A 72089-nucleotide genomic window follows, 5' to 3' on the forward strand; every position below is an offset into this window, starting at 1 on the left:
TGGTCCCGTCATTTCCAGAAAGAGCAATGACTCAGCCTTGACATCGCGCACCCTTCGATAGCTCAGCTGGTAGAGCGGAGGACTGTAGACGAGACACGTGTGTGGACATCCTTAGGTCGCTGGTTCGACTCCGGCTCGAAGGAGGTGCCTGATGCTTTTGCCGGTCCTCATGAAGGTCTCCACCCCCTAGTGCCAAAGGCCGACCAACACAGGCTGAAGCCAGGAAAACACTTTCTGGGAGGAACTCCTACAGCTGTGTGTGTGCAGCCCCCAGGGGAACACACCTGCACCATCTCTCCGCAGTCACCAGACCCATACCCTGCAGCTCAAAAACAGCCTGCTTGTTACTCATGCTTTATCAAGCAGTCCTAACCAGCCAGCGCCGTCCTCCCATGCCCTTTCCCCTTTTATGCGCCCAGTGCTCCAGCTCCATGATCCACCACCACTGGTTTGCTAAACAGACCACCAAAGAGGTGGGCAAACGGCGCTGCCCAGAGCAAGTCACTGGATACTGATTTTAAGCACACAGGCCATCACAGGAGTCCTGGACAACCAGGGCATCTTTCTTGAAAACCCACCCCTCAATCTCTGTCTCAGTCCCCTTCTCAGCTTCCTCCTAGGATGCTTACTGTCTCACTTCTGTCTAGCCCAACCTCGGACTCTGTCTCTATCTCTCTGCCTGTCTGTGTGCGGGTACTTCAGGGTCTCTCTTTCCCACTGTGGGTCTCCTTCCTCGTCACTCAAACGTCTTATAAATACAGAGGCCTACAGAGACAGGAAACTGTCTTTCCACTGTGCTTTATCCAGCTGTGGAAGAGAACTCTACCCTGAGCTTTTCCAAGCCCATGCCAACTGTCCTCCTGTACAGAGGGAGGCTCACACTGGCAGGAGCAAAAGACAGCAGGGCTCTCAGTGGGCCTTGATGGTCACCACGAGAACTTCAGGGGCCCGTTCAGGTTGGCTGTCAGTATGCAGACAGGGCGGTGGCCGCTGGTGAACTTCATTTCACATGCCTTCACACCAGTTCTTCTGGCTACAGGTGGGTTTTTATTCCTTTGAAAGAGCAATGACTGCTCACCCTCTCTACCATGGTGGTAAACACACCTTGCACAGATTCCCCTGCAACTTCTGATGGAGAGAGTGAGAAATAGAGATAAAGAGAGAGACAGAGAAACAGGGTGAGAGAAAGGGAGTTTGAAAGCAAAAGGGCAGATACAGATGAAACTCAGAGCCCTGAGAATGAAAGCCATAGGCGGCGAAGGCAGGGAACAGAAGTGTAGTGGGAGTGGGGGTTGGGACTGGTAATGTAGGTAGCAGCTGTCATCCACTTACCTCCTCACACAGGCCATTGGTCTGTGGATTCCGACCAGTTTGCTAAATTGGGTGCTGACCACTTAAGGCTAAATGGGCAGCATTTTCCCCTGCCTTATCCACCCCCAAGAAGCAGATAGGGTGGCGCAGTCAGAAAGCACCCAGGAGGAAATGGGTTAAGCTTCCACAAAATAGAAAAGATCAGGGCTTTACCAAGGGGCAGAGCCAGGTTACAGGGGTGTGAGGCTAGTGATGGTGGGATGGGGAGTTTGGGTGCAGGGAAGAGTACAAGGCAGTGGCCCTTGCACTCTTCTCTCATGTGGAAGGACAGTCTAGAGACTTGATGGACAGCTGGGGTGCATCACAGAGAGGACTTGCAGCAGAACCCTGATTGGAGTGTGGCTCTCCGAAGCCCTGCCCTCCCCAGACACCTGAGCCCACAAGTACCTTTTCCCGTTCTGGCTCTGACTCATAAACTGTGGACTGTGTATCCCACATATCTTCCTTTATTGGCAAGCTGCTCCCCGTCTCTCTGCCCCTCTGCAATCTCAACTGTCGAACTGCTAACTCCAGTTGAGCCTGGGTTGGTAGAGTCTGTACTGGTCCAGGAGGCGGTGTCATCGTGACCCCACGGGTGACTTCAGGAGGAGCCTATAGTTCTGCAGCCACGGAGAACCACCAGCAGTGAATGTCACCATCTGCAGAGATGAGTGGAGGGGGAACAAAGATAGAAATGTAGGCCTTCTTGGTTATGCACCTTGAATGCCATGTGGAGGCGCTGAATCTTTGGGAACCTAGCTTTGGGGAAATATCTAGTTGGAGGGTGTGGTGGGGGGGGGCGGGCAGTGGCCTCTGGTGAGCAGCACACTGGAGGGTGAGCCCCTGTCTTCCAGGCTGACCCTTCCTGCATGGTACCTCACAAAAATTGCTGCCCCTCTCCCTGTCCTCACAGGCGCAGGTACACACTGAGGAGCTGATCACACACTCGCTCCAAGCAAAGGCACTGGGGATGGCTTGCCGCGCCTCTGGGGGACCTTCGCTGGGTGGGTGAGGTGTTCTGGGGAAGGCGAGCTCACACCAGGTGGGATCTGAAATGTCTGTGAAAGACGTGGAACCAGAGCAAACGAGTCCACCCGGGATCACACCGAGCATCTCTGCTCCTCTTGTCTTCCGTGCGTCTCCGGGAAGCCCACGGAACCCTGAGCTACTTCAGCGAGCAGCCGCCCCTCCCAGAGGAATCCGGGTCGGTGCGCAGAGGAGGGGCGCCAAGGAGGGGAGCTGCAGGAGGAGGGGAGCAACACTGGCCGCGACGCCCCGGCCCCGTGGGCGTGGTCTCCCCGCCTAGCCCCAGAGCCTTTCCCAACACTTCCCGGTGGGTGTCCCCGGGCCGAAAGTGAGCCGACGTCCTGGGGGGCTGCCGGGCCTGGTGCGTGGTGGGTGGGTGCGTGGGTGGGTGCGGGGGTGGGGATGGAGCGGGCAAGTCAGAACCCTGGGTTGGAGGAGGGGGCCGAGGGCCCTGAGAGGGGGCGTTCCTCCACCTGAGCCTGAGGTCCTACAGTTCGCGGCCGCCTACCCGGGCCCACTGGGGTGGGTTCCCCTTTCCTTTCCTCCGCAAACCCTGCCCCACCGGAACTCACGCAACCCTTTCGCCAACGCCCCCTTCCTCTCCCCCTCTAATCGGTTTCTGGCCCCCGGCCGACTCTCCCCCCCGACCCTTCCCACTGAGGAAAGGAACTCGGAGAGGAGAAAGGAGGCAACAGGTGAGAGCCCGGGCCCAGGTGTCTTGAAAATCGCCGCCGCGGGGTGGCTGGCTACGGTCACTTCGCAGCGTGTGTTTGGCTCGCTTCAAAGGGAACTTCCGACCAATCCGAGGCAAAGTGCACCTGGGAGCGGGCGGGTGTCTTGGTCCCGTCATTTCCAGAAAGAGCAATGACTCAGCCTTGACATCGCGCACCCTTCGATAGCTCAGCTGGTAGAGCGGAGGACTGTAGACGAGACACGTGTGTGGACATCCTTAGGTCGCTGGTTCGACTCCGGCTCGAAGGAGGTGCCTGATGCTTTTGCCGGTCCTCATGAAGGTCTCCACCCCCTAGTGCCAAAGGCCGACCAACACAGGCTGAAGCCAGGAAAACACTTTCTGGGAGGAACTCCTGCAGTTGTGTGTGTGCAGCCCCCAGGGAACACACCTGCACCATCTCTCCGCAGTCACCAGACCCATGCCCTGCAGCTCAAAAGAGTCCACCTTGCTCCTGCTTTATGAAGCAGCCCTGACCAGCCACTTCCCTCACCATCCTCTGCACTTTACAGTTTTATGCCCTCACCACTTGTGCCCTGTGTTCTGCCATCAGCCCCAATTTGCCCAAATGGACAGATCCCTACCAAAGAGGTGGCCAAACAGGTGCTGCCCAGGGCAAGCCCTGGAGGAACACAAACATATAGGCCACCGTAGGGGTCACTGTCCACTATGGCATCCTTCTTGAAGACTTTACTCTTTCACTCTGTATCTGTCCTCCACTGATACTCTGTTCTCTTCTTTCGGTCTCTGTGTGTTTTTGTTTCCTGACTCTGATGCTGTGTACATACTTTGACCTAGAGAGACAGAAACTGCTCATTTTCCTGCTTAGTGTAGCATTTGTACAGAATTGCTGTTGGAGAACTTTCAAGTAATTGCCAATTCTCTACTTCACTTTAGCTGACGTTTGTAGGATGCAAATGCAGTTTTGTCAATGCGGGTTTCAGAGGGCTGATTATAACTGTCCATGGCCTATTTAGGTGGCTGGTCTCATGTCTCAACTCATGCTTCTGGGAGACACAGGTTTTATTTGTACTGCATTTTTTGCCTCTTGGAGGTTTGTGGCTCTTGTTGTAAGAGCAATGGTCCTCCTCTGTTCACACCATTTGGCACACACAGATGATCTACATGAGGATTTTATAGCTCTTTCTCCACAAAGAGATCTGAGGTTTGAATATCACCAGATGCAAAAATTAGAGTCATGCAATCAAGGATGGAATCTTTGGCCTCTCTTTGACATTCTAGAATTCTACCTCTTCATAAACTGAGCTAATGCTTCCACCATTACATTTAGAATTTTTTTTCTTGTCTGGTAAGAAATGTACTCTGAGAATTACGAACTGAGACAGGTATTCATCAATAAGGGAATAGTAAGTCCTGCATCCTCTTAGCTCAAGAATCCATGTCATTTGATTCAAAAGAGTTGTCACTCCTTAGGACTGGTGTTCAGGTATGTTTTATTCACAGGTTTTTTTATAACCTCCTAATCTGCCTCAGGTACTGCAACTGTGCCAGGGAAATAGAGATTAAAATAAAGGTATTGCTCTAAAACAGTTTAGTGTCTGTAGGGATCAGATAGATGGAGCAGATAATTACAATATAATATCTTGAAAACTGCAATAAAGGTAGATAGAACTTTCCATGCAATCTTTCAGGCTGAGGTAGAGGTCAGGGTAGAAAATATGGGAGGTCTCTTGGTAGCGCCAGTGCACTGGACTCGGTTGAGTTTTAGAAAAGGAGAGTAGATCTGTGATCAAGTGAGTTCAGTGGATGCAGAACAGTTTTAGGAAAAATAAACAGAAACTTGAAGGGTGTTGATTTTGTGTGTTACCATGTATGATATCACTAGAGCATACGTATAACCCCAGGACTAGCAAGAAATGAAGATATCAATAATTATGCCTGAAATTTTATCCAGTCTCATCATATCCCTAGGGTTCTAATTGCTGCTCACCTCAGAAGCAAGGGGGAAGATTTCTTAACATCTCTTTTGAATCTTCATAAAGAAGGTACCATGGCTTTATCACTTGATCTGTATATTATTCTACCAGAATAGCCAGCAGAAAAATGGATAATGTCCATGCACTTCAGTATTCACCTCCACTCATTATCATTTTCTCTGCACATGCTTTTTTTGTCGCTGCCTGGCTTGAGTCAGCTGACGGATAAAGGCAGAAATATTGCAGATGCCAAGAGAGAAAAATCTTATGTCAAATGAAGGCTTTGCTTCTCTTTAGATTTGACAAGAGTAGGGAACAGGGAAATTTCCACTCAAGATCCCTAGAGGGGCTCCTAGCTCTTGATCTCTGAGTTGTGAATTCAAGCCTCCGTTGGTTTAGGTGTAGACATTGCTTAAAAATAGTATCTTTTGGCAAGTAGGACACAGAGCTTGAACTTAGGACCCAAAGACCAAGAGTTGGATGCTTAACTGACTGAGCCACACAGATCTCTTGAAACTGTTTCTCTGCTCAGACTTCACCATCTCTTTACCCCCTGGGGAGCCTTTCTCAGCAAGTACTGTCTCTAACTGGGTTCCCGATGCCTGGATCAATATAATCCTCTAATGCAGACACTCCCAGGTGGCAACTAAATGGCTCTAAACAGGTTATAAATAAAACTGTTTACCTTTCAATAATGGAATTAATTAGAAACCAAAGCTTTTGTTACTCTGCTTCATCTCTGCAGTTATGCTAATACCAGCAATCAAGAACTACATAGCCTAGGGTGCCTGGCTGGCTCAGCTAATAGAGGGGGTGACCGTTGAGCTTGGGGTCATGAGTTCGAAGCCCACATTAAAATAAATTCTGGGGGGGCCCCAGTGGGTTAAAGCCTCTGCCTTCAGCTCAGGTCGTGATCTCAGGGTCCTGGAATGGAGCCTGGCATCGGGCTCTCTGCTCAGTGGGGAGCCTGCTTCCCTCTCTCTCTCTGCCTGCCTCTCTGCCTACTTGTGATCTCTCTGTCAAATATATATATATATATATATATTTTTTTAAAAGGCTGTAGTCTAAGACTGGTAAGAGTGGCTATTGGCATGTAAAATCCATAAATAAGAAGACAAAAGACCCAGCCTTGAGTGGGATATATTTTCAATTAGTAATGGTTAAAGGGAGAGTGGAAAAATGTCAGCATCTGTTCATGATGGAGGATGAGGGATATCTTCCTCTCAGGTGCACTTTTGCCTGCTAAGTTCCATATTGTACACAGACTGAAATATCTTGGGGGCACTTAGTGGCACAGTTCTCTTATTTAAGTATCAGATATCAGATGGGTGCCTGAGTGGCTCAGTTGGTAGAATGTCCTAGAGTGTCAGACTTGATCTCATGGTTGTGAGTTCAGGCCCCAGCTTTGGCGAGGAGACTACTTAAAAAAAAAGTTAGATATCAGATAAAATCAGAGCCTACTCCACCTAAAAACACTGAGCACTTTCCAATAAACAAAACTTTCTGAAATAGGGAGCAGTGAGGTCCTGGAGGGTGGTGGCCATGAAAGATATTATGGTGACTCGGGATCAGAAGGTACCTTCCCATCTCTTTTTTGACCAGGCAGAAGAACAGTGTCTGAGAAGTCACACCTGAGATGAAAGCCTGAAAAACAAGCAGTTTCTTCCTAAGCAGGGCTTGGTTTCCCAGTGCTTTTCCCATCCCTGCAGCCTCATGGTTTCCCTCAGTATGTCAGATAATAGGGCAAGAATCTGAGTGAGGGGGACCGAGTTCCTGCCCCTCTGTCCTGCAGCATGAGGGGCAGGCCGACACTGCCTCAGAAGATGGGCTGACACCTTACAGGTGGGTGTTTCTTCCCCTCATCTTAATATTTTACTGAAAATATTGGAGGCCCCCAAAGGGCCACATCTGAAGTAACTAACTTTATTTTTAAAGATTTTATTTACTTGAGAGAGAGAGAAATAGAGTGAGGAAGCTGAGGAGAGGAGCAGAGGGAGAGGGAGAAGCAGGCATTCCCCTGAGCAAGGGGCCTAATTCAGGGCTCCATTCCAGGACCCTGGGATCATGACCTGAGCCGAGGGCAGACGCTTAACCGCTTGAGCCACCCAGGTGCCCCTGAAGTAACTAACTTGGTCAATTCAATTCTCCCCACTCCCACCTGCACCCAAACTCTGTGACTCAGTCAAAATAGGCCATGTTTCCTGGCTTATAAACATGAGGTAGGGACGCCTGGGTGGCTCAGTTAGTTAAGCATCTGCTTTCAGCTCTGATCATGATCTGAGGGTCCTGGGGTCAAGCCCTGAGTTGGGCTCCTTGCTCAGTGGGGTGTCTGCTTCTCCTTCTTCCTGTCTCCCCACTCGTGCTCTCTCTCTCTCAAATAAATAAATAAAATCTTAAAAAAAAAATAAATACCAGGTGATGATAAGGTTCTCACTCTGATTTCATCCTTCTGTCTGTCTCTTATCAAATTCCTTCCTATTCTCTTACTCAGTTCAGGATCATCTTTTACCAGAACCTTTTCTTAGCTCCCCAAGTGTCAGTTTGGTTCTCCTCCTCTTCACCTCTTTGGTACTCCTAGATTACTTTTGTATTTCCACTTATCACACTACACTGATAGTATACTTTCACGTCCTCTTTAGGAGCAAGCTCCTTGAAATCTGGGGCAATGCTATATTCTTTCTAGTATCATCAGCACCTTGCACAGTGCCTTGCACAGGACAGACACCAGTGAATGTGAAATTATTAACTGGCCTAAGGCATTTTAACATCAGCTCAAGAAAGACTAGGGTTCTGAGTGAATTATTACATCTTGGAGTAATAACTAGAGATCTGCTTTCTTGGAAAACAAAAAAAAGCTCACAGTTTCTTCTAAGGTAACAACCAGAGATGACACATATCCTACGTAAAGAGCCCAGGGTTTTCTGTGATGAAAACCATGTGAGGAAATGTCTGAGAATTACACAGTAAGATATTCAAATTAACCCTACTGCTGAGGAAATCTGAAAGTTGAAAAAGTAAATGAAAATATCTGCTTGATGGCTCTGGAGAAATAACAAAGATGAGAAGCATTACTCAGCCAAAATATGAGAGAGGTAAAAATCCAGAGTGAAAATAACTAGAAAATCCCCACATTTAAGGAAATAGCTCATATTATGAAGCCAGTGTGAATTATATATCCAAAGCAGACAAGGACATAAGAGCCAATTTCATTCATAAACATGGATATAAAATTCTAAACAAAAAATTAGCAAACTAAACAGAGCTATATACAAAAATTGTATCTGACAGAATTGGAGCTACTAGATAAAAGTAAGACTGATTTAACAGCAGAAAAATCAATGTACTTCACTACACTAAAAGACCAAAGGAGAAAAATAATGACTATTTTAATAGATGCAGAAAATTCATTTAATAAAAGTCAATATGTGTCATGATAAAAATGATAAGTAAACTAGGAATAGAACACACACTTACTTAGTTTAATGAAGTGTACCTACAAAAAAAAAGTCTCATTGTATCTTGTATCTAACAACATATTTAATGGTGAAATTGCGTTAAATTTCTGAGACTGAAACAAGATTAGTATGTTCACTAATCTATTCAACATTATACTGAAAGTTTTCATTAGAAGAAATGAAAATGAAGAAATGATTGTGTAAAAAGAGAATTTAAAGAAATCTACAAAGTAACGACACTGTTGACACCAGTTGTGGGATTTAAGATGCATGGACTGATGAATGAACTCCCTCCTAGGTGTTTCTCCCTCTCATGAGTGGGATGGCTTTTAATGACAATAATTAGTCTCAAGCACCTTCTCTTCTCCCCTCTCTTCCCACTAGTCTCTCTGGTGAGGTTGTGAGGTGTGAGGGCTCACATACATCTTCCTCCCACTCCCACCTTGCAGTTAAGCTCATCAGGTGAGCAGTCCTGGCCACAGATGTGTGAGCACAAGTGATGTAAGTGTCCACTGTGCCAATCCTGTGCTCTTCTTTCATCCTTGGTGACTGTGCAGACTTGACATTGAGGAGCCTGGATCTCTAAGCTTCTGCTGCAGCCCACAAGACTGTGATATGAGTGAAAAATAAATCTTCATTGCATAAAGGCAAAAAAGAAAAAAAGAAACCTATAGGTTTATTACTAGAAATAATAAGCAATTTTAATAAACGTAGCAATATTAAAAGTCGATATTCAAAGATTACTTACATTCTTCTATACCATCATCAACTGGTTAGAATGTTACAATTTAAAAAGAGTACCTTTATAATAGCATCGAACAGGGCCGAGCTAGCAGAGGGCCAACGGTGCAATGGATATAATAGCATCAAACAATGAAATACCTAGAAACACATCTTTTTAAATGTGCAAAAAATCTCCAGGCACGAAATGCAAAATATTACTGGAGAATGAAAGAAAAGCTACATAAATGGAAAACTCAATATTATAAAAATGCCAAATTTCTCAAAGTAATCTATGATCTTAAAATCCAATAAAAATCCACAACTGGGCAGTGCAACTTGACAATTCTAAAGTATATATGGGCATGCTCAGGTCAAAACTAGTTAATAGATTCTTGGAGAAGAACAGAAAAGACTTGCTGTATCAGGTAATGATCAGTATTACTTTGAAGACACAATTTAGTCAGAGTGGTAGTGATAAAGGATAGGCAAATATACCAATGGAACAGTACAGTTTAGAAATAGTTGAATAGGGGCACCTGAGTGGCTCAGTGGGTTAAGTCTCTGCCTTCGGCTCAGGTCATGATCCCAGAGTTGGGGGATCAAGCCCCACGTCGGGCTCTCTGCTCAGCGGGGAGACTGCTTCCTCCCGTCTATCTCTGCCTGCTTGTGATCTCTCTCTGTGTGTGTCAAATAAATAAAAATAAATAAATAAATAAATAAAAAGAAAAAAAAAAGATGAATAGTTGGGGCACCTGCATGGCTCAGTCAGTTAAGTGTCCAACTCTTGATTTCCACTCAGGTCACGCAAGCCCCATGTCGGGCTCTGTACTGAGCATGGAGCCTGCTTGAGATTCTCTTTCTCCCTCTCCCCCTGCTGCTCCCCCACTTGCCTCATTCTCTCTAAAAATTTTTAAAAAATAGATGAATGGTTGGCTACTGATTTATGACAAACCTTACACTGTAGTGTGGTAAGGGAGAAAACTGTCTTTAATAAATGGTGATGGATCATTCACCTAACACAATGGGGGAAATAAGTCTTGATTCAAGGCACATATCACATGTAAAATGATCAATGATAAACCTAACTGTGAAATGTAAGACAGTAAAGGTATTTTTATTTTTTTATTTTATTTTTTTAGTAAAGGTTCTTTTTTTTTTAAGATTTTATTTATTTATTTGACAGACAGAGATCACAAGTAGGCAGAGAGGCAGCCAGAGACAGAGAGAGGGGGAAGCAGGCTCCCTGCTGAGCAGAGAGCCCAATGTGGGGCTTGATCCCAGGACCCTGGGATCATGACCTGAGCTGAAGGCAGAGGCTTTAACCCACTGAGCCACCCAGGTGCCCCTAGTAAAGGTATTTTTAAAAATGTAAGAGAATTTCTTGATGACAATGAGAGAGACAAATATTTCTTAAACGAGTTATATGAAAACAAATATAAAGAGATTAAACTGATAAATTGTACTACATTAAAAGTTAAGATCTTCTCTTTTAAAAAATTTCATTGAAAAAAATTAAATAAAAATTTCCATTGAGTGAAAGTCCTGCCACGGAGAATGTATTTGCATATCCAACAAAGGATTTACATCCCAAATATATGAAGAATGCATAAAAATTTACAAGAAAAATAAATGATAACTATCTTAAGTGCTTCTTCTTTCATCAATTTTTAAAGCATTGTCATTTCTGAAATGATTTTTTATGAGCTTTTATTTCATCTAGAAAAAAATAGGTTCTCCTAAAACTTAGCAAATAATGTTTATATGTACCAAAGGTTTAAATAAAACATTTTTAAAGCCTTACAATTTTTCTTTGAGTTTTTATGTGAAATATTTAGCTTCTTCAGGAAAATAACTTTTAATATCTAAAGCAAAGGATATTAAAATTAATCACTTTTAAAGATAGGTAAATATTCATACAAAAAGGCTTTTCTTTATCATCTTCAACCTAAGAGAAACACAAACTATTTCACTATCTTTAATAAACTCTCAAACTACTTCTGTTTAAAAACTTGAAATCAGATGAATCACATTTTTCAACACTCATGGGGCCAAAGGTGTTCTGATTTCACATGTTAAAGAACAACTTTATAACTTTTGATAGCTCAAACAGCCCACATCACATATCTGCTACTGTTTCTAGATAGTCAGAAGTCAGAAAGAATTGCATGGTTGCAGAGTATTTTAAGTTATGTGAAGTCATTGATCTCTCATATGTAATTCAAGTATGATATTGTAAAGATAGGCAATTAAAAAGTATCACTTTTAAAATCTAACCATAATAATAAAGTCTGGAAACTTAGTTTTTTCTCCACCTTTAATTTACATTGTTAGATATTGGAGCTTTAAGAACCTCTTAAAAATTCAATAGACTTTACTTTTTTAAAGTGAAGTTTCAGGTTTACAAAAAAATTACATAGAAATTACAAGGAGTCACCTACTCCCGAGTTTCCCTTATTATTGAAATGTTGCATTCATGTAATACATTTGTTATAATTAATGAACCAATGTTGCTTCATTAATACATAAAGTCTATGGTTTAGAGTTTACTCACCATGTGGTATAGTTTTATAGATTTGAGAAATGCATTATCTCATGTATCTTTTGCTATAGTAACATACAGAATGGTTTTACTGCCCCCAAATGCCCTGTGCTCCACTATTCATTCTTCCCTCCCAAACCTCCGATCTTTTTGCTTTTGAAGATTTTATTTTTAAGTCATCTCTACACACACCATGGGGCTCAAACTCACAACCCTGAGATCAAGAGTTGCATGTTCCACTGACTGAACCAGCCAGGCCCCCAGCCAGTGATCTTTTTATTTTCCCAATAGTTTTGCCTTTTCTCATATAGTGGAATCACAACAATGTCCTTTTCAAGCTAGTTGGAATCACACAGTATCCTTTTCAGGCTAGCTTCCTTTACTTAGCAATAGACATTTAACTTTCCCTCCATGTCTTTTCATGGCTTGATAGTTCATTTCCTTTTATTTTTTTTCAAGATTTTATTTTTAATCTCTACACCCAAGGTGGAGCTTGAACTCACAATTCCAAGATCAAGAGTTGCACAGTCTACCAACTGAGCCAGTCAGGCACTCTAGCTCATTTCTTTTTAGCTCTGAATAGTAGTATTTCATTATCTGGAAGTGCCAGTTTATTTATCCCTTCACCTACTGAAAGATGTCTTGGTTGATTCTAAGTTTTGGCAGTTATAAATAAAGCTTTTATAAATATTCATTTGCAGATTTTTGTGTAGTCATGGTTTTCAACTCATTTGGGTAAATACATAGTAGCCTGATTGCTGGATCCTATGGTAAGTCTTATGTTGGGCTTTGTAAGAAACTGACAAGCTGAATTCCAAAGTGGCTGTACCTTTTTTCATTCCTACCAGCAGTGAATGAGAGTTCCTGTTACTGTACATTATGGTCAACATTTGGTGTTGTCAGTGTTTTGGATTTTAGCCATTCTAAGAAGTATGTAGTGGTATCTCATTGTTTTGATTTGCAATTCCTAATGATATACGATGCTTTTTCATATGCTTATGTGCCATCTGTGCGTCTTCTTTGGTGAGATGTTTCTTCAGATCTTTTACCCATTTTTAAAACTAGGCTGCTTGTTATTTTATTGTTGAATTTTAAGAGTTCATTTTATATTTTGGATACAAGTTCTTTACTTTGAATACAAGTTATTTACCACATACATGTTTTGCAAATATTTTCTCCCAGTCTGTGTCTTGTGTATTCATCCTTTTAACAGTGTATTTCACAGAGGTGAAACTTGCAATTTTAATGAAGTCCAATGTGGCAATATTTTTTTCATGGATTTTGCTTTCAGTGTTCTATCAAGAGTCAGTGCCAAATACAAGGTAATTTAGATTTTCTTCTATGTTATCGTCTAGAAATTTTATTTGTGTTTTATATTTAGATTTATGATATATTTTTAGTTAATTTTTGTGAAAGTGTGAGGTCTGTGTCTAGATTCTTTCTTTCCCCCCTTTAGCATGTGGATGTCTACTTACTTCAGCACCATTTGTTGAAAAGACTATCCTGTTTTTCCATTGAATTGTCCTTGCCACTTTTTCAAAGTCCACTATATTTATGTAGGTATATTTCTGAGTTTTCTAGTCTATTGCATTGATCTGGTTTTTCTTCCACTGATCTGTTTGTCTATTCTTTTGTCAATACCATTAGTGTGTTGGTCACTGTAGCTGTATAGTAAGTCTTGGAATTGGATAGTGTCGGTCTTCCAACTTGTGGGTCTGCCACCTTTCCATATAAACATTTCAGTTTGTTGATATCTCAAAATTTGCTAGGATTTTTATTGGGATTGTGTTGAATCTATAGATCAAGTTAGGAAGAACTGACATCTTAACAATATTGAGTCTTCCTACCCATGTACATAGAATATCTCTCAATGTATTTGGTTCTTCTTTGATTTCTTCCATCAGCATTTTGTAGTTTTCCTCATATAGATCTAATATATACTTTGTTAGAATTGTACCTAAAGATTTCTCTTTTTTGTTGTGCTAGTATAAATGATACTGTATTGTAAATTTCAAATTCCACCTGTTCCTGTATACAAATTGGCATATAGGAAAGCAATTGACTTTTTAGATATTAAATCTTGTCCTGTAACCTTGCTATAATTGCTGATTAGTTATAGGAAAAAATTTATTTATTTATTTATTTATTTGTCCATTTGGGAATTTCTATATAAACAATCATATCATCTGTGAACATATTCCTCCTCTATCTGTATACCTTTATTTTCTTGTCTGATTGCATTAGTTAGGACTTCCAGTATGATGTTGAAGAGGAGTGATGAAAAGAGGTTATCACTGGTCTTTGCTCCTAATGTTAAGGAAAAAAACGTTTAGTTCCTCACAATTAAGTATGATGCTAGCTGTAGGTTTTGTAGATATTCCTTATCAAGTTAGGAATGTTCTCCTCAGAGCACCTGGGTTGCTCTGTTGGTTAAGCCTCTGCCTTCAGGTCAGATCATGATCCTGGAGTCCTGGGATGGAGTCCTGCATTAGGTTCCCAACTCCATGGGGAGTCTGCTTCTCCCTCTGATCTTCTCCTCTATCATGCTCTCTCTCACTGTCTCTCTCTCAAATAAATAAATAAAATATTTTTAAAAAAAGAATGTTCCCCTCTATTCATAGTTTACTGAGAGTTTTTATTGTGAATGAATATTGGATATGTCAGATGCTTTTTCTGTATCAGTTGATATGATTATATGACTTTTCCTCTTCAGCCTGCTGATACAATGGATTACATTAATTAGTTTTTGAATGCTGAGACTTCATATTCACAATGGATCCTACTTGGTCATGATGTATATAATACATTGTTGGATTTGATTTGCTAATATGTATTAAAGATTTTTGTATCTGTGCTCATGAAATATATTAGTCTGTAATTTTCCTTTCTTGTAATGTTTTTGTCTGGTTTTCATATGAGAGTAATTTTGGCCTCCTGGAATGAGATAGGAAGTATTCCTTCTGCTTCTATTTTTGGTAGAGAACTGATATTTCTTTTTTTTTTTTAAGATTTTATTTACTTATTTGACAGACAGAGATCACAAGTAGGCAGAGAGGCAGGCAGAGAGATAGGAAGAAGCAGGCTTCCTGCTGAGCAGAGAGCCAGATGCTGGACTGGCTCAATCCCAGGACCCTGAGATCATGACCTGATCCAAAGGCAGAAGCTTTAACCCACTGAGCCACCCAGGCGTCCCTGATATTTCTTTCTTAAAAGTCTGGTAGAGGGGCACCTGGGTGGCTCACTGGGTTAAAGCCTCTGCCTTCTGCTCAGGTCATAATCCCAGGGTCCTGGGAGCAAGCCCTGCATCGGGTCCTCTGCTCGGTAGAAGCCACAGTGATGTTTTTTGGAAGTTTATTAATTCATGATTCAATTTTTTTAATATATAAAGGCATATTTACATGACCTACTTTTCCTTGTATGAGTTTTGGTAAAACGTGTCTTTCAAGAATTTGTCCCATTTCACCTAAGTTATCAAACTTATAGGCATAAAGTTGTTTATATTATCCTTTTAATGCCCATGAAAACAGTAATGATACCTCTATTTCATTTTTGGTATTAGTAATTTGTGTCTTTTCTATTTTTTCTTGGTTAGTCTATTTAAAGATTTATAAATGTTACTAATCTTTTCAAAGAACCATCCTTTGTTTTCACTGATTTTCTCTATTAATTTCCTGTTTCCAGTTTCACTGATATTTGCTCTATTATTATTTCTTTTCTTTTGCCTATTTGGACCTAATTGTCTCTTATTTTTCTAGCTTCCTAAGGTAAAAGTCTAGATTATTGATTTTAGATCTTTCTTCTATCCTAACATATGTATTCAATGTAATAAATTTTCCCCTAGTGCCTGCTTTTGTTGCATCCAACACATTTTGATAAGCTGTGTTTTCATTTTTAGTTCAAAATATTTAAAAATAGCATTTTATGTTTCTTTCTTGACCCATGAGTTACTTAGTAGTGTATTGTTTAACTTCCAAATATTTTGGTATTTTCCAACTTTCTTTTTGTTACTGATTTCTGGTTTAATTCCATTGTGACCTGAAAGAATTATATAGTTTCTATTCTCTTAAAATTGCTAACATGTGTTCTGTGGCCCAGAATGTGGTCCACCCAAATCAACTTACACCAGTACAGCAAGGAGAGAGCACCAAAATGATTTTTTTCTAGCCAAAATCCTGAAGTGCAAAATCTTTTTCAGTAAGGAAGGAGCTTACTCCTTTCTGTCAAATACAGCAGGAGAGAGTTAAGAAGCTGAAACTATCTGGCAGTTAATGCACAATTCAGCCCCCAAAGCCCCTTTGAGATTTGAACTTGTGAGCCCTGATTTACAGTGCCATCACTAACTTCTGAGCATACAGCCTTTTACAAGCACCATTTGGGAGAGATTCTAAATTGAGCTTCAGAACAAATTAGGATAGAGTAAGCCCAACTTGAATACTTGCCCAACATGTACAAGCACTTGCAACTCCAGATTTAGAGCACAGAGAGACTGATAGGTCTGAAAGAAACCCTGACCTGCCAGGCAAGACTCCCCACATGACACTGGGAATCAGCAGGCCACAGAGATTACTCTTTCCCCGGTAATGCAAGACCTATAAGGTGGCAGCCTTGTAGGCCTTGTTGAGGTAGACTGCCTTGAGCCAACCAAACCTTCCCCTAGAATCCCTGCTGGGTACACGCACCTGGATTCCTGTGTACTGGCTTGAGGAATATACAGAAGAGTCTTCACTTTTCTATTGAAGTTCCTATGAGGGAAACCAGGGAGGCTGAACCTTAACTACAGAGACCATGTCCGACTCTGGGGATCAAAGAAAGAGTCCACACATTCATGAAAAAGATGACTCTCTCTCAATGGAATATTCACAAACATCATTGCTTCTAGATGTGAAGGCTTTGGTAAGAGATGGGGGACTCTTGCTCCTGTCAGGTGTGATTGGTGGAGAACACGGGTCAGATACGGTCTTCAGAAGGAGCTGAGGCCTCAATGACCAGCAAAGTGGATTCAAGTATAAATAATAGTGAAAGTGAGAGCAATACCAAAAAGTGGAAGAAAAGGTGGGTGAGGTACAGAGCCCATGGGCAGATGATCTGATGCCCAGGAGGAGCTGGCCTATTTCTGTTCTTGTGGGTTTATGTATGGTTAGTAATTCTGACATTGGATATGAAAGGACGCAAATCAAATCCTGGGTCAGCATAGTTTTAAGACTGAAAGAAAACAGAAAGAGAAGGCAACACTGGAGAAACACCCTTATAGGGAACTTCAGAGCTAGGAGGACTTTGACTTGTAGGTTTGGAGGGACTTAGAGAACCCACCATTGTCCTCCAGGAGAAGACAGTCCTGGAGGTCCTAGGGAAACTTCTGTTGGTCCATGGGTTCCTGACATGACTGGCAGGGTCAGTAGAAGCTCTTAAAAATAATTAACACAGCAGTTCTGTCAGGTTGTCACTGATCTGTGTATGTTTCTTGCTTGGAATGTTTTAAGATTCAGGGTTAAACCGCAGGACATTTTGCAAAAAGTCTTCTGGACCAAATAAAAAATCCTGCCACCATTACCTTCTCCCTTTAGAGGTCCAAATTGCTGTCTCAATCATGCTATTAAACCTTGACCTGTTGCAAGAAGCAGACACCTCCAGGAGGAAACTGAGTGACTGAGGAGCCTGCAGGGGAGGGGCAGGACTGCAGTGGGGCTCTGACAAGGGCCTGGCCTTGGCTAACAGCTCCTCTTCTCTTTCAGAGCAGAGACTTCTTTTCTTGGTCATTTCCACCAAGTCGGAGCAATTAGCTGGAAAGAAAGGAAGCAGCACTTGGTGGGGACTATTGAGAAGGGATGACTGCAATTAAACACTCTTCCAGGGGCCACTATCTTAGGCTAAGGTGACTTTAGCTTTGCGCTTACAGACTTTGGCCTCCCTAAACCTTTTCACCACTTTCACTCTTCAAATCCAGAGTTGTTCTAAGAGTCATTGCTCACCTCTCTGGGTGCCTGATGGTCATAACATTAAGGCAGGGACAGAGAGAGGGGGCCTGGTGGGACCAGAAGGGCACAGATGACTGTGTCATAGAGTCTAGAAGGTGTGTGTCGATCTTTCCAGGCAACTTTTCCAAACAAGGTTCTTGCCTGTGGTGAACAAAGAATTTTCCAAACACTCTCAGCATGTGCTTTTGCTTGTAGAGTGGAGGACTATAGTTTGATCTATGTAGGAATCCTTAGGTAATTGGTTTGATTCTCACTGGAAGGCCAAATTTGCCAATCAGCCTATTGGAAAATTTTTGCTAGTTCTCAGCAGCATGAAAGAGTGGTTTTGGGGGTCTGGCTGGAAGCACAGACAACTATAAGCCAGGTGAGGACTGATGAGGGAGATGGAAAGGAAGGACTAGATCAGTATAGCAAAATTAATAGGCATGCCACTACCTGGGAACTGGGAGGAGGAGGAGAGAATCTGGGAAGAGGACCTGGTACAGCCACATAAAATCACACATGCAGAAAAACTATCAAGAACAAGGATAAGATAGACATTTTCTGATAAATAAAAACTAAAAACGTTAGTGATCAACAGAACTTTATTAAAGGAACAGCCAAAAAATTTACCTTAAAAATGAAAATAAGCCTGGAAAGTGAGACTGAGATACAAAAAGGAAAGGTCAACAAAGAAATTGGTAAAAAAAAGAAAATTTAATGGACATAAATCTGATACATTGAATACATACATGTATATTCACTTCCTCCTGAAGCCCCACTAAAACTATAGCATGAAAAGGAAACAATAGCAACCAAATTTCAGAAGATGAAAAGCAGATAATTTAGCAGTAAATGACATGGAAAAATTGGCTGAGGAAGATGAATTCTAGTCAAGCAGTGAGAAAAAACAAAAATCAGTTCAGTTTATTCCAGAGTCCCTCTACATTTTTGGAAGTAGAGAGAATGGAAGGCTAAATTAAGCATTGGCTGAAAGATGTTTAAGAAGCAGTTTGATTCTCCATACCTTCTTTATTACCCAGGATGATTGTTGTCCCTCTCCCACTCTCAGCAAGAGTCTGGATGATTTGTCTCCGAACAGGTAAAGCATAGGGTCTTTTACCTTTGAAACTAGGGGATTAAATAAACTATGCATACTAGTTACTGTGATGTCTACTTTGATGCCACATATTTGGCAGCTAGACAGGAAACTGAAAATTTTTCTTTGAATTATCTGACAAGTCCAAAGGAAAGATATGAAGATACCAGCATTGGTGCTTCTTAAAATACAAGCCAGCCATATCACTGTAGAGTGAGGCCCAGAATCATCAAGTACGATCAATATGATGCTTGAAGGTTGCAGTTCAGAGCTGATCGCCAAGAAAGAATTTTCTTGTCTTCAGCACAAAAAGGTACGTGTTTTTTTTTTAATATTTTTATTTTATTTATTTGACAGAGAGAGACACAGCAAGAGAGGAACACAAGCAGGGGGAGTGGGAGAGGGAGAAACAGGCTTCCTGTGGAGCAGGGAGCCCAATGTGGGGCTCAATGTGGGGCTGGATCCCAGGACCCTGAGATCATGACCTGAGCCGAAAAGAGATGCTTAGCAACTGAGCCACCCAGGCATCCCCAAAGGTGGTTTTAGTAAAGCATGGGGACAGGACCTGTAGGCAGCAAGAGCTGCCCTGGGGTTGTGAGAGGTGACTGATTACATACTTTCAAATTGGGAGGGGGTTACATACAGCATAAGCCTCCCAGGTATTTTGGAAACAAGTTTCCAGTACCTTGAGACTACTATTGTTAGGAAATGTCATTTATTACTGTCTAGTTATCCCTCAGTCACAAGACCCTTCAGATGTCTATTAGCAGGCCATACACCAGGAGGATGATTGCCAACATGTATCTTGGGGGGTAGAAATAAAAGTTTCCAAAGGAATTTTTATAACTTAAAAAAGACGTGCAAGATCCTGGAGGTCAGGCTAGGATTGCCTTTTGCCTTAGCAAAGTGTCAACATTAAGGCAGCTGAGGTCCCAGAAGAAGGTCACTCTACCTGTTTTAAGGACTTGTCAATGGGCTGTAGGCAGTAAGGAAATTTAATTTTTTTTTTTTTTGCCTTTGTTCCCCACATCACATGCACTCAGAGTTTCCAAGAGGCTACTTAGTTTCCCTTTCTTAAATATAAGCATTTAACTAATTAAACATTCAGCTAATTACTGGAAAAAAATAATCTAATATGATTTTATTTGTCTGAAACAAGTAAGCAGGAGGAAGTAACTTGGAGGAAACAGTGACCATTATCGGGAGAAGATAATTTTACTTAAAAATTTTTTTAAAGTTTTTAATTTTTTAAAGATTTTATCTATTTGACAGAGAGAGACACAGCAAGAGAGAGAACACAAGCAGGGGGTGTGGGAGAGGGAGAAGCAGGCTTCCTGCTGAGCTGGTAGATGAATGCGGAGCTAGGATCCCAGGATCATGACCTGAGCTGAAGGCAAATGCCCAATGACTGAGCCACCCAGGTGCCCCTAAAGTTTTTATTTTTAAGTAATCTCTACACCCAACATGGGGCTCAAACTTACAACCCCAAGACCAAAAGTCACATATTCTACCAATTAAGCCAGCCAGGCACCCTGATAATTTCATTTTTTAAAAAATGTCATTAATGTTCTCAATATTATATTGCAATCATAAGACAAAAAGGGGTATTGCAAAACCAAACAAACAAATCCACTCAGAACAAAAAAGAGCTCTTATGAATTAAAAAATATGATTGATTTTTAATATGTACCATAATGTAAGGGTAAGTAAAGCAAATGATTACTAATAGAAAATAGGATAGAAAAGATAAGAACATTTGAGGATCAATAAAGGAAGATGTATTTCCAGTCAACAAAAGGGAGAGAGAAAAAGTGGAGGCATAGAAATTATCAAAATAACCCATGAAAATTTACCATATTTTAAGGGCATTCGTTTCTTGATGGTGTTGTTTGATACTCAAAACTCTTTATTTTAGGGGAATCTGGCTGGATCAGTTGGTAGAGTGTGTGACTCTTGGTCTCATGATCTCAGTGTTGCGAATTCAAGCCCCATTTGTGTACAGATTAGTTAAAAATAAAATCTTTTTAAAAAAGTCCTTATATTTGATGAAGTACAATAGATCTATTTTTTAAAATTTTTGATACTGGTCCTTTTTGTTTGTCTAAGGATCTATTTTCAAATCAAGGTCATGAAAATTTACCCTTATGGATTCTTTTAACAGTTTTATAGTTTAGTTCTAACATTTGCGTCTTTGATCCATTTCAAGTTCATTTTTGTATATGGTGTGAGCTAAAGGTCCAACTTCATTCTGCATCCTTTTTAAAAAAACGATTTTATTCATTTATTTGGGGAGCAAAAGAGAGCACAAGAGAGAGAGCACAAGTAGAGGAGAGGCAGAGGCAAAGGGAGAACAGACTCCCTGCTGAGCAGAGGGCCTGATGCAGGGCTCCATCCCAGGACCCTGAGATCATGACTGAAGCTGAAGGCAGACACTTAACTGACTGAGCCACCCAGGCACCCCTCATTCTTCATTCTTTTGCAACAATTGGGCATCTGTTCCTGCACCGTTCGTTGGATTTTTCTTTCCTCATTAAGTGATCTTGGCACTCTTGACTATAGATGTATGGATTCGTTTTGAAACTCTTAATTCTATTTCATTGACCTATGTATCTATGCTTATGCCAATATCACACTGTTTTGCGTACTGTAGTTTGTAGACAATTTTAAAATCAGGAAGTGTGAATCCTCCAACTTTATTTTTATTTTTCAATACTAGTTTGGATTATTAAGGTCTTTGGCAACCTCATAAGTATTTTAAAATCAACTTGTCCATTTCTGAAAAAAAAATGCGGCTGAGATTTGATAAGGATTGCATTGAATCTGTAGATTATTTTGAGATTTTTTTTTTTTTTTTGACAGATCGAGAGAGAGGGAGAGCAAGAGAGCACAAGCAGGGGGAATGGCAGTTTTCTAATTACCCTTGTGGTAGCTAATTTCCCAAGTGGTGCTTAAGAGTGTGTTGTTTAATTTCCACACACTTGTGAATTTCTCGTATTTCCTTCTTTTTTTTTAAATTTTGTTTATTTATTTGACAGAGAGAGAGATCACAAGTAGGCAGACAGGCAGGCAGAGAGGGGGAAGCAGGCTCCCTGCTGAGCAGAGAGCCCCTTGATGCTGGGATCATGACCTGAGCAGAAGGCAGAGGCTTTAACCCACTGAGCCACCCAGGCACCCCTGTATTTCCTTCTGCTATTGATTTGTAGTTTCATTCCTTTGTGATCAACAAAAGATACTTTATATGATTTCAAGATTTTAATTTATGGTGACTAGTTCTGCAGACTAACATATGGTCTATTCCGGGGATGTTCCATGTGAACTTGTTGTTGTTTGGAGTGTTCTATACGTCTGTTAAGCCCAGTTGGTTTACAGTGCTGACATCTATTTCCTTGTTTATCTTTTGACTGGTTGTTCTACCCATTTTGAGAGTGGGGTGTTGAAGTCTCCCCAACTATTATTGTACAATGGCTCAAATATTTTTTCCATTTAAAAAATTCATTGTTGGTTATATTAGTGAGTTTTAAGAGCTCTTAAATATAGTCTAAATACAAGACCTTTATTAAATATATGATTTCAATGTATTTTCCTCAGCCTGTGGCTTGTTTAGTCATTGTCTTAGCAGCTTTTTTTGAGAAAGAAAACTTCTAATTTTGAGGAAGTTCAGTTTATCATTTTTTTTCTTTTATGGGCTGAGCATTGATTTAGTTTCTAAGAAATCTGACTAAATCAAAGTCACAGAGATTCTGTTCTACTCTGTATTTTTAGAAGTTTAAAATTTTTCAGTTTTACTTTTAAGTCTATGATCCATTTTGGCTTAACTTTTGTATATGGTCTAAGGTGTAGGCCAAAGTCCATTTTATGTATATGGATATCCAAATATTTCTGCCACAATTGTTGAGAAGACTATACTTTTTGCACTGAACCTTTTTTTCTTATTGAAAATCAAGTGGCTATGTATATGTGGGTCTACTTCTGCATCCCCCTATTCTTTTTTAAGATTTATTTACTTTAGAGAGAGAGAATGCACAAGAGTGAGGACACACAAGTGTGGGGAGAGACAGAGGGAGAGGGAGAGGGAGAGAATCTCAAGCAGACTCCCCTCTGAGCACTGACCACGGAGCCAGACACCTGGGGTGGATCTCGAAACCCAGAGATCATGACCTGAGCCAAGATCAAGAGTCAGATCCTTAACTGACTGAACCAAACAGGTGCCCCTGCACCTTCTACTCTGTTTCATAGATATTTGTCTACCTTTATGTCACTTAACATTTCCCTCATCTTAGTTCTATGTTCTGGAAAACTGTCTTCAGCCAAATCCCTTTTATTTGTTTATTTATTTATTTAAAGATTTTATTTATTCATTTGTCAGAGTGAGCGAGCACAGGCAGACAGAGAGGCAGGCAGAGGCAGAGGGAGAAGCAGGCTCCCCGCTGAGCAAGGAGCCTGATGTGGGACTCGATCCCAAGACCCTGGGATCATGACCTGAGCCGAAGGCAGCCGCCCAACCAACTGAGCCACCCAGGCGTCCCAGCCAAATCCCTTTTATAATTGATATATGTTTATATTATGTGAATTTTGATAATTTCATTATTAATTAAAGAACTCTTTGCTTCTTAGAATTTATTTTCTATAACAACTTGTTCTTGATTTATGAAAATTTAAATTGTATTATTAATTCAAATTTGAAAAATTAAAGATTGTTTTCTTTTCTACTTTAAGTACCTGTTTCCTCTGAGTTCACTTGTCCAATGCTTTATCCTTCTTTTTTCCACTGTGGCTATTATTCAAAGCCAGGTGATATTTGTGTTTCAGTTAAAATGTATCAGTTAAGAATTATGGGATGGATATCTCCTGTTTGTAGTTTAAATTTCCGTTGTATTTCTCTGTTCTTCTAAATTCAATTATCCAACTTTTTTTTTTCCCCTCCTGGAAGTTCTTTTTATATAAAGATTTGGTGTTGGCACTCTGCCTTGTTTTTCTGTGTTGTCATGCAGCTACTCTTTTAAAAAATGAAAAAGCAATAAAAGTAGGAAGAGAAAATATAATATTTATTTCCTTTTAAGAAATTTGTCATAGCAAAAAAGATGGATTCCTGTGCTCTGTGTATTATTTTAATCCAATGTTCCCATTCTGAACTATGATTCTGTGTGTATGTGTGGGTTTCTATATTGCCTCCTTTACTTTTGGATCAGAAAACAGGGTGTTGCTAAGAGAGGAGAGAGTTGAACTCCTCTTGGAGTTGGTAGTTTATTATAGTTTTACATTTTCTGCTCAGAGTAACCCACATGATATTTGACATTCCCCAGTGGTTAGTTGGCTAATTCTGTGGAATTAGAGTTGCTATGTTTAGGGAAGTATTTCTGACATTCATTAGTACTTACCTAATTTCTAAAAACTTAGAATTTTCTTGAAATAGAGAATTGATTGTCATATTTCTGAGGCTTTTTTATTATAAAATATTTCAAACATACTAAAAATAGAATAATACAATGAGTCACAGTGTAACCAGTGCACAATTCCATGAATTACTAATTCATGGCCAAGTTAATTTTACCTATACCCCCAATCACTTTATTTTGAAGAAAATCCCACATATATTATTTTGCTATAACATTATTTTTGACATATAACATTATATTAGCTCGGGTGTACAACATAATGATTTGGTATCTGTATATATTGCTAAAAGGTCACTACAATAAACCTAGTTAACATCTTTCACCACACAGTCACAAAGTTTTTTTCTTGTGATGCACTTTCAAGATCTATTCTACTTGTTTAAAAGATTATATTTATTTGAAAGAGAGCACAAGTAGGGGGAGGGGCAGAGGAAGAGGGACAAGCAGACTCCATGCTGAGTAGGGAGCCCTATGTGGGACTTTATCCCAGGACACTGGGATTATGACTTGAGCCAAAAGCAGATGCTTAACTGACTGAGCTACCCAGATGCCCTCACGATCTATTCTTTTAGCAACTTTCAAATATGCAATACAGTATTATTAATTATAGTTGCCTTACTGACATCACATCCCCCATGTCCTAATTATTTTATAACTGGAAGTTTGCTATAACTTATTTTTTCTTACAAAATGATAATTAAATTTTTTGATACAATTTCTACCACAGTAGGACTTCTACTGATGAGGAAAATTGGTCAAGAGATATCAAACAATGATTAACGCAGAATTGTAATTCAGAAATGTTGCAATCCATTCATTGAACACATTTGTCAATCTAGTAGTCTCCTTAGTTTAAGTATCTTCTTTCTGCTCTCTATGTACAGACAGGAAAAGTTCTCCAGGGTATCTTAGAACAAGAAACAAGGTACAGAACAACATAAGAAAAGTCACGGGTAAATAAGCATTCTGATATTCACTTATATACACAAAAACACATATATAAAGGATGCACAATAAAATAATGAAAATAATTAATAAGGCAATGTATATGAGGTGGATGGGGAGGCAGATGACCACAATTTTTTAATCCATATATTTTTATATTTTTATTTTGAGTCATACAAGCATGTTTTATGTCTTAAAAATAAATAAATAATAAATAAATAAATGTTTTCTTCTCGAATGTTCTATCTCATGCAAAAACTAGGCTATTCCTATGATCAAGTCAATTTGAAAGTACCATTTTATGAATATCAAAACTGTTGTCAGTTGGACCAATAGCTATGTAATGTTTAAAAATGACCTGACTTTGATCTCATCTCTTTCTGCTGTACTTTTAAGTGTTACAGTTCAATCAGAATTTATTTATTTATTTGAGAGAGAGAAAGATGTGGGGGACGGGCAGAAAGAGGGAGAGAATCCTAAGCAAGCTCCATGCCCATTGAGGAGCCCTACACAGGGTTTGATCTCAAGGCCCCGCGCTCATGACCTGAGCTGAAATCAAGAGTCAGGCGCTTAAGTGACTGAGCGACCCAGGCACTCCCCATCAGAATTTAAAATGTATGAAGTTTAAGTGTGGTTAACTAGTTTTCAGACTTCATGAGTCTCTCTTTTTGCTGAGACCTCTCCCTCCTACAGCTCAATGAATAAAAGCTTCAGTTTCTAGTTTAGTTTTGTTTGGTTTAGTTCAGCCAATTCTACTAGTCCCTACTCCTATTACTCTTTCCTCCACATATGAAGTGATGACACTTTTTACGCCTCATCCATGCCTCCATTTAGGTATTTTGTTTTCTTTAAAAAGGAGTACGTCCAGAAGGATGGAATCCAGCCATACTTAGTCCCAGGGGGATCTGTGTACTCCTCCTCCCATTATTTAACTGGTATTCACCTCACAAAAGCAGCTGTTCCTCAAGTCTGAGGTTCAGAGCAGTTTAGTTCACATACCATTTATTAAGCACCTAATGTGTGCCAGGCACTGTGCTTGGTGCCAGAAATACAAAGATCAAAACATAATTCTCACCCTAGGAGTTCAGGACCTGGAGGGGACACAGATGAGAAAGCAGAGTTACAATAAAATGGGTTAGGTATTGAGATTGAGATGAACAGAACGGGCCCCAGTTCAAGTTGGAGAGTGGTGGGATTGAGGTGGGTAGGTAGGAGAAGATTCTCAGAAGAACTGATATGCACCAGAGTACATTGAGTATGAATACGAATTAGTCCAGTCTTCAGTCAGGGGCGTAGAGCAGACACTAATGGAAAAATGTGAAAAACAGTCCAGAATTCTAAACACTAGTTGGGCTTATGGTACAGTATATGCTACTACTATAGGATAAAGTTTAAGGCTGGAAGAACCAGGAAAAGCTAGAGATGGCTCAGGGAATCTTTCCCTATTTTATCATACCCCGGGGGGCTCCTATTGCTTGCCGGAAGCTAGGATAGGGATTTCCAATATCATTTTAAGTCCTCAGGGAGAAGACACAATGTCTGTGTTACTTGGGAAATAAACATTTCCCCTGAGTGCCCTGCAGAAGAAAGTTGGATGATGCCTATGGCCTTCCGAAGTTGGTCAAATTCCATCTTTTATCTTATTCCCACTGTATTGTCCCTGGACTTTGGGGGCTGCTGGGCTTGGGGTTGTTGGCAGATGGAGGCAGAAACATTCCCAGTTACCCTTGTTGAATGAAAGGTCATCCTTTTATCACGGATGGAGATTTATCACGGGTAGAGTCCGGGAAATTTCCATTGAATTGCGAATCTCCCTTGGGTCTTTGAGGAATTGTTTTCTCCTCTCTCGTGGTTTTACCTCAATACTTGGGTCTCTCTTCTGTAGCAGACACTGTGGCTAGCCAGGCTCCCGATGTCTAGATTAATCAATCCTCATTTGGGGAAATTTCCATTGGAAACTCAAGTCATATACAAAAGATCCTATCCTACAATGGAGGGATTGATTAGAAACCAATGATTTCTTCAGCCTTTTCCTTCTGTGCCCTTAGGCTAATGCCAGGATTCAGGGAGGAAAACCAACAGTTTGACTTAAACTCATCAGCAAAAAAGTGAAGACCTGGCTTTGTAAATGGAACATTTTTCAACTGTCAAAGATGAACGGAACTGTAGGTAAGTGCAATAAGTCTTTTCATGGATGAATGGTTTAACTTTTCCCTATCCACCATTTGCATTCCACCCCCATGTTATTCTTAGAGTTCCATCCCTTGGAGCATGGTGAGATCATTGTCCTTCACTTGAAGTGTGCCTCTTCAAGGCTACAGCAGTGATCACATTGCAGAAGACACTGTTTCTACAGGGAGGGAGAGGTAGGTCTGATGGCTGACCTGCACATGGCCATAAGAAGGAGCCATGTGGATGTAGTTGCTTCAGGGTTAGAAAGCCCCTTTATTTACAAGGCAGAAGAACAGCATCTAAAGAATTATACCTGAGAGAAAAGCTCAAGAGAAGAAGCAGATTATCCAATTGCTGCCTGTTTTCCCAAGTGCTTTGCCCTTCCTTAGGAACCCCAACCTATTATTATTAGCCTCACACTACAAGGCACGAAAAGGACCGGGGTGGAGCAGACCACTGAGTCATCAAAAAGGAAAGAGAGGGGCGCCTGGGTGGCTCAGTTGGTTAAGCGACTGCCTTCAGCTCAGGTCATGATCCTGGAGTCCCAGAATCGAGTCCCACATCGGGCTCCCAGCTCCATGGGGAGTCTGCTTCTCCCTCTGACCCTCTCCCTTCTCATGTTCTCTCTCACTCTCTAAAAAAAAAAAAAAAAGAAAAGAAAAGAAAAAGGAAAGAGAATTCTTACAGGGTGATCCTCACCCTCATGGAGGAGACATCAAAGAGCTTCAGGGGTAGGTAGGACAGATTCCTTCCATATTAAGGTTGGAATGTATCTTCCTCTCACTTAAGATATAGTTAGGTTCAATTCGGTGGAAATATTTTCACAGAGAGCCAGAAAGAGTCCCGTTTGAGGTGACTAGTTCTATCTTACTCCACTCCACACCTTATGTTCTGTGTTTCAGCCCAAATGTACTATGTGCACACGATACTCTTTTCCATTACAAAACATCTTTTCTCTCCTATCAAATCCATACCCATTTTTAGCACTTATTTTAGGCATCACCTTTCTCCGGAACACTTCCTGTCTCTCTCAGTCTCAGTTTGGTTCTTTTCCCACATGCCCCCTTAGGGCCTATTCTTATTGTGACATTCCATCTGTGACATATATTACCTTCTCTGTTATTCTCATTAGGCAGTGAGCTACATGAGGTAGTGACAATGTCTCCTTTATTTCTGAATCATCAAGTATAGCTAGCACTCAATATATAATCAATAGAGAAGAAGACTTGAATAATTTTATTGACAGTGAAGCACTTTCTGTAGGAGCTGGAGGAAGATGAGGCTCTGAATGGAATCCCTAGGGAGAAAGATGACAGAATTTCTTTATCCTAGACAAAGGTACCAAAATGTTTCTACTTATGTGGGACCCACAGCTGAGACACTAAGTAAAGAGGTTACTGTTTGCTGGAGTGCTCCAAAGAACAGGGTTGAGAACCAAGGCCTTAAGGTAATTCTCATGTTTTGCATGGCTAAAGATGATCAGTATTCTAATAACTGAAGCATTTTTTAAAGCCAAGTTTCAGAATATCATTGATTTGATTCTTATAACTGGTAGTGGTCATCTTCAAAACTGGAAGGATTTGAATCAAATATTATGGACTTCATTTCTGATTTCATGAGTAATTACTAGGAATTCCTGATTCTGTCTCTGGCAAGTCATCTAATAGAGCCCAGTTTTGTGAAACGGCATTGGATTGGTACCATGGACTGAAAGAGCATAAGAAACTCATTTTAGGGGCGTCTGGATGATTCAGTCAGTTAAGTGCCTGACTCCTGTCTTCTGCTCAGATCATAATCTCAGGGTCATGATCTGCGGGTCTTGAGATCAAGCCCCAATTCTGGCTCTGTGCTCAGCAGGGAGTCTGCTTCTTTCCCTCTCCCTCTTCCCTTCCTCCTGTCCAGGCATGCACTCTTTCTCTCTCTAAATAAATAAATAAATCTTAAACAAACAAACAAACAAACAAAAAAACAGGAAACAAGATGGGATCGGGAGGGAGGCAAACCATAAGAGACACTTAATCTCACAAAACAAACTGAGGGTTGCCGAGGAGAAGGGGGTAGGGAGAGGGTGGCTGGGTTATGGACATTGAGGAAGGTATGTGCTATGGTGAGTGCTGTGAAGTGTAAACCTGGCGATTCACAGACCTGTACCCCTGGGGCTAATAATACATTATATGTTAATTAAAAAATTTAAAAAAAAACAGGAAACATCCTAATATTCCCCAGAATACTTAGCTTAATGCTGATATTAAATAAATAGATCTGATCGAATGATTCAGTACAGTTTAGCCCTATTCTACCCTTTAAATATGCCATAACTTGCTTAAGATAGGCAAGCATTTTATGACAAGCTGAGTTCAGATATACCCTTAGGTTGCTGGGGAAATTCTCCATAAAAAAGGTAGTTTTATATAATAGATGTACTAATGACCTAGCTATCTATGACTTATTCCAGAGCCAAGCAGTTGAAGGACAAATGAGCTGGATGTGTGGATCACCTTCCAAGGGAAATGTGAAGCCAAGTCTAGAGTCTGGTGCCCTAACTTACAGAGCTTTCTCTACTGCATTATTTGTCAGCTAAGTGCTAGAAACTCTTCTGAATGTTTGCACTCTTATTTCACTTGCTTCTTACAGCATTTCATGATGGAGTAGTGCAAGGGTGACTAAATAAGTCTCCCAAGGCTACTCGGCTAGAAAATGGAGATGAGGGATTCAAAGCTATGCAGTCTACTCAAGTCCTGATCCTGGTGGAATGGGAATCATATCCTTCATGAAATCATTTTTTGGATACTTTTGTCCAACTCAGATATCTGGTCAATGATCTCATTATTATACAAATGAGGCTCACCATTTAGGATCTAAGAATGGAGGCTCTTGGCATTTTCATACATAAGTGTTGGCTGCCCTTTCTGAAATATCTTCTCCAGCTTTAAAAGTAATTGGATGAGGACCCCAGGTTCTTCAGATCTTAACAGGGATTGGAGAAAGTGGGGATATGTGTGCCATATCACAATAAAATAAGTTTCGGGATTGTTCTGGAGAAGACTTGTCCTCACTTGGATCATGTTCCTGTTGTCGCACAGGTGGGAAAGATAATGGCTCCAGGCGAGAATCAGAGCAGTGGTGCGACCGAGTTCATCTTGGCAGGTTTCCCGAATCTCAACAACACAAAAGCAGAACTGTTTTCTGTCTTCCTTCTTGTCTATCTGCTGACTCTAACAGGCAACGTGCTGATCGTTGGCGTGGTAGGAGCTGATACTCGCCTGCAGACTCCCATGTACTTCTTTCTGGGTAACCTGTCCTGCCTAGAGATCTTTCTCACTTCCGTCATCATTCCCAAGATGCTGAGCAATTTCCTCTCAAGGCAACACACTATTTCCTTTGCTGCATGTATTACTCAATTCTATTTTTACTTCTTTCTTGGGGCCTCTGAGTTCCTGCTGTTGGCTGTCATGTCTGTGGATCGCTACCTGGCCATCTGTCACCCTCTGCACTACCCCTTGCTCATGAATGGCACTGTGTGCTCTCGGGTAGCCTTGGCCTGCTGGATGGGGGGACTTTTTCCTGTGCTTGGCCCCACAGTGGCTGTGGCCTTACTTCCCTTCTGTGAACAGGATGCTGTGGTGCAACACTTCTTCTGTGACAGTGGCCCACTGCTCCGCCTGGCATGCACCAACACCAAGAAGCTGGAGGAAACTGACTTTGTACTGGCCTCTCTTGTCATTGTATCCTCATTGATGATTACTGCTGTGTCCTATAGCCACATAGTTCTGGCTGTCCTGCGCATCCCCTCTGTTTCAGGCCGTCAGAAGGCCTTCTCTACCTGTACCTCCCACTTGATGGTAGTGACCCTCTTCTATGGAAGTGCCATTTTTCTCTATGTTCGACCATCACAGAGTGGCTCTGTGGATACTAACTGGGCAGTGACCGTGGTAACAACATTTGTGACACCACTGCTGAATCCATTCATCTATGCCTTACGCAATGAGCGAGTCAAGGAAGCTCTGAAGGATATGTTTAGGAAGGTGGGAGCAGGCTTTCTGGGGGATCTTCTACTTGTTAAGAGTTTCAATAGGAAAACAGTAAAGTGAAAGTGAAGGGAGTCTTGAGTCCCTTGACTCCAATCTTGAGTCCAAGACTTCTCCGTTGTCTCTCTCTTTCCTGTGGTCATTGTGGACATAACCAAATGATCAAATTCTGGAACCACAAAAGAACTCCAAAATCATCAAGGCTGCCTTTCTCTTTCAAGCAAAATTCCTTGATTCTATTCCATCTATAAATCCATATTATTATTGATACATCATAATCAATGCCATCATTACATCATAAGATCCTCCAGTCTGTGAGGTCTTAAGCTAAAGGGTCCATGATCACCAAGGAATCCAAGGATGGGTTTCAGAAAACTTTTTGCCTAACTAGAATTTAAATAAAATTTGAGGGTAAAAAAAAATTATAAGCCCTGTTAATATGTAAATTTTATGTGTTTGATCTTATATGCATTTTTCTGGGAAGAGATTTGTTTTTGAACTTGCCAAAAGTTAAAACTGATTAAAGTTCTCAGTAGAGTCTTTCGGTTGTTTATGAAAATCAAGAATATTAAGAAAAAATTCCTTATAATCTTCAAAATCAATAAAAATAAAATAAACGGATTATCTGTGTATTTTTATATACACTTCATGAAAAACATTGCATTTACTGTCAGGTGGAAAAGAAGTAAAGCAAATTGAATAAGGGACTCACTTTTCCACAGTAACCCCAAGTGTCTTTGCAAAAGTAGATACAAGAGAAAGTTCATGAATAGTAGCGTTTAATGTAGTTATCTAATTTTCACTGTATTACAAAGATGAATTAAAGACAACACTCATTTTTTCACTGGATTGCATACCTTTCATTAGTCCACTTTTGACATTCTTAAATCTGTTGTGTTCAATTTTGTTTTGTTTTTAGTATAATTGGAATTGGGACGAGGACTTTTAATATCAGAGAATTATGAATGCCAACTGTTGTTGTACCAACCAGGAACCAGACTTTGTGGTATGTTTTATGTTCTTCACCGGATATTTGAAAGGTAGTAAGGATTCCTATTTGTGGTGTCTTTGGACATCTTGGACAAATATTCACTTATTTATTTGTTCACTTTTTTTTCATTTATTTTTCATTTGTTCAGCAAAGTTCTGTGAAGTATCTTTGTTGGATAATCTGATATGTGCTAAGATGAGCAAGAAATGGTTCTTCACCTCAAGCAGCTTTGATTTTAGAGGAGAAGACTGAGACACAAATAATAATTCAAAGGAATAAGGATGACAAAGAGGTCTGCAAAACGACATTGGAGATCATAGGAAAACTGATTTACCCTCTCTGGTATTTTCTTGTTAGAGAAGTTTTCAGAGGCTATCATCCATTAAATGGGGATTGATCCCATGTTAGAGTGTGTTTTTATACATAGAGACAATGCTTATATATATACAAGTATGGACAACACATCAACCTCAAAATACTATTGCAAAATTGGCAAGCTGAGCATTAGCATGCAAAGAGACAGCCATAAAACTTCAGTGGGCACCAGAAATAGTAATGCTTTCATCTAATTTTATCAATAATACACACACACACAAAACATTTCAACACCCAAAGTATTTTTGAGTGAAAACTAAAGGAATGGGAGGAATGACTGGTGGTTTAAAAGGGAAAAAGAATACTTCTGGAGTGAAGTTGGAGTGCTGCTCAGAGAGGAGATGAACTATTGCCTTTAAAATTCCCTACCTTCACAGAGCCTAAAAATCTGAAGCCAATCCCCAACATTGGCCAAGGAGAAGAATTCATAGAACAGTTTATAATGTTTTTGGAAATAACCACTCCCATATTTTGGCAATAAAGCACGTTAAACCATCTCTTTTCAAAATTACCTTATTGTAGGAAATTACTCAGGACTCAATTCAATAAAAGTTTATCAAGTACAATGTTCAGGGAAATAAGCTGGTAAGGAGAGAGAGGCATATATGGTCACTGCCACCAAGGAACTCACAGACCATATAAATGATAGATGTTACAATACATAATAAAATTATATTAACATATATATTTATATTAATATATAAAAATAAAATAAAGATTATATATGCATATATATACATATATATATAAACTGTAGGTCAAAATATAATAAGACAATTGTAAGATTTAAAAGTGGGTCTGACACTCTAAATGTCACAAAACAAACTGAGGGTGGCCAGGGGGAGAGGAGTAAGGAGAGGGTGGTGGGGTTATGGACATTGGGGAGGGTATGTGCTATGGTAAGTGCTGTGAAGTGTGTAAACCTGGCGATTCACAGACCTGTACCCCTGGGGCTAATAATACATTATATGTTTATTAAAAATTAAAAAAAATTTATTTTAAAAAGTGGGTCTGACAAAGTGATATTTTACTAATGAGGCATAAGAGCAAATATTAGGTAATTGAATGTGATTAGGAATGGAAATATCACAATAAAAATTGTACTAGGAAGCAATGTGCAATTTTCTTTTTTTCCTCAATTTTATTTTTTCAATCTTATTTTACAAGTTCCTATTCCATAAGGAATTGTTTACTCTTCATCTGAATGTTAACAGCATAATTGATCTTGGACTCTTATTTAAAATCATTTTGTTCTTTGTTTCCCCTGGGACTCCATTTGCTTGGTTTTCTCACCACATTTCCAGCTACTTTGTTTTGTTTTGCAGATGTATCCTCTTCAATAAAGCTATTAAATAAAGAGGAAGCTGAAAATAAGAATGTATTTCAAACACCTAAAACAGAGCCTGGTTCATAGCATGTGCCCAGGAAATATTTGTTGAATGAATTAAAGACTCAGATGATAGCAGATGATAGCCACTGCCCTGAGAGAGATGCTAAACTCAAGTAAGCAACAGTTTGGGTGTTAGTACTCATTTGCATATTAGACTTACTCCAGTGACTATTTGAAACTGAATCTCTCACGTACAGCTAGAACACTTATTATCAGTGAAACAGTAGACTAGAAAAAAATTTCCCTTGCTACAATCAACAAATTTGTCTGCTTCTAGGAAAAAGTCTTCTTTAAGAATTCTTAACTGAAGCTCTCTCTGACTTCATACACAAAATTTGTGTCATCTGGGGTTACCAGAGGGGAGGTGGGCAGGGAGATGGGTGAAATAGGTGATGGAGATCAAGGAGGGCACCTGTTGTGATGATGTATGGATATTGTGCAATGTATGGAATTGTTGAGTCACTGTATTGTACAAATGAAACTAATAGAAGACTGTAGGTTAACTGTTTTAGAATTAAAATAAAAACTTAATAAAAAATAAGAATTATGAAAAAACGTTACAAATATTTGTGTCATCTGGGAAACTGTAAGCTAATACATTAATATAAGCGTTATGCTCAGTTAATAACACCCATGGGCAGAATGAATACATCTCTCAAGGGGGTCGCAGCCTCAGCACAGATAGTACAAGTCTCCCTTAGATAAAGCCTTCTTGAACATAGCTCACAATCCAAAAACAAACAAACAAACAAACAAACAAAAACAACCACATACAAGGCACTTCATCATAATTAAAAATTTTTGTGCTTCAAAGGATACTATCAAGACTGTGAAAAAGACGTCTCACAGAATGGCAGGAAGTAGTTGCAAATCATACATCTGAAAAAGGACTTGTATCCAGAATATATATAAACATCTATTTTTCAAAAACACAAAGAACATAACTCGATTAAAAACGAGCAAAGATCTGAAGAGACATACAAAGTTATACAAATAGTCAATAAATACATGAAACTTGACATCATTAGTCATCAGGGAAATTAAATGAAACCACAATGAAAGACCACTTTGTATCCACTAAGATGGCTATAATGGAAAAGATATTTATAAGTATTGATGAAGATGTAAAGAAATGAAACACTCATGCCCTTCTAGTGGAAATGTAAATTAGTGTGTCCACTCTAGAAAAATCTGATAGTTGCTCGAAAGCTTAAATGCAGTGTTACATATGACTCATCAATTCCACTTCTAGGTATATGCCCAGGAGACATGAAAAATTTTGTGTCCTCACAAAAACTTGTACACCATATTCATAGCAGCACTGTAATGCCAAAAGTGGAAACAACTCAAGTGCCCACCAACTGATGAATGGATGAATAAAATGTGGTATATCCATTCAACAGAATATTACTTGACACAAAGGAATGAGGTACTGATAAATACTACAACATGGATGAACCTTAAAAACATAATGCTGGGTGCCTGGGTGGCTCAGTGGGTTAAGCCTCTGCCTTCGTCTCGGGTCATGGTCTCAGGGTCCAGGGATCGAGCCCCACATCAGGCTCTCTGCTCAGTGGGGAGCCTGCTTCCCCATCTCTCTCTCTGCCTGCCTCTCTGCCTACTTGTGATCTCTCTCTCTCTCTCTCCCTGTCAAATAAATAAATAAAGTCTTTAGAAAAAAATGCTAAGTGAAAGAAGCCAGTCACAAAACACTATGTATTGTAGTATTGTATGATTCTACTCACATGGAATATCCAGAATAGTCAAATCTATATAGCGAGAAAGTAGAGTAATAGTTGCCTGGGCTGCAGAAGAGGGGTGGGAGGAAATGAAGAATGAGTTCTATGGGGTAAAAGGGCTATTTCTGAAGTGATGATAACACTGTAAAATTGATTTTGATCAATTTTGATCAATTTTACAATTTGTACAAGTCTGCAAATATTCTAAAAAAATTCATGTGTACATTTTAAGTGGGTGAATTGTATCAATAATTCCTATAATACATTTTAGGCTTCATCACTTATACTGGTTCTACTATGAATCCTAAATGATATACTTTTTCTGGCAATCAGCACCATTTTCCCTGTTTCCCCATTATTTTGAAAAATGCCTTGAAGACAGAGACTGGGTCCTACCTGAGTTTGTTTTCTTGCCAATAAGAAGAGTACCTAGTAATTTGGAACACAGCAAAATCTCATCACATTGTTTTTTGAAAGGACAGATGACATAAGGGCTGGATAAGGGTCAAATAGCCATGATCACTAGTGATTTACCAGGGACCCTTTTGCATGATTCAAAGCAGCGGTGCCACGTTGTTAATAGTGTAGAGTATTAAAGGCCCACATCAGCTCCCATAATCAATATTGTTTAAAAAGTTGTTATACTACCAACAAAACAAAACAAAACAACCACAAGCAACCAGGACTCTTAGGAGTCAACAACAGATAGACTTAATCGGACCCTTAAGAACTTCTGACAATATAACCATTATTTGGGTCCTGAAACCCACACCTCTCTCCCACCTAAGATGATAATAAACCTATTTCTACTTTTCAGAACTGGCTTCCCTTCTTTCACCTCCCTCCTCAGGCCATGAGCTAGTTCCCTTTAATTTGCTCTTCTGTGCCTTTCTTCAAATGCTGCGGAGTTCTTCCGGTCTTAATTGTAAGCCCAGCCAGTATTCCTGCCTCCTACCATGGCAATAGGAGGAGTAATGGTGCCACTTTCATCTGTGCTGGTTGTAAAAGCCCCTGCGAGTCCTTGATACCCCCAAAAAACCTCTGCCTAGTCTTGAGGGCAGGGAAAGAAAGGACCCACTAAATAATCGTGAACTACCCTGAGACCTTTGAGCCAAATGTGAAAGGTCTAGGTCTTCCTCTTCACAGCCAAGCTCCTACAAAGAATTCTTGACCTATGTGTCCACACCTTCCTCTCATTCTTCAACCCATCCCTGTCATCTTCCTTACATTTCCTGCTTTAAATGCTGGTGAAGGCTGCCAGCAGCCCCTGAGGAATGAAATCAGCTGTCAGGACAAGTAACTGCCATGGCGCTTCCTTTTCCAGTTCCTCCACTCTCTGGATTCCATTCTCAACTTTTTACACCCAGGGCCTGTCCTTAAATTCTTTCTCTGTGCATGCTCTTTCCTGTGTATTCTTCTCCAAACCAACGTTAACCACCATCTTGTGTGTGTTTTTTTTAATTGTAGTTGACACACAATGTTCCATTAGTTCCAGGTGTACAACATAGAAAGTCAGTAAGTCTATACATCATGTTGTGTTCACCACAAGTGTAGCTCCCATCTTGTCACCATACATACAGTTACCTGTTTTTCATTCTTAAAATTCCTTTCTTTCCTTTGAATCTTTCTCCTGAATCCCAGGACTGTGCATTTCCCAGTAGCAAACACATCCAACACATAAAAAGCCCAGGCTAGATATATCACATTTCTGGCGGGACAACTAAATAGGCAGGGCATCCTGGCAGACTCTACCCTCTCTTTTCCCTCCTTCCAATCACCAATCACCAAACCCTCCATTCTTGCCTGGCCACGTAACATTTCCAAGATAGGAACCTCCGTAAGGACAAATAGGATCGAGTGAATCAGAAATTCAGTCAAAGGTTCCCCTTGTACAAGCAGGTTCGGAAGGTAAACAAACTTGAAGGCCTATCATTCCAGCAGTTCACAGGTTTGGGCTACTTTCTATAAACCAGAATCTACAACCACACTGTAAGGTTTTAGGTAGACACCTCACACCGCTGCCCGCTGGTTTTCCAGGCAAGCAATCAAAGAGCACTAAAGGGTCTGGTGGATTCTTGCTAGAAACGGCAAGACGACTATCACTACGTTATACGGAGTCTTGGAAAATATTCAGGTGGGCTCTCTTTGAGTGGCATGGACGTCTGCGCCTTTGGAGCTCAAGGGTCCCCAGGTCGCAACTTTACATTATTCGAAAGGGCACTTGTGACTGCGGGGCAAACGGTGTCCGGAACCATGAGCGCAGTCGCTATCCTCACCGGGCCCGGGGCTCCCGGAGCGGGGGTCTAGATCCCGCACCGCGGAAGGATCGCTGCCGCGGACCCCGGCCTCAGGGAGAGGATTCTGGCCCGACATTGCGATCCTAATACACCTCCGGGTACCACTCTGCTCCGTGTGAAATGCCCTAGCGAGAAGCGCACTAGCTTTTTTCCCCGCGAAGGGCCTGGGTAAGAACCGCCGGAGCAAGCTATTCCTGACAGAAAAGCCTGTCAAAGCCACACCCGGGCACCCAGATCTCAAGAAGCCCTTGGCTCGCGGTGGCATCTTCGTTGTTCTTGTATTGGTCCACAGAAGGTGCGACTTGCCCGGAAGCTGATCTCGAAACAGGTCCAGGCTGGAGCGGTCCTCAGCCTAGGTGCATTTAGACTTGGGCCGTGTTGGCTTTATTTGGCTCCAAACGGGAGGCGGGGGTGGGGTGGGGTGGGGTGGGGTGGGGTGGGGTGGGGTGGCGGCGGGGGGACGTGTCCAAAAAAAGCAGAAAAGTGGGCTCGTCCGGGATTTGAACCCGGGACCTCTCGCACCCAAAGCGAGAATCATACCACTAGACCAACGAGCCGGCCTTGAAGGTGAATTTTTCTCTTTTGGAATGTTCATTCATCCTATTAGCTGCCTCAAACCGTTTTTGATGCTGCTCGTAAGCCCAGCGATTTCTTCCAGACCCCCAAAACATCAGTATGCGCATTCGGAGGAACCTGACCCACCCCGTTCCGGAGGTAGGAATGCTCATGAAGAAGCTCAGGCTGAGCTGCGAGTCTGTCCGTGGACCCTTCTGAGGTGGGGTCTGGCTGCTTAGAGGGTTGGGACCAGAACCATTGCAGGCACCCGGGGGTGTAAGGATAAAGGAACAATAAGAACCACCCACCTCACTAAAAGGCAAAGGTTACCTCCAGGACCAGTGGAAGACCTCGACACTATGGCCCCTATGGGGGTCAAATCCTAGAACCACTGCCTTAGTCCGCTCTGCTCTCCCTCTCTCTTTCAACACTTGCATGCATGCTTTGGCTGTTTCCTTTCAGCCTTATTTAATAAACTTTGTGTTTTAGGTCTGGATTTAAGGTACCCTTCATGGGCCGGCCGAAGGTGACTTCGGGGAAGAATTGCCTGCTTCCTATACCCTCTTTTAAAGAAGGCTGGACTCCTGCTTCTCTATCACCCAGAAGGTGGTGGGTGGAGAGGGAAGGGAGGGCTTTGTCCTTACTCTGCAAGGCTTTCTGCTTGGGGAACAAAGTTTTTGGGCTCTGGCTTGTCTGCCTCAGTCACATTGTCTGCCCTGTGGCTAACACGTTCCTGGCACAGGGTACAGACTCGGTAAATGGCTATCGAATCTCCTGAACCAGGCACCAGACTCCTGGGCCGCCTACCAGAGGAGAGAAAAGGAGAAGAAGAGCGTTCCCTTCTCACCCCTCCCACAAGTGACCACTTTCTATTTGTTCTGAACTTCAAGTTGGGCATTTACAAGAGCTTGGGGGCCCAGAGAGGAGCTGCCTCTCGCACTCCAAGTTGTTAACAGAGAGGGTTAAAGGACCGAGGAAAGGGTTAGCCAAGATCAGCTTCAGGAGACCTGGAGGATCTCAGGCCCAGGTGGACTGTGGCCGAGCTTGATTCAGCCCACAGGCTGGGAAGCGGGGGAGGGAGGTCTGGATGCCTTGGCGTCCTCACCCTCTCAGCTGCCAAATTCTGAGGGTGGGAAGGGTATGAACTGGGCTTAGAGAAAGTCACCTCCCTTTAAAAACAAAACAAAACAAAACAAGCATAAAACCACCCCAATCGTAATCTACAAGACCTGGAGAGGTTCATTTTATGAATCCAAGCAGATTGAAGACAATGAGGCTGCTGCCATGTCTTCCATCCTTCTCTTCTGTAAGGCACCCTCACCCCACCCCACTTGACCCCAGGCCTCCCTCCACTCTGGGCCCTGCTGTGGCCGGAGCTCAGGGACTTGTCAGGACTGAGGCTGAGGAGCATGTACCATGGTGCTTACATCCTAGTTTAGGCCTAGTCAAGAACACGGTTCTTCATCACTCCCTTGTTTGAGGGTACTTCCTTCAAAACAAATTCCTTTCGAGTCTGAATTGTCTGTTAAACTTCAGATGTAAAGGCCAGTTGGCCAGTTTCTAAAACAAGGCATTCAACACTTAAAAAAAACAGGTTGTGAAGTGGCTCCATAGCTCAGGGGTTAGAGCACTGGTCTTGTAAACCAGGGGTCGTGAGTTCAAATCTCGCTGGAGCCTGTGGGGGTTGATTATTTTCCCACATTATTCTCCGTTTTTGTCCACTTACTGAAACAGACTTGGAGCGGGAAAAAAAAAAAAGCACTGTGTGATCTTTCTTGGAAAATCGGACCCTGGAGATCCAGGACAGAAGATCATAGAATCTGGGCTCCTGTGATCCTGAGGGAAAAGTGAGGTGTCTGTACCTTCTAGTAAGCAGGAGAGGAACCAGATTACTCAAATCTCTGCTGGAAGACAGAATGAGGGTGGCAGGAGTCAGGGCAACGTAGGCCCATTGACAGCCATGACCCCGTTGGCGTGAAGTCCTGCGCACCTCCCAAGAGCAGGAGGGTGCCAGGTTTCTCCCGTGCTTCTGCAGCCACGGGTTCTCGAGTTAATTCGGCGGCGTAGTCCAGAAGCTGGGCGGATACGCCCCCATTGGGCTTTTGCCGTGCTTCCATGCTCACTTTCTCAGAATCAGAGTCCGCGTCTGACGCCCCAGGTTACTCCCCGGGATTCGACTGGTTCTCGATAAGACTCTCTGGGGACTTGGTGGGCTTCAATTTGAGTCTGAATCGCAAATACAAAGACGCCAGACGTCTCACCAGCTGTTACTATAGCCACAAAAATCTGTACTAAGAGGGTGATGTCGCGCCCTTCGATAGCTCAGTTGGTAGAGCGGAGGACTGTAGAGGGGAACAGTTGCTGTCATCCTTAGGTCGCTGGTTCGATTCCGGCTCGAAGGAGGTGCGTTACATTTTAACGATGTCTCCTACTCAACTTCCTGAAGGTTTTATCCTCCCAATCGAATGACCTGAAACATTTAGATTCTAATTTCAGGCAACAAGAGAGCAGCCTTCCGCCTGCCTAGAAACTTCACTTACCCTCTTTGCGATTCTGTGGTAGATGTGCTTCGGTTTACTGGCAAATGTAAACTAATGGCTTTCGTATTAGATTTGAATCTGTTACCTCCTAAACTTTGGGGCCAGTTTAAGTTGATTAAATAGTGGGGTAACATTCCTCAACCTCACCAGACACCTACACTTTTTCATAAGCGCGAATAACGTATATTAGAGAAATCAGAGGTTAAGGAGAAACACATTAGAAAGTCCGCCCTTGGAAAGGATAAATACACAATAGAGAATAAGCAATGCAAAAGTCTAAATATACATATGGAGCTGTTCCTTCATTAATAAGAAAGAAATACTGATTTAAACGAGAGGATATTGTTTCATCACCGGATTAGAAAATGTTGATAAATATTTAATACTGACCAGGGTGTAGTGAGAAGGACATTCTTTGTAGAATATTGTTTCTGGAGGGCACTGTTTCTGGAGGGCACTGAGCATTATAAATCAGGAACCTTAAAAAAGATAGTGTTTGGCCAAGTATCCTATCCTACTTCTATAAATTTATCATTTATACATGAAAAAAGGAAATATGGTAAAATATACTTATTTGTAGGTGATCTATATTCTTTATATTTTTATTTTTTCTTTCAAAATATATCTCATGTATACATTACATTAATTTTTAAAAAGTGTTTTACCTTTACAAAATGAAGGTGAAACATACTCTGTGCCACTGTGGAAGACATTTTAGCAGTTTCTTACAAAACTAAACACACTCTTATCATGTAACCCAGGAATCATGTTCCTAAGTAACTACCTCAATGAGTTGAAAGGTATGTCCACACAAAAACCACAATAAACTGTGGCACATTGATACAAATGGAGTATTTATTCAGCACTAAGAAAAAATGAGACATCAAGCCATGAGATGATAGGGAGAAACTTTAAATGCATATTACTAAGTGCAAGAAGCCAATCTGAAAAGGCTACATATCTGAAAGATGCAAAATTATGGAGACAGTAAATAGATCAGTGGTTGCAAATGGTTAAAGGCAGGGAGGGATGCATTGGCAGAGCACAATTTTTAGGGCAGTGAAACTATTCTGTATGATTCTAGAGTGTAATGGTGGATATATGTCATTATACAGTTGTCAAAATCCATAAAGTACATAGTACAAAGAGTAAATCCTCATGGAAACTGTGGACTTGAGTTGATAATGATATATAATTGTTGGTTCATTCATCGTAACAAATGTATCTCACCCATGCAGCAGGTCTTGATGGTAAGGAGGTTGTGCGGTGGGTAGGGAGGAGAGAAGGTAGGTAGGAACTCTGTATTTTCTTACCCAATTTTGCTGTGAACCTAAAACTTCTAGTCTTGGTCAGTTCAGGCTGCTCTAACAAAAATACCATTGTAGCTTACACCAAAAATGTATTGCTCACAGTTCTGGAGACTGGGAAGTCCAAGATCTAGATGCTGACAGAGTTGGTGTCTGACAAAGCCCTGCTTATTGGCTTGTAGACAGCTGCCTTGCCACTGTATCCTCACATGGCTAAGAGAGAAATCTCTCCATTTCTGAGAAAAATATGGTCTTTTTTGTGAAAACCTTAGGTGCCCATGATTTTCTTAGTGAGAGATGGGTGAAAAGGAAGGGAACATCAAAGAGGAGTCATTGAAGTGAAATGAAGGGGGCCTGGGAGAACATGAAAGAGGATTTTGAACGATGAGGGGAAAAGTCATAAAAAGGAAGGCACAATCAAAAAGTGACGTGAAAAACCCCACGTTTTTCCCTCCTCCCTTTATTTCACTCATTCCTCATGACACTCCTGGGAAGTTCCTCTACCTTCTCCAGGGGAGCTGCCTGCTCAAATCCAGGAGTAGGACTGTAAGGAACAGGGGCTGTAAATGGCTGAAAATTGCAGTGGGATAACCCTTCTAAGAGGACACCACCAAGCAGTCCCTGAGTATATCCTCTCCTCTTTCGTGCTCGGAGTCAGGTTCTGCACAGATATTGCAGTTGAGTGGTTTAGAGACCTGGACAGTCTCCAAGATAAGTAGCTTCACTTGGAAGGAACTGGGGAGTGGCTAAGCCAACACCATTCACAGCACACACTCCCTGGGCCCCATGTAAGGAGTCAGTCAAGAATCAGCTTACAAACCCACCTGCAAAGTCAAATTCAAAACAGCTGTTTACCTACCCAACACCACCCCATGAAGCAATGATGCCTGAGTGAGAGCTTGAAGGCTGGAAGTATTGGGTTTCTAATTCATCACATTCAATTACAAAAGTAATGTAATTAAAACCAAAATTGAGTCTGTGCAGGTTGTTTCTCAGAGTATAGAGCTGCAGCTCTTAAATGAGTGTCAGTGGTGCACTGATGGGGGTGGGGGAGAGGCAATTTCTGGGAAGTCTTCCTGACCAGATGATGACTAAACCACCTCATAAGAATGAATCAGTGTGAGTGTGGATTTTAGAAAAGACCAAAAATGTTCCCGAGTGAGGGAACACAAAAGCAGTGCAAAAGCCTAGACAAAAGGAAAGCCCAGTGCAAATACTAAGCCTGGGAGGGAGTATCAGAAGAACAGGAGAATCTGAAGCAGTAAACCAAGGTAGTTTGACATTCAAATAGAGAAATCAGCGTCAGCTAGGAATTTCAAACAGATACTGGTACATAGTCTTCTTCGAACTTCCTTTTAACAAAGAACAGAGTTTGGGGATTTGTGGCTAGATTAAAATGCAGCAATGGCAGCGGTGGGATTCGAACCCACGCCTCCGAAGAGACTGGAGCCTAAATCCAGCGCCTTAGACCGCTCGGCCACACTACCAACTGTCACAGAGCTTTTTTTCCCCCATCTCTAAGTTATTTACCCATCCCAGCTTGCAGGCTCAAAATTCCAATCTTTTCCTTCATGGTTAGTAGGGTTCCCCGCAGCGTTTTCATTCATCCCTACAGATCTGAGCAAATACAGGAAAGGAGGAATCATCGTAGCCTCACACGCCTGGAAAGTGAGCCACAAGGTAGTCAGCGATTATCAGCGTGAATGTCCTTGAGGGACCTCTACCTTTTCTTTAACCTAGGCAATACGACTCAGAAAAAATAAAAATCCCGCCGGCGACTTATTACAGGTAATTAAAGAAGATTGAATAAAGAGCTCCTTGCTGTTGAGTCATCAGTTTGTGGCTGAGTCTCAGCGCGAATGAGGTCGGAGTTCAGATCCAGCAGAAGGCCAGCCTGCCACCGTGTTCCCGGGGAACTCCCTGGTTGCCTCCTCCTGCAGGTTCAGTCAGAATGGAGAGACTGGGTCTAGTTGGGGCCGTTGTAGTCAGTAACTACCGTACGCTGTTGTGCCCGAACCGTTTCCCTTAGATAGGGATCAACGTGACCCCTCTCCCCGGCAAGGGAGGTTTCATTCCAGGAGCCTCCCCAGCCTAGAAAGCGGTGGGTTCCGGGCTTCCCTTGGGTCCAGAAGCCGCTAGCGCCATGTGCTTTCTTTTGAGAGGAGAGGAGGGAAAGCTAGGGAAAAGTTTCATGAGCGATACCTGCATTGTCCTGACCCAAAGTGAGATCTCGTACCTGTCCATGAACTCTACTCTGCCCAAAGCCCTGGATGCTGTCGTAACTGTATTCATATTTTTGCTATTTCTGGTTGGCCATTTCTGGGTCTCTGGAGCCAGAAATTCTCCCAGGAATCTACGTTTCCGATCTTCAAGGGCCCCTCTTCCCCCTCTCCCACCTCCTGCTTCTCCTTGCCCGAGGACTCTCTGAGGTCTTTCCCCAAGTCCTGGTGGCCTGAGGGGGTACCCTGGGTGTGCGCGGAGAGAGGTAATGTTGTTCTTCCCTGGATCTTCACAGAGCGAAGGTCCTGCTAGCTCCCGTCCTCGCTGCTATGGGAGGGGGCGACGAAGAGAAAAGACGTTCCAGAAAAGCTGTTTGGAAATAGGGCGCAGGGAGAATCTGGTGGCTGTAGACCCAGGCGGAGAATTGGGACCAGGAGAAGGTTGAGTCGCGCGAAGGAAAGGACCTGGACCGACCGGGGTTGGAGGCGGGGTCTTCTTGGGCGTCCCATCAGCATCCCATCCCCCCGCCAGGCTCGCTGCCTGCTGGGCCATACCCCCTCCACCCTGCCACCTCCACCCTTACAGCATCTGACCCCTCCCTGCTGACAATATAGTAAGTGCTGCCTTTTTGCCCCCTGCTTTCCCCCTCTCTAGTTCTAGTTCATGGGCACTCTGAACTCCTGGGGCAGACATAGGTGTCCACCCTTAGGCTCCAACCAAGTTCTTTTTCTCTCCAGAAGCTCCCAGAGTCAGGAGCCAGGCACAGGCTTGGAAGTTGTCAGCAGGGAAGGCCAATGGGCACCATCCAGTCTACTGGAATGGTCGAAGGTGTGGCTTCTGGGTCCTACACACTGGAGGCAGAGGGGTTCAAATACCTGTAGCCAGCCCTTTTGGCTGAAGGGTAAAACTTCTAAGAAATTTCACTTTGTGTTTCAGAATCCTTAGAAGAAAGCCAGTGTGAGCTGACTGCCTTCAGCACTACACAGAAGTCTTTGCCACTTTTGAAAGACCGATGTGGGAAGACTGGTGTTAATCTCAACTTGGAGAGAACCTAGAAGTTATGTGTAACAACCTCAGTAAGATAAGGAAGCATCAATCCAAAAGGAGAAAAGAACCTGGGGCATTTTATGACTTGAAAGAAGTGGGGCGGAAATGGGAAGGGAGAGAACAAATATTTAAAATATCGGTTGAGGGGGTCTGGCTGGTTTGGTGGGTGGAGCACCCTTGATCTCAGGCTGGTAAATTCAAGCCCCAGGTGGGGCAAGGAGTCTACTTAAAATAATTATTAAAACAAGTTTTAAAAATTAAAATGTCAGTTGAAATATTATGCCTCCTACTGAGCCAGACAAGAAACTCAGGGTCTATAGATAGGTCTTGGGAAAGTCTTATTGACACTTCTGATGAGATCGTCAGATGTGATTACACAGGCATACTTGTGTTTGTGTATGTTAAGGCACATACACATTAGAACAAACCACAGTTTGTGTAACAAGGTTTAAACTAAAACAACAACAACAGAGATTCTCGTAAGATGGAAGTGACCTGAGCCCTTCTTGGTCAGGCCAGAAAAAGAACCAGTGAACAGGAAAAAACCTGGTCATTACAGCAGAGCTCCGTTATATCATGGGATCCTGCATGTTTGTGCCTACCTTGAACTCCCTGGATCCTTCAGTGGAGGGAGGAGCCTTGGTCTATACCCTTGAAGAAATGGATCCTATGTTGGACCCGTAACCAATCACAAAGGGATACCCTGCTTCTAGATTGATTGTCTACAGCTTCCCCACGCCAACAGCCTTCAATCAAGGCCCACCTGAAACCTTCCTTTTTTCCACTATAAAGCTTTCCCACTTCTCTGTGTGCCTTTGTGTCTCTGCCAGAACTCAAGTGGTGACAGCTGACGTCCTTGCGATAGCAAGCTCGGAATAAATAGCCTGTTCTTGTTGTCATTTAGTTGGCCTTCGTTTATTTCCACACTAGAGTTAAAATTTTGCAAAACAAAGAGTTGAGGGAAAATGGAAGAAACAGAGACAAATAAAGAGAAAAATGATTAAGAACAATCCTAGGATCGCTAGTAGGGGTCAAGTTAGAAGTCAAGAATTTCTAATTGTCCAGAGCACTCTGGAACATGCCTTTTTGATGTTGTTCTCTGGAAGGGACTAGTGGACTGGGCTCCTGAGTCAGGCCAACCCAAATGAGCTGAGGGCAGTGCATGGCTGGAAGAATGAGAGAGGTAGATGCAAGATCATTAGACAAACTTCAGGGGTAGGAAATAGACTGTATGTAGATAGGGTCTGTTGAGGAAAAGTTTATTTATCCTGTGAGAAGAGTGAGGAGCCTGCCTCTGAAGATGATCTCTGTGAACAAGAGACAAAAAACAACATCAGGCCCGTGGTTGTTACCCTGGCTTCTCCTCTTGGAATGTTCCTTTGAGCATTTTAAATTCCTTTTAGATGTGTGACAAGCATTGTATGGGTTATATGGAAGAAATCAGTCCATACAGGGAATAGAAGTGAGCTTACCGAGTTGTGGCAGGATGAGGATGAGGAAACAGAGTCTAGAAAAAGGTAAGAGGAGCCAAGAATGCAACAGGAGAGTAAGAGAGGAGGAGAAACAGCAAGCAGGGGCTGGAGGAGAAAGCTGTTGGGGAGACAGTTTTGACGGGTTAGCAATTTTGCCCTAGGCTGTTGTCTCTGAATAAAAGGGCAATATAAAGATGGTAGTAACAATGAGGATAGTAATGAACCCTCATCTCCAAAACAAGGATACTTCCTCTCTGCAAGGCTAAGTAACTGCCCCAGGTGTTATCTAACCACTACACTACATACTCAGTATCTGCACACACCAACACCACCTATGAGTCCACATTTGTTTTGGTTTGATTTTCCTGCCCCAGAGAAAAAGTCAAGCATCCTGCCATTTCCTTAAGAACTGCGACACCTGTCTTTAGGTCCAAAGGGATGACCATGCTGATTACCTTGGAGGTTTCCACCAGTAAAATGCTTTGTGTGGGCAAACGGTTTAGAAAAACCAATCCTGGATTCTCCAGAGCAGAGCAGTCAGTTCAAAGACTTGCAGTTCTCTTGCAGACAAGGAGGGAGAGAAGGACTGAAGTTTGGGCACCACGGGAGCATTGGGAGAAGCAGCTGTTGTCAAGCCACAGAAGATCCTATCACCTTCTTGGCCCTGAACAGCTGGATATGTTTGTCTTATCTTAGGACAACATTGTGAGGCCTCTCCTTGACTTGTCCCTGAACCAAGAATATCTGCCATAAATGCCCAATTTTGCCTATCTAGAGATTTCTCTTTCTTAAAAATTTGTAAGTTCAGCAGCATCATGTTTTACATTGACACAGTGAGAATTACAGGACACAGTGGTTGCCAGGTGAAACTGCGTGTGGTATCTCTCCCTACCGGATGTTGTGGGGGGGGGGAGCCCACATGTGGGGCCATGATCTGATGGAAGCCAGTGGTGCTTTAGGTGAAAGAATTCACCTGAAGCAGAACAAAGGAGTTAGAAAAATTTATTGAATACACTTCAAGGGAGCTGGAGGCAGGAGAGCAAAGGACAGACTGTCTGCAAAGAGGCAGCGGTGAAGGGCTGTATTTAAAGGGGAAGGGGAGCCTGGGTGGCTCAGTCAGTTAGGCGTCTGTCTTCGGCTCAGGTCATGGTCCTGGGGTCCTGGGATTGAGCCCCACATCAGGCTCCCCACTCAGCAGGGTGTCTGCTTCTCCCTCTGGTCCTCCCCCCTCTCCTGCTCTGTCTTTCTCTCAATCTCTCAAATAAATAAACAAAATCTTTTTAAAAAGAGTGGGAGGAGGTGAGGATATATGGGGAAGGTATCGAATTTTCCCTTTTTGGTAAGTGTGCCTGGTTTTAAGTAGCCCATTGGTCAATTAGGGCTTATGGATATTTTGACATGGGTCGCCTGATGTGCCTATCTGTATTCAGCCAGGAGGTTATCACTGGCCCTTTTGTCTTGATCAGGTTTCCACTGCTCAAGCCTGCTGTCTGAAAGGGGCATCTACACTGTGGAGACCCAGGGCCCTGGGGCCTCAACCTAGCCAGAACCAAGGAGTAGTGGAAGGTTCTTGGTTTTGTCAAGAGATATAAATCAAGGACAGAAATGCAACACAGCAGATGAGCAAGCAGCACACCCAGGAAAGTTTATTAAGGCAAAAAATACTCTCTTAAGATATGAGAGCAGGTGAGCTCAAGAGAGAAATCAAGAGAGAGTACTGCATCCCTGGAGTTTGGTTTCCTATCTTTACCTGCAGTTGTTAACTAGGGAGTGGGAAATTCATATGTTGGGGGCCAAAAGCAGGGTTTCCCACTTCTTCTTTGTAACTGGGTCAGGGGTTTCTTGTCTTGGCATCCGCCATCTTGGGTCTGCGTGGTTTGGTCCTGCTGCTTATGGATTGCTGCTGGGACAGGCCTCTGACTTTGACGGCTGGCCCTGACTTCGTCCTAGCCGACCTCCCAGGTATTCTGTTAGAACCTAACTATCTGCCAATGAATCACAGGCTTACAGATTTCTGACAAACTTTATGATCGTGGACAAATGAAAACATTAAAAAATAGTGGGTACAAGAGCAGGTGTGTGGACAAAGAGTCTAAATCTTACTAAACAGAATTGGTTCACTCCTTGGGGTTGCATGAATGAGAGCTTTTTTCCAATGTTCTCATCTATGATTGTATTTGCAATAATAAAAAAATACAAGATCTTAATTTTTAGTTCCTGTTTACTAGCTTATATAAACAAGGTTTTCAAAAAGTAAAAATCATTTTTTAAAAATTATATTATTTTTATACCAAAGATGTATATAAATCTGTATATGTCTTTAAGGAAGGATTAAACTCTTTCTCCCCAATACCCCTTTTCCCTTCTTGCTCCTACCCCTCAACCTATGTGAGGGAGGCATTAATTCCAAAATACAAAGTTAAGGTTTGGAGCTCTGAAATCAGAAAGGACAAAACCGTGGTAAATCTCTTTTCACCTTCCCCAGATTTTACCACACTATTAAGTGAAAGGAGTGCATAATCTAATCTGCCCATCAGACACCCTCTCTATGTGCCTCTTACTTCTCAGGTGGGTCTCCCAGGCACCCAAATATCTGCAATTCCTCAATCTGCATCCTTTCTGGGCACCAGAGGCACAGGAGGCAGTGTCTCAGGAGAGTATCAAGATGAGAGACGCTAAGACAGCCTGGTGGTGGCTGTACTCAAAACTGAGTCTTTTAGAAGAGTTGGCAGAACATGAAGAAAATCTAACTTTGTGGGAGAATATCTTTTTGCTCAGGTCAAAGTTCTATTTAATACTCTGGGATGCTGGCTTTACTGTGTGCTTGTACAAGGTGAGTGGTAGAGAAGGGTCATGTAGGGGAAGGCTCCATAGCTCAGGGGTTAGAGCACTGGTCTTGTAAACCAGGGGTCGCGAGTTCAAATCTCGCTGGGGCCTACCGTCCTTTTTTTCCTCCAAATCTTGTTCCAGACTCCTCAAGAGATAAGCGGAAGGTCTGTCAAAGGGAGGGTTATCAAGGCCGCAGATTCTCCCAGGCCTTACGTTCCGCCTGAGGAGACGTTCAGGCATTTCCCCATCTGCTCTCCGGATGTGGATGCACCACAGCAGCTGATAAAGGACTTCTGTAGCCTGAGGCTTAGGCTTTCTGAGTAAACAAGCACTCATTCCTTCCAACAGAAGGCACTCGAATACAGTTTTTCTGGAAACGCCTAGTGCTGGGAATGAGCCTTGAGGCAGAGTTAAAAGTTGCTTACAGGGCGGCTCGTTGGTCTAGGGGTATGATTCTCGCTTAGGGTGCGAGAGGTCCCGGGTTCAAATCCCGGACGAGCCCTGTTTTTTGCCTCGATTCCCGTGTTCAGGGTATTTATGCCACAGCAGAGAGTTGCAACCGAAGGCTCCCTGACCGATGGGAAATAGCGAAGTAGACGCAGCCGCAAACTAGTCTTTGATCTCTGTCTGACAAGCTGTTTCCTCACTCTCCCCGGCCGACTGGCGGGCGGGCAGGTCGGAGATCAGATCCCTCTGCCAGCTCTGCCTCCATCGCGAAATGGGAATGGTAACAACTTCCCGCCCCCTGCCTGACTCCCGGGATCTCTGTCAGTCACATAAAATACTGTATAGGAAATTTCTTGGAAACTTTATATAGTGCCAAATATACGGAGCTGTTTTCTTTCCTGCGAAGGAACTGGGGCTGGTGCATACTGACATTGTCACAGTTTTACAAATGTATGATGCGTTACCCTTTAAAAGAATTTTTAGGTGTGGTCACACAGCAGTGTCTTTTTTTCTTTTCCTTCCTCCCTCCTTCCCTTTCTCTTTCCTCCCTTCTTCCCACCCTCCCTCCTTCTCACTCATTCTGTTCTAGCTACACTAGCCTTCTGACTGTTTCTCAAATACATGGCACTTATTTCCTGTTCTGGACCTTTCACTTGCTGTTTCCTCTTCTTGGGATATTATTTCCTCAGATATTTGTATAACTTTCTCACTAATTCCTCCTGTACTCAAATGTCACCTCTTTAGAGACAACCTCCTTGATCACCCTTTCCAGAATAGCTTCCAATTGTCACTATTCCCTACATTATTTTTTTTCTTTATAGCACTTATCAGTATTTGATGTGATTATGCACATTTGCTTCTTTTTTTCTTCTCTTTCCCCTCTATTAGGATATAAGCTCCAGAAAGCCAAAGATTTTATTATGCTTGCGGCTGTTCCCCAAGCACTTAGCACTGTGTATCGTAAGTAGTGGGTGATTAAAGTGTGAATGAATGAATGAGCGTTGCCATTTTCCTGGACATACCTGCTGGCCTCCAGAAGCCACAATTAAATAGCATTTATTTCTGGCTTTTGTAGACTCATATTAAAATCTTCCCAAAGGATAGGAACCATGGCTATGGGCTTATATTAAAAATGGAAAGGCTAACTTGATTGTCTCTCCACTTGGGCCCCGGTACCCAATTCAGGCTTCTTCTCAGAGAGATACTACCAAATTGCTTATCTGCGGACCCAAGAATTACAAATGTCTGTATTGATAAATAACAAGAACTTTCATATAGATTTCTTTGCTGTCTGGGGCTTTCTGTAGACAATCTCATCTAATCTGTAGTGGAATTTCAACCCAGATGGGAGAAAAGAAAGGGTAGGTCCTGTAGTCTCAAATGTGGCAAAATGTGTATTTAAGTTATGAAAACACTTAACATTTTTTGACCGCCAGACTCTGTGCTAAGCACCTTAGGTGTAAGAACTAATTTTCATGAAACTTCTATGAGGTAAGCAGTGTTATTATCTCCATTTTACATGTCAGGAAGCCGAGGCACAGAGAACATAAGCCACCTGCCCAAGGCCACACAGCTAGTAATGTGAGAAGTGGAACTCTGGTATTCTAAGTGCAGGGCTGGCCCCTTAGGACCCTCCCCAAATGACTGCCTTGCCTTCCTCAGAGGGCATCTGTCTTCTGCTTGAGGATGTCTTACAGTGTGTCAAGACTGGGTTACTCTTCCAGTCTGGTCAGTGGGCTTCCCTTGTGCGCAGGCATTATGTTTTGTTCATGTCTTTTGTACTCCTCAACGGTTCAACAGTGTCAATAACAAGACAAGAGATCAAACTTCGCTCTTCGGTTGAGTGAAGAAAGGCAAAGCAAAGGTTATAGATTGATGATATTAAATTTAGGACTAGCACTTTACCTCCGGGAAACCATGGGTTCAAAGCATCATTAATGCGATGGCATTATGCTCTTTAATAAGAACTCTGAGATTTGAAAGACTAAAAAAAAAAATACGAGAAATTGCAAAACAGTGCATACCTAGAGTCCCACCAACTAGAGAAAGCGGTTGGGCGCGAAAGGAGCCCGAAGACATTCACTGCTCTAACATGGCTACCTCAATGCAATCAGCGCTGTCACAAACGGTTTAAAAAACAAACAAAGCGAATGGCAGCGGTGGGATTCGAACCCACGCCCCCGAAGAGACTGGAGCCTTAATCCAGCGCCTTAGACCGCTCGGCCACGCTACCTGACACGACAACTCGCTGAAGCACATTCTCTACCCTTCCTCTCTTCTCCGCTCCCCACACCACCCCCCCATCCCCGCCTCCGCGGTCCATCTGTTTGCAGTTTGTCCGGGGTTTTCTTTCTTTCTTTTTTTTTTTTTTGCATTCCTTTCCTGCTTTGTGTGGCTTTCTTTCTCTTTCCAAGCCGCAGTATTCGAGACTGATGGAAAGGGCCGTACCGCACGTCCTGTCCCGAGACAGAACAACCCCCGTGAGGTCTAGGTGTTCGGGGCGCCTGCCCCGGGCCGGGCACAGGCTGCTCACCCGGGAGAGTCGGGACCCTCCTCCGTCTGGCGGGACCCCTCACGGAGGGCGTCCCGCGGCGGGAGCTCTAGCTCCGCCAGCCACGCCGAGTCTGGGGCCAGCCGGCGGTTGGGCGCCCGGACGGGCGGGGAGGCGCCGCGGGGAGACGCGGAAGCTTTCCCGAGACGTTCCGTGGAGCCTAAGGCCGGGCTGGAGACGCCCGAGCCTGGTCGAACCCAGGAGCCGTCAGCAGTGTGCGACGCCGGGAGGAGCCTTCCCCATCGCCCCGCTCTCCCGCGGGCCGCGGGCAGCCCTCCGGGCGGGGCGCGTCCTCCCCTCCCCACGCCCCCGGGGTCACCCCGCAGCCCCTGACTGTCCCTGAGGCGATGACCTCCCACCACTCCCGCAGCGAAAATGTGCGGAAATTATTCTCGTTGATGCCTGGGTTTTCCCTGAAAAGGATCAGTTTTCTAGGAGCCCGCCTTCCGGCATTGGGGCGAGGGAGCCTGCAGTGATTGGTTCATCCACTAGGCGTCACCCCATGCCCACAGTTGCAAAAGGGAGATTTTTTTTTTCAGCCAACTGTGGACGTGGCTGAAATTTTCTTTACTAAACTTTAGAAATGGGAAGGTAGCTGCGGGTGGCTCGTTGGTCTAGGGGTATGATTCTCGCTTAGGGTGCGAGAGGTCCCGGGTTCAAATCCCGGACGAGCCCTGCTTTTATCCTCTTGTCACCACCACGCTTCAGGGAGCATCTTCTATAATTAATGTTACTGAACAGGCACCCACGTATGCTCCACTAGTTCAGATTTATACACTTAATCTTTGTGTTGTTAAACCAGGATAAATTCCAGATGTTATTATAAATAATTTATATAACATTTCTTTTAGAAAATCACTGTTTCTAAAGCCGATCATTTCTCTTCTGCAGGTTTTTGTCGTTATCCAAAAATTGTTCATTCAGGACTGGGCCAGGACTGTTTTATATCAATCGTTTTGCATAACCCTCAGTTTTCCTCCACTGCAATCACGGGGGCCCTTCTTTGGGTGCTGGAACCTCCAAGAGTCAGCAAATGCAGCAAGGTGTCTCGTCACCTAAAGCCTGGGCTCCCTCCCTCCTTCAGGCCTAACATTCCGGGAACTCGTGACTGTGGGGGTGGTGGAGTCTCAGGTGCTGTAGCACCGTGGGATGACCTAACGACGACGCTCAGGCCTGCCGGCATATCGGACTCACCTGTGGAGCTTTTCAATCATTCCAATTAAATTGAATTTTGTGAGGGTAGGCCCTTGGCTTGGCAGCTGGATAAGTTTATTTCTGGTGTGTCAAACTTAGTTCCTCTGTGACCCTCCTTACTTACCCAGGCCACAGAAACAGACTGCTAAGAGCAGGAAACTCCAAAAGAGAAGAGGCCGCCCAATGGGTCAGTGTGTGTGGTTTGAGGGGGACCTCAAACCATGTGTGGCTTTCAATCCTTATGGAAAGGACTAGATCCTAACCTCACACCTTCCCACCACTCTCTACCTGCTGGATATTTAGTGATTGATCACATCCTACTATTTCAGTCACATATGCCCTGACTCACCTGATGAGTGAGTTAGAAACCACAGGTATTTTTCACCTCACTCTTAGCTACGATGGTGAGTCTTTAACTTCTGGTACCTCTTCAATATTTGGAAAAACTGCAAAATGATCTTGGAATCATCCATTAACCCTCTCTCTCAACAACCCGCATTCAATCCTTTACCATATGATGTTGGCTGTACGGTTAGAATCTTTCCAGAATCCAGTCGACATATAAGAAAATGACATCCTAATACCAAACCCCAAGTTTTTCTTAGTAAAAATATATGTAAAACAATGATTTTATTTCGGTCTAATCTGAATTCTTCCAGTTTTCAACAACTCCTTTTTGTATCTTGTCATTTCTATCAGTACATTTGCTCAGAATTTACTTTAGGTGCAGGCTTTTCACCTCATTTCTGAGGTGAGTTACTTCCTATAATAAAGTGGAAAATACTTAAAAAAAAAATCTTTCCAGAATCCAAACACTTAACTGACTCCATCCCCACCATAGCCCAAGCTGCCACCATCTCTCACCTGTGCTGCTGCAGTGGCCCCTTGCAGGTCTTTCTGGCTGGCCCTTGTGCCCCTTCAGGCTCTTTTCAACAGGACAGACAGAACAATCTCACTGAAACCTAGGTCAGAGCTGGTCACTGCTTAAAACCCTCTGTGGGTCTTCATTTCATTCAGCATAAAATCAAAGCTCTTTGTCATGGCTTTTAAAATCTCTGTAATTTTGCCGCTTCTTGGACTCCCCTCACTTCACTGACCTCATCTCCTACAACTTAGTTCTTCCAGGTGGCTGCATTCCAATGACATTAACCGCTAGTATGCCACAGAAATTCCCACCTCAGGGCCTTTGCATGTGCCCTTTTCTCTGTCTTTAGTCTTATCTTCCTCCTGCCACCATGGCTCAGTTCCTCACTGCGTTTAAGGCCCCTGCACAGGTGTTACTACCTACCAGGGAGGACATCACTGACCACCTACATGAGCTAGCACCCACCTCTTTGCTCTCTGTCCATCTTTCTCTACTCTGAGTTTTCTCTTTGCACATACCGCCACCCAACTTTTGCTGCTGCTTTTCTTTTCTTTCTCTTTTTTTTTTTTTAAGATTTTTATTTATTTATTTATTTGACAGACAGAGATCACAAGTAGGCAGAGAGGCAGGCAGAGAGAGAGGAGGAAGCAGGCTCCCTGCTGAGCAGAGAGCCGGAAGCTGCGCTTGATCCCAGCACCCTGGGATCATGACCTGAGGCGAAGGCAGGGACTTAACCCACTGAGCCACCCAGGCGCCCCCTGCTGTTGCTTTTCTTAATTCTCCCACCAGAACGGAAGCTCCATGAGAACAGGGTTTTTGTAACTGCTGACATCTCAGAGGCTGGAACAGGTTTTAGCACCTGGTAGATACTTGAGAAATATTTGGTTAATGCATTGTATGAATTGCTTTAAATCACAAAGTTATACAGGTTGATAAGGAATGTCTGATCCTGTAGCACCCTGGGTACTGGGGGCTTGAATGAAGAGAGGGCTCCTGCAGTGTGGGGAATGTGCCATCTTTGGGGAAGTCTGAGAGTGGGGGCATGCTTGGAAAATATTCTGTGACAGCTCTCCTTTGGGGCCACAGTATGGCCGTATCAATGTTGTAAAGAAGCCTGGAAAGGCTCTTCCAGTCAGACATACAGGACGGCACAAAGTAGGCTCTCGGTAGCTATTAATTGGGTATCAGTGCCATTGATTGCTGTTGCAAACTTGCTCCAGGCAGAGTTGCTTAAAAACAGGGCTGCTTTAGGCTTTGATCACTTTCAGTCGATTCTGAATCAGATGGTGTTTGGGAGTCACACTGTAAGGTTGCACAGAGCAGGGTCTTAAAATAATTGATTTGATAAGATGAAGAACAGATGTCCACAATAGAGACACCAGAGAGGAAGAGGAAAACTAAGGTTAGGGAAGGAATTGTACAACCAACGGGACTTCATCAGCCTCATTTGATCAGGATTTGTCATGAGGGATCACTGTGAATATGAGTCCTAAGGAAATATTGCTGACATGCTGGGAGGATTTATGGAAGAGAGAGAGGGAACTTCTGCTGGTCAGGAAACGTGCACGAACAGGCAGTGTCTGCTCTCTGGAGCTATGAATGCAAGCTGGAATCTGCCCCCTTGTGGACAAAACAAGTACTGTCATGGATCGTCCCTTTAGGGTCTTGAAGGAGCGACCATAGATAAAAAGCTAATTTCTGGGCACCCCACGACCTTTTTGCTGATCCTTCTGTGTGCATGATATAAAGGTGGAACTTATAGGGAAGAGAGCTGTGTTATCATCCTGGGAGATGGTGCTTATGCAGTTAAGCTGAAGTATATTTTTTAAGTAGGCTCCACACTCGATGCAGCCAAAGTGGGGCTTGAATTCACAACCCTGAGATCGGGACCTGAGCTGAGACCAAGAACTGGAGACCTAACCAACTGAGCCACCCATGTGCCCCTAAGCTGAATTATTTATTAAGGTGGATAAGATCCCTTGGGTCTGGAGGGAGAACAAAAAATTGAGCCAGCGCCGCTAGCAAAACTCCGGAGTTGGTCTTTAACAGCTGAAGTGAGTTGTTCTGAGACAATCTTAGATTTGAGCCTTGAGTAGCAGAGGTGAACCAACATTTTTCTTTCCTTTCATTGATCTTTCTGATCTTAGGTCCATGTGGTGGTACAGGGTCCTACCCAACGTATCACAAAAGATGACTGAGTCTTACAAAGAATAAAGAATAGCTCTCTGATACTATCATTAAAAAACACAAAATCTCGGGGCGCCTGAGTGGCTCAGTGGGTTAAAGCCTCTGCCTTCGGCTCGGGTCATGATCCCAGGTCCTGGGATCAAGCACCGCCTGCTTCCTCCCTCCCTCTGCCTACTTGTGATCTCTGTCTGTCAAATAAATAAATAAAATCTAAAAAACGAACAACAACAAAAAAACCCCCAAAATCTTCAGGTCATTCACTTATACCTTCTTCCAGTCAATCAACATTTACTAAACATTTATTGAGTAAACATTTGTCAAACATCTATAGTATTCCAGGCACTGTGCACGGAACCAGACAGATGTGGCTTCTACCCTCATGAAATAAGCAGATAATTTTAAAAATCAGGAAATATAATTAATTTGTTGTACTAGTGACAAAGGCCACAAAGAAAAAAAAATACAGAGTGGTATGCAAATGAAACAGACGCTGTTCACTTACTCTGGGGTTTCTGGAAAGACTTGTGTGAGGAAAGGAGGGACCCATAGGATTTAACCCATGGGATTCAACCAGGCAGAATGGGGATGGGGAGTGGAGTCAGGAACATTCCATAATGAGAGAACTAGATGTTAAGAACCTTGAGCTGGAAGGAAGCTTGGTGAGTTTAGAGAACTGAAAGGAGGACTGTATGGAGGGATAGAGACAGATAGAGAGACAGAAAGACACGGAGAGAGTGGTTTGAGGTGAGGTTCTCTATACAACGTCTGGTAGGCAGAGGTCAGGACAGTGGTCATTATTTTAAGACTCACGAAAAGCCATTGACACATTTTTGGTGGGGATGGGGGTGGATAGCACAGGCCCAGAACTAGATGTGTGTTTTAAAAAGATTACCATGGTATAATAAGGTTGACAAAAAGCCATGGGGAGCCCTGACTTAGCTTCTAATAAGCACAGAGCCCTGCATCAGGAAATGTTAGAGCTGGATGGCTTTCACCAACTCTAAAAATTATCAGTTGTTTTGGCCTCGTGCATTCCAGTTTCCAGCCACCACTAAAAGAGGTCGGTGAGAACCATGGAATTAAGCTCAAGGCCACAGAGCTAGCTAGTGGCAGAGACAGTGTCAAGACAGGAACCTAGCTTTTAGGATTCCCAGGCCTCCTTCGGTCCTAGTTGGGTGCTTCTGAGAAAGGAGCTATAGTTTGTTCATTTGTTTTTTTGAATGAATCTGATTCTTGAGGGCCTCAGTGATTGTGGGGTCAGGGGACAATTGTTCTTTCAGGGAATCTTATCTGAATTTCAGGGGAGCTGGAACTGGGGGGGAGAGGAGTGCAGAGCTTGGGAGTATATGAAAGATCTGAATGTCCTTGGAGGTGCATGGGGAAGGCTCGGTTAATGGTACTCCCCCAATGAGCATTCAAAGGAAACTGCTGGGGGCTCGACCTGAGGACACACATGAGAAGCCAGATATGCTAAGACCAAAGCTTTCTCGGAAGTGGAAATCTGAGTGGACAGGGGGCCTACCAAGCAGCTGTTAGAAAGGCAGGCTTAGGCAACCTCCACTCAACGTGACCTCCCCTGGGCCATGGCCTGGTGGCAGTCATTTCAGGGATACACATAAAGTTACAAAACAAAACAAAAAAGGCTTCCTTTGACTCCAAGGGAGAACAGGATCTCCCCTGTCCACAACTTGGGACTTTTCACTGTGAGGCTGAGATTGACAGCCTCTGATGTGATTGTGAACACGGCCTGCCCAAGTCAGGAGCAGCTTGTACTTGGACACACAGAAGCTCTTAGTCTGATTCTCTCACCTGGAGAAACCTAGTGGGAGGGCAATTGGCAGCTGGCCCAGAGGCTTAGAAAGGTATCACCTGAATCCTGCAGGTAACAGCTTGTCTAGGGATCTGCTCTGCAGTTGCCAAAGGTAGCCAGTGAACCCTCAAGAGTAGGGGTGCTTCATGTTTCATGCCCCCCATTGGGTAATAGTAAGTGTTCTTGATTTGGGGAGGTGTGTGTCCTTTTGACCAAAATGTCAATTTCCTAAACCATTTCATAGGGTTACTCCACGTCTACCACATTCCTGAATCAGAGCTCCACCTCCTCACTTCTGGGCCTGGTGGCCAGGAGCCAGCCCCCCATTTGCCCACTGCTCACCCTGACTCCAGGCTGGGAGGCAGAGAGCCCATCTCTACCTCTGTGTGTGCGGGGAGGGGGGAACAGAAGTAGTAGCCAGAAAACTGTCATCTGAAGAGAACAGCCATCGGGGTCATTTAAGTTTAGCTCAGAAACTCAGTTTGTGACAGCAGGAAGGGAACCTTATGGAGTCGAAGTCTTCCTTTATTCTTTTCTTCTACCTCCATTTGAGAATGATGGAACTCAGACTCAGAGGTGACATGACTTTCCCAAGATCACACAGCTAGTTCGTGGCAGAGGGAGAAGAGGATCCGAAGTCCTTCCCTTTTCCGTCTGTTGACCAACACCAGACAGAATGGCAAGCTGCGGAATAATTGTGCGTGTATTTGGGGTCTCAGGGATGGCCATCTGGAAGGCACCAAGAGGACAAAAAGTGTGCTCTGCAGATACAAAGGAGGTTAGGGTACTTAAAGAGGAAAGAGAATTTACAAGAGTTGTTTTGTCTAAAATGTGATTGGCAATAGCTGCATTAATGCTGAGCTGTTAGAATGAGAGTGGACAATCACAAGCAATGGCTGCAAAAAAGAGTGTTTGCAGCCTTGTGGCCAGGGTGCGTGGCCGTTTTCCAGGATGTTGTTTGCACAGGGCCTGAGGTTTGATTCTATCTGGGTGAGGACACGCTTCCGGCTTCCTTCCCCAAGGGCTTCGGGCTCCATTTTCTGGCCCCTTCACATGCCTCACTCCATCTTAGGAATTTTCTTTCACACACCCACTCTGCAAACACTTTTTTTTTTCCCCTAAAGACTTTTTATTTATTTATTTGGTAGAGGATAGACAGCAGAAGAGGAAACACAAGCAGGGGGAGTGGGAGAGGGAGAGAAGCAGGCTCCCCGCTGAGCAGGGAGCCTGATGCGGGGCTTGATCCCAGGACCCTGGGGTCATGACCTGAACTGAAGGCAGACACCCAACAACTGAGCCACCCAGGCGCCCCAGGAGACACTTTTTGACCGCTTGTGACGTACTGGGCAGTCCTGTGCTAGAACAAACAGGTTCATTGCTCTCAATCTCCAGAAGCCCACAGCATGTGGGAACGAAGGCCAAATAAACCCTTCGCAGCCCCACAGAGCCATCACTCAGCCTAAATTACATATAGCAAGTGTGGAGAAGGGCTTCTCCCAGAGACAAATGGAGGAGGTGGAGGTGGTTAACAGAAAGATTCCTGGAGGAGCTGGTAAGGCCCCATGCCCTTTGCACTGCACTTAGAGATATTTCCTGATACAGGGCTTACTTTGGCTGCCTGAGGGTTTGTGGGAGCCAGCATAGATTTCCTCACAGGCGAGGCTCAATTCCAAGGTTAGAAAGAAACCTATCGGGGTGCCTAGGTGGCTCAGCCCATGAAGCATTGGTTAACTCACTCACTCACTCACTGTTGGTTTCTGCTCAGGTCATGATCTCAGGGTCATGAGATTGAGCCCCTGTCCAGCTCTGGGATTGGTACAGAGATTATCTCCCTCTCCCTCTGCCTCTCCCCACCCCCCTAATAAATACATAAAATCTTTAAAAACAAACAAACAAACTGGGCCACCTGCGTGGCTCATTTGTTTAGGCATCTGCCTTCTTTGGCTCAGGTCATGATCTCTGGGTCCTGGGATTGAGCCTTGCGTCAGGCTTCCTACTAAGTAAGGAGTCTGTTTCCCTCCCTCTCTCTCTCTCCCTCTGCCCCTCGCCAGTGGTCATTCTCTCTCTCTCTCTCAAATAAGTGGATAAAATCTTTAAAAAAAAAAAAAAAAAGAAAGAAAGCAAAAAAGCCAACAAGCAAGCTAGCTATCATCTGACTGTTCTCCACACCAGGGTAGGAAGTGAAAATGGTTTGGGAGGGTTCCTTAGTGGAAATGAACAGAAAGGAAAGAAATCAGTTCCCAATTTAGAAGTACTTCCAAACTTTTAGTCTTCAGGGAGGGGCATCTGGGTGATAGAGAAGTGGGCGCAAAGAGGGTTAGAGAATGGTGGGGTAGGAGAGCCCCTTGTGCCCTAACTGACCTTCCTAAATGCAACCCATCCCCAGCTTCCCAGCTCCCCACTGTGACTCCCTGCCCCTGCCGGGCCCTGCTGCCAGCCCATGGGCACGCTGGCACTTCTCCCGCCCTCCTGCCTGGCCTTGGAACCTCCCTCCCGTGGAACCCACACCACCCAGTTCATCTCCATGATCCCCTATGGAATGGCTCCCAGACTTGCTGGAAGAACACAGGTAACTGAGCACCACAACTAAGGAATACAGACCAGTCCTCCCTCCTCCAAAGGTGGTGCGGTTGGGGGCAGGTCCTCCCCCTGTCCAGGGAGGGAGACAGTCCAAGGAGCTGCTTAGTCATGCGACATGAGGCAAGCTCATACCCTTTGTCTGGTCTGGGTATCATATTACAATATGATAAATAAAAATTGTGAGATGGGTTCAACTCTTTAGAAATTACGCTGTTTACAATTCGGAGCTCACCTATTGTGCTGACCCTAAACATCCGTGTGCATTATAATCACACGAGATGGCCTCCTGATTACAAAAGCAAATTCCAGGGCCTCACCTCCAGAGACTGATTCAGTAGGCTTGGGGTAAGGCCCAGGTATTTTTAATTAGTAGCCAAGAAACTCTGAAGCATTTCAGTTAGAAGCCACCTCCCTCTACCACATATATGCATATATATTTTTTTAATCTGTGAGAGCCAGGCAGTGGCAGACCAAGGGTGGTTAAGGGCCAGTGGTGAGGCCTTTTTTTTTTAGTAAAGATTTTGTTTATTTATTTGACAGTGATACAGCAAGAGAAGGAACACAAGCAAAGGGAATGGGAGAGGGAGAAGCAGGCTTCCTGCTGAGCAGAGAGGCCATCTCGGGGCTCGACCCCAGGACCCTGGGATCATGACCTGAACCGAAGGCAGATGCTTAATGACCGAGCCACACAGGTGCCAGGTGGTGAGGTTATTAACCCTCCCCCAATATACTCTGCAAACTCTGTCCTTTCCCCTTCTTTGATAGGGGCAATTCATGCTTCCTCAGCTTTGGGTGAAGCACTTAGAAAATTGCATCTCCAAGAAGAGTGCCCTTAGCTCCCCCTTGTGGCATGATCACTGTGCCCTGCACCCTCCCGGGACGCTGTGGTCACCACTGTAGGGGGCGGGAGCCCCAGGACTGGAGGAAGAGGAGATATAAAGCAGGGGATAATAAAGGGAATAAGCAAACCTCATATCAGAATGATCAAGGAAATGGACATTCAAAGGGAGTTCTAGTGAAGGCCTGCTGATGGCTGCTGGAAGCAGTCCATGTGAGTTAGTGTTAAGATTTTTCTCTTGGGGAGCCTGGGTGGCTCAGTTGATTAGATGGCTGCCTTTGGCTCGGGTCATGATTCCAGGGTCCTGGGATCAAGCCCCACATCGGGCTCTCTGCTCAGTAAAGGGCCTGCTTGTCTCCCTCCCTCTGCCTGCCACTCTGCTTACTTGTGTTCTCTGTCAAATAAATAAATAAAATCCTTTTTAAAAACTTTTTTTTTTCTCTCTCAACACCATATCCTCGTGTTTCATGGGCTTTAGAGAGCACAGAACGGGGCCTGTATCCAGGCTTTGGGAGGATGGTGAAGCAGGTCAGAGGCTGTAGCCCCATGGGGAGAAGCACTTATGAGAGGCCAGGGATCAAGAGCAAGGAAGTCTGGAGGATCAGTTTTGGACAAGAAATTTTAAAAGCACTCCTTTGGAGAGCTTCTAAAACGTTTTGGGAAGGGAACTAAAATTCTAGTAGCAGTGAGGGATGCGTTTGAAATTTTTTTTTTTTAAGAGATGGGGAGGGACAGAGGGAGAGGGCCAGAGAGAATCTCAAGCAGGCTCCACACCCAGGGCAGAGCCCCACATGGGGCTCAATCTTACAACCCTGAGATCATGACCTGAGCGGAAATCAAGAGTTGGACGCTCAACCGAATGAGCCATCTGGGTGCCCTTGGATTATTTTTATGTGAATATTAAAGAAAGGACAATCCCCCAAATCTAACAAACTGGGATTATTTAAGTTAGTTTCCCTTTGTCTATTGCTTCCTGGGTTCAGACTCAGATGCCATCTATGGCTCCAATTCCCTGGCATCATTCCCCAAACTGATGATCCTTTGGATGTTAATAGTGTTAACCAGTAATAGTCCAATGAAGCTCCGTGCTCAAATCAGTTTGTAAAATTCTGAATAAAATGAGATTAGCCAAGCTTCTTAGAATCTCATGCTTTGTGAATCTTGTGACTCTTAATAAACAGTATTTTTGAAACTTTTGATCAGGACACTTCTTTCCTTGAAGCACACTCATTAACATTTTCCAGAACAGTGTTTGCCTGAAGGCAAGTAGGAAAAGTGCTGCTGGTTGTCCCCCAGTGTTTACTCCCCCTTCTTCCTTAGTCATAGGACACCAGAATTTGAGCTAGGCACGTGCTCACCCAGAATACACCCAGCGTTTGCCACTGTCCCTTGCAGTTGGATGTGACCGCATGACCAGGTTGTTGCCCATGAGACAAGGGGAGATGATGTGGGAAACCGTGCCCCTAGAAGGCAGTGCCATGCCCCTTTTGTGCCTTGCTTCCCCCTGGTGGTGGAATGCAGACATGCCAACTAGAGCTAGAGCAGCCATCTCCACGGGGACGGAGAAGCCAGGCACTGGGATTGAAGTCGAGGACCTTGGAGCACCTTGCAATCCTGGACTAACTACCCCGGGCTCTCTTTCACATAAGACTACTGTCACTTCATGTTTCCTGTCATTAGCTGCCATTGGGGAAAGGTGTCAGGATAACTTCTTCAGATTTGCTTTTTTTACGGATGGCCTGGGAATTTATACAGAAGCCAACAAAAATATTAAAGGATGTCAAGAAAGATACTTGGAATATGGTGAGGGCTCTTCCTATTAAGAGAATTTAAGATCAAAACGCATATTCTACCAATAAATATGCTAATAATAATAAATTAGGTCATTTGAAAGTATTCTTCTAAAGTTTCTGCACATAGAGAGAGTATATATAAGGGAAACCAATAAGAATGTTTTTCCTTTGGTTGGTGCTGTTGGCCAATACAGGTCCCATAGTGGGAAGCAGTAAGAATGGCATGCCTTCCAGATTCTCAGGGACCCCTAGCTAGGGAGGAAGAGAGAACTTAATGATGGCATAAGTTGAATTTCTCCCCAGTTTAGTAGGCTAGAAGACTTAGAATTGATTTCAATTTGACACAGAAGCAGTTAAGAAATGTAAATTTTTTGCCCATGTTTGTAGAGTAAGATTCATAGCCACTAGGTAGCGAAGTATTTACTTATAGGACTTCACTGATTTTTTTAAGTGACTGGATGATCAGGAAGGGTCTTTATTTGGTCACAAGGTGATTGATGGGAAGGTAGGGGGCATGGGGGGCTGGTAGAATCTGGGAGACCTTGTGAGCTAGCCCATAGAGCAGGGGAGGCTCTCCGGGCAGGGATGGAGAGAGTTGGAGAGTTAAAAAGGAACTTTAAGGAGTTTCACATCAGATGGGGATTTTAAAACTAGCTTTGCAGGGGGCCTGGGTGACTCAGTCCAGTAAGCATCTCAGGGTCCTGGGATTGAGCCCTGCATCAGGCTCCTGACTCAGCGGGGAGTCTGCATCTCCCTCTCCCTCTGCCTGTCTCCCCCAACCCCTGCTTGTGCTCTCCCCCTCTCTCTCAGAAATAAATAAATAAAATCTTTAAAAAATAAATAAAACTAATTTTGCTTTACTGTTTGTGTGAGAACCTATACTCCATATCCAAGAATACTTCAGTGGTATCTACTACTTCCTTAACCTTTGTGGGACTGGATTTGCTTTGGGAGATTTAGCGAAGTGGCGAGTCCTGTGTTCTGCTTATCTACAGCTGCTTCACAATCACCTTAAAATAGTGACGGAAAATAGGAACAATTAGGTGGTTCCTGAATCTGGAAGCTGACTGAGCTCAGCCGGACAGTTCTTCTTTGAGGTCTTGCCCGTTTTTTATTCACGTGACAGCCAGAGCTGGTTGATTGGGTAGGTTTTTCCATTCAGCAGTCTGGCACCTGGGCTGAGAAGACTCAAGCATCAGGGAACTGGAATGGGTGCGGCAACCTGGGCATCTCTTTCTACTCATGTGGCATCTCCAGGCGGTAGCCTCAGCATTGCTAGACTTCATACACGGGCGGCTGAAGGCACCTGGAGCAAACGTCCCAAGAGAGGCACAGCCAGACGGAAGCTAGTAGTCTTCGATGTCACACAGGACCCTTTGCACTATACTACCTTAGTGGGAGCAGGCACAGAGGCCCACCCAGGTTCTCAGAAAAGCACGTGGACGCTACCTCTTAATTTTGTGGCCATTTTCGGAAAACACCATCTGCTACATTGCCTTAAGTTGAGCACAGCATCGGGTGACTGCAGAGGCCTTGCAAGGGTGGCCAAGCACATCCGCAGGACATGAACAACCTCTGCAGCTTCCTGTAGCAGAGCCCAACCCGGGAGCTCTCGGAGCATGTGTCCTCTCCGTGTGGGGGCCTCAACACAGGACAGCTGGAGGCACCCAGTGTATGTGTTCCCTGTCGCTCAGAGGCGGAGATGGCTGCCTGCTGTCACCAGAGGCTGGAGCTGGGGAGTTCCCTGGCCACTCTGTAAGGCAGCTTATTCATGTGATGAAACGAGTAATAATGATGTTTTACAGCCTGACATGAATTTTAGTTTCCAGCAGCTATGTGGCTCCTCTAGTGCCCTGTGCATTGTCCTAAGGTTCAACAAAGTGGGGGGTGGTCAGTGTATGGAGAAGAGTTTTAGGACAAGGGCAGGCATCTAAAAACAGAGCTGATTTCCCCTTCCCTTTCCTCTTTCTTTCTTTCTTTTTTTTTGCTTAAGATTTTATTTATTTATAAATAAGACATAGAGACACAGCGAGAGAGGGAACACAAGCTGGGGAGTGGGAAAGGGAGAAGAAGCAGGCTTCCCGCAGAGCAGGGAGCTCGACGTGGGCCTTGACCCCAGGACCCTGGGATCATGACCTGAGCCCCCCAGGTGCCCCTCCTTCCTTTCTTCTTAATCTTTTTCACCTTCCTCCCTCTCTTCCCCCCTCCTCCCCCTCCTCATCTCACTTCTTCCCCCCCCCAACAACTCCTTCCTTTCCTTTTCTTCCTCCTCCTCTCCTCCTCCTCCTCCTCTTGCCCCCTTCCTTCCATCTTTCCTTCTTTTCTCCCTCCCTCCTCCTTTTCAGACACACGGAACTGGGTGTGTCCTAGTCCCTTTACAGCCCGTGCTAGGCTTCTCTTTTGTTTTATTCAATTTTATTATTTCCCCTCTTATTCCTTGTGCCTGCTTCTGTTCCTCTCACCCTCCTAGGCACCTATGCTAGAGTATTTAATTCACGTTCTTCCATCCTATTTAGATATTGTGAAACCTTGGAAAATTCGTTGTCTTATTTTGGAGCATGTAAGTTTTAAATTTAAATAAACTGGAGGGGCACCTGGGTGGTTCAGTGGGTTGAACCTCTGCCTTTGGCTCAGGTCATGGTCTCAGGGTCCTGGGATCAAGTTCCCCATGGGGCTCTCTGCTTAGTGGGGACCCTGCTTCCCACCCTCCTCTCTGCCTGCCTCTCTGCCTACTTGTGATCTCTGTCTGTCAAATAAATGAATAAAATTTAAATAAATAAATAAACTGGAAAGAATTTTCATTCTGTTTCTTACTGTTTTTTACACAGCACCATGTTTTTGAGTTCTATCCATGTTGCTATTTGTAAATCTAGTGCATTATTTGAAACTCCTTCATACTATTTTATGTATCCAGTGCTTCTTTACTGGGGGGCACTTAAGTTGCCTCCAGTCCTGTTTGGCCACCAATAGTGCTGGAATGAATATCCTTCCATGTGCTCCATCTGGAAGAACTCCCAAGGGCTCAGGGTATGCCCATTCTTCATTTCACCAAATACTTCACAATTATTTTCCAGCGTCACCACACCGATTTTCATGCCCACTAACATTTTTACCAGCACTTGATGTAAGATTTCTCATTTTTGGCAATCTGATGGTTACGAACTGATATCTATCGGTTATCTTAATTCCCATTAATTTGATTACTAATGAAGTTGAGCATCTATCAACTTTGGCTTTCTCTTCTCAAACTGGCTTTTCATTGTTTTTGAGTTTTTTTCTTCTCTGAAAATTTTAAGATCTTATTTATTTATTTATTTGACAGAGAGAAAGCAAATACAAGCAGGGGGAGCAGCAGGCAGAGGGAGAGGGAGAAACAGACTCCCCGCTGCTGAGTAGGGAGCCTGAAGTGGGGCTTGATGCCAGGACCCTGAGATCACAATCTTAGGCTTAACTCACTGAGCCATGCAGACATCCTTGCAGTTTCCTTTTTATTGCTGACACAAGTGAGTCAGTTATATCTAGATGTTAACTCTTTTTTTTTTAAAATGATTTTATTTATTTATTTGACAGAGAGAGTAGTCACAAGTAGGCAGAGAGGCAGACAGAGGGGGAAGGGGAAGCAGGCTCCTCGTGTTGCAGAGAGCCCGATTCGGGACTCGATCCCAGGACCCTGAGATCATGACCTGAGCCGAAGGCAGAGGCTTAACCCACTGAGCCACCCAGGTGCTCCCTAGATTTTACCTCTTAATTGGTTTTAGGCATTACAAGTATTTTCTCCCAGGCTGCCAATGCTATTGAACAATTGAACCCAGTCTCAGTTCAATTTCTACAGGGTAATTTTCTGAAATGTACAGACAGGTTCAGCTGCCTCAGATGAGGATAAATTTTGTGACAAATGTTGCCTTCGGGTTTGTAAACTTAACATACCATTTGTAATTCCGCTACTTGGAAGTCTCAGCAGGATATATTGAACATGTTACAATATGTATATATATTTCTCTTTATACAGTGAAAATGTTTCTGCAAATAGTGTGTGAATCAAAATTTGTTCACTAGAAACAATTAATTAATGCATTTATGTCTTGGTGGCACTGGGCAACCCACACCCCAAACAGGACAGTTTGAATTCTGAGAGGATGCCCATTATGTACATTTGGGGAAAGTAAATAATAACCTCCTTGTTGTTCATTTTCATGCTCTGGAATTATGCTTTTGTTGTTATACAGAAAGAGACCCCATTCTTTGGAGCCTTTTCCAGTATTTTCCACCCCAAAATCCTTTTCTTCTTACCAGTTAGAAAGACACCAATGTGCACAGGAGAGACTATGTAGCTGTCTCTCCAAAAGAGAAATCATTTCAGGGCAAGAAGTAGTAAAATTAAGTCCATTTTCCCATTTCTATATCAAATGACCAGGAGATGATAGCAATAAAAAGTCTTCTATTTTCTCAATGCCTTATGACACTGTCTTTCACCAAACCCTCGTCTGCTCATTCCCCATGTCAGTTTCCCAAGAATACCATAGGCCAGTGATTCCAAATTTTGGTCCATATTAGAATCACTCGGGGAGCTTTTACTAATCTCAAACTCAGGTCACACCCAACATCAATTAAAGCAGAATGTCTCAAGCTGGCATTGAGAACTGCTCAAGGGATTCCAATGTTCAGCAGGGTTTAGGAACCATTGCCACACTCCCCCAGCAGCCCAGGGCTTTATCAGGACTAATGTTAACATCAGGGAGTTGTTTCTGTCCTATCCTGTACACCTCATGGGAATGACACTTGCTAGAACTTGGTGTTCAAGTGTGAAGTGTTGAGAGGGTGAGACTCCTGCTACTCTCGCCATCTCCCTCTCCGCCTCAAGCTCTCTGCAACTCAACTCTTCGTTAATGAAATGAGGGTAATAGGTACTTCATGGGTTTGTTGTAAGGACAAACTGAAAATCTGGAAAACAGAGGATTCTGTGTCTGACACACATCAGGACTTTAATAAATGTTTGGGAAAGTTCACGCTTATTAAATGAGGACACATTTAGGACCTTCCTTAGTCAACTCTCCCTCTGAAGTTAACTTGGTGTCCTTCCCAGTGGCACCCAAGCACACTCCCCCCAGGCTCCTCCCTTTCTACTCTTTATATTCTGGCCCTCCCCACACCCAACTGGCTGCCCACCCATTATTGTCAAGGAACAGCTAGGACTTTCTCAGATCTATGATCACAAGGATATGTTACCAGTGAGAGCTACAGCAAAAACAACAGGTGAGAGGAACTAGCCTAGTAGGATAGATCGGGAAGAACTGGGAAGAACAGATTAGTAGACAGTGCTGAACACATGTGGAATTGGATGAAATTAGTGTTGATACAATTATGGGAGAGGAAGTCATTTGGCAATAGGAAAAAAACAATCAGGCATGGGTACTGCTGAGCATCCTTCTACATGTTTGGCTCTGTGGTAAGCACTCTGATGGATTCAGGAGAAAAAGGAGCTCTCAAGGAGCTTGCAGAAGCAGAACAAATACAACACAGTAGACTGATCAGAGAACAGTTCAGTGCCAGACTTGGAGAGCTGCAATAGTCCAGAAGGGCTTTCGTGAGGACCTGTACCTCTAGCTGGAGCTTGCAGGGTCACTTATCATTTTTAAAGATTTTATTTGTTTAGTTGGTTAGTTATTAGAGAGAGAGAGAGAGAGCACGAGCACAAGCAGGGGGAACAGGAGAGGGAGAAGCAGGCTCCCCACTGAGCAGGGAGCCCGCTGCAGTGCAGGGCTCGATCCCCAGACCCTGGGATTCTGACCTGAGCTGAAGGCAGAGGCTTAACTGACTAAGCCAACCAGGCCCTCCTCACATGAGCTTTCAATTATCATAGAGAAGGAAGTAAAATATCCCAAGTGTTGGGGAGCAAATCATGGGCTGGGGCTTGAGGAATGTGATTACCCTAGCTATGTCCTGTCTCTTCTTACTCTACAGGAGTTAGAGCAGAAGATGTGAAGGGACTCTTACCCCTGATGATCCTAATGGTGATCATTTTTCTGCTGCTTCTGTTCTGGGAGAATGAGCTGAATGAGAAAGGAGAGGGGCCAACCATGGAGCAGCTGCATGTAGACTACCCTCAGAGTGACATTCCCGTACGGTACTGCAACCATATGGTCTTGCAAAGAGTCATCAGGGGACCTGACAACACCTGCAAGAAGGAGCACGTTTTCATCCACGAGAGGCCTAGAAATATCAATAAGGTCTGCGCCTCTTCCAAGAAGAGGATTTGTCAGAACCATTCTTCCATTTTATGTTACCAGAGCATGACCAAGTTCAAAATGACTGTGTGTGGGCTCATTGGAGGCACTAGATATCCTGCCTGCAGGTACAGCGTATCCTCCATAAAGGGGTTCATCATGGTCACTTGTGATGACATGGGGCCAGTTAGTCTCCAGAGGTATGTTGAGTAAGTTGAGACCAGTGCCTGAGATCCTCTCTTTTCTCTCTCAGGGGTGCTCGCTCTCCCCGAAGCGCACCTGAACTGTGGACCTGGGGTAATGCCTTGAGCGAACTGGGTAGCCATTAGTAATTCATTTATCCTTCCAGTATTGCTGAGCTGGAATCTTTTTATTCTGCTTTAATTAAAAAAAAAAAAAACCTCTACTGAATTAAATCATAAACTCTGCATGTGTCATTTGGGTCATCATTCTTTGGGTCATTTGTTGAGAGCCAAAAGTGAATCTGAGGCAGAACTGGGATTAGAGCAAAGTGAGCGAGGCACTCATTTCAGGTTCAAAATTTAAGGGGCACCCCAAATCCCCATAATCTAGATACACAAATTTAAAAAATTAATGCAGAAATCTCTGGTGAATAAAATATCTAAGTTTTAAGTCAAGATCCAGTCTGACAGGGTTGGAGTTAGGGTGTTAGTGAATTGTGCCAGTACAGGGTCAGATTCTTGATCAGAGGTTATTTTGCATTAAATTAAGATTTTTAACTATTGCATTAAAATGTTATTTATCTTGATTACGGGGCTTTTTGGTAGCCCCCTTAAGTTTTGTACCTGGAGTTGAGTGTCTCCTCTCATCATGTTGTACTCCCAGACTTGATCCTAGGTGTCGAGGCACTTGGAGTAGTCAGTTAGGGACTTCTCTAAAGATGGCACATATAATTCAAACTGCATCTGTTTCCATTCAGCAGCTGCCTCTGTGCCTTGAAAGAAAGGGAAAGGGAGATCGGAAGGATTGCCTGACTGGTCAGAAACCATGTCCCTTAGACTGGAGAGCAGCAAATCAGGATTTCTAGGACGGGATTGAAACTCTCAGAGCTCAGTGCCCCTCCTCTTGCATCCCTGGAAGGAACAGAGAACTTGCATCCAGACTCCTAACTTGTTTCCCCTTTTAGATCTTACAGCCGAGCTGGTTGTTTAGCTCTCCCACATCCAGCTGTGGGCAAGGCATCTTTAGAGTTAGAAGGCGAGGGGAGAGAATGAAAAGAAGAAGAGGTTCCTTATTCCGGGGATTTGATTAAGTCCTGTTCTTCTCTGAGCATGAGTCCCCACACCTGGGAAGTGAGGGGCTTGGACTAGGTAGTCTTTGAGGTTTCCAGGCCTGTTACTCCACAGTTCCATTTCTCCTTGTTGGAGGGGAGGGTTAGTACAGAGGAGTAGCAAGAAACAAGGGGTAATTGGCAGCTAAGCACCAGATTATGGGGTCATTGATTCTGAGCTATGACATTTCCA

At 43.4% G+C, this 72089-nt stretch overlaps 2 protein-coding genes across 2 annotated transcripts; both read left to right on the forward strand.

Annotated features, from left to right (window-relative positions):
- Positions 1-30421: 30421 nt before the first annotated feature.
- OR6S1 (olfactory receptor family 6 subfamily S member 1) lies at positions 30422-31417 on the forward strand (the record flags this gene model as incomplete). The annotated part of the gene is made up of 1 exon (XM_080809820.1): positions 30422-31417. The coding sequence occupies one exon, from the start codon at positions 30422-30424 to the stop codon at positions 31415-31417; it is 996 nt and encodes a 331-aa protein (XP_080665946.1).
- Positions 31418-69600: 38183 nt separating this feature from the next.
- On the forward strand, positions 69601-70818 carry RNASE12 (ribonuclease A family member 12 (inactive); the record flags this gene model as incomplete). Its single annotated transcript, XM_080809884.1, has 2 exons — positions 69601-69634; positions 70343-70818. The coding sequence occupies 2 exons, from the start codon at positions 69601-69603 to the stop codon at positions 70816-70818; spliced, it is 510 nt and encodes a 169-aa protein (XP_080666010.1).
- Positions 70819-72089: the final 1271 nt, after the last annotated feature.

This window comes from Martes martes (genome assembly GCF_963455335.1).
Source record: "Martes martes genome assembly, chromosome: 7".
NCBI lineage: Eukaryota > Metazoa > Chordata > Mammalia > Carnivora > Mustelidae > Martes > Martes martes.